The sequence below is a fragment of the Microcebus murinus genome, chromosome 9 (assembly GCF_040939455.1).
Source record: "Microcebus murinus isolate Inina chromosome 9, M.murinus_Inina_mat1.0, whole genome shotgun sequence".
Classification (NCBI taxonomy): domain Eukaryota; kingdom Metazoa; phylum Chordata; class Mammalia; order Primates; family Cheirogaleidae; genus Microcebus; species Microcebus murinus.
In genome coordinates, this window is record NC_134112.1 from 91,704,238 (window position 1) to 91,765,185 (window position 60,948).

General features: G+C 38.5%; 4 protein-coding genes across 6 annotated transcripts; 2 read left to right on the plus strand and 2 right to left on the minus strand.

Moving 5' to 3' along the window:
- The first annotated feature begins 2,727 nt into the window (after positions 1 to 2,727).
- Positions 2,728 to 3,786, plus strand: LOC105873263 (olfactory receptor 9A1-like). The gene has a single exon (XM_012768047.2). It carries the CDS (start codon positions 2,842 to 2,844, stop codon positions 3,784 to 3,786), a length of 945 nt encoding a protein of 314 aa, XP_012623501.2. The 5' UTR covers positions 2,728 to 2,841.
- A 21,305-nt stretch (positions 3,787 to 25,091) lies between these two features.
- Positions 25,092 to 26,211, plus strand: LOC105873261 (olfactory receptor 9A4). The gene has a single exon (XM_012768045.3). The coding sequence runs from the start codon at positions 25,214 to 25,216 to the stop codon at positions 26,156 to 26,158; it is 945 nt and encodes a 314-aa protein (XP_012623499.2). The 5' UTR covers positions 25,092 to 25,213; the 3' UTR covers positions 26,159 to 26,211.
- A 2,584-nt stretch (positions 26,212 to 28,795) lies between these two features.
- On the minus strand, positions 28,796 to 39,611 carry CLEC5A (C-type lectin domain containing 5A). Of its 3 annotated transcripts, none has more exons than XM_076006669.1 (7): positions 39,521 to 39,611; positions 38,927 to 39,025; positions 38,077 to 38,136; positions 36,150 to 36,218; positions 35,703 to 35,839; positions 32,333 to 32,435; positions 28,796 to 31,083 (listed from the first exon to the last, which is right to left on the minus strand). In XM_076006669.1, the coding sequence occupies exons 2-7, from the start codon at positions 39,003 to 39,005 to the stop codon at positions 31,049 to 31,051; spliced, it is 483 nt and encodes a 160-aa protein (XP_075862784.1). In that variant the 5' UTR covers positions 39,006 to 39,025; positions 39,521 to 39,611; the 3' UTR covers positions 28,796 to 31,048. The 3 variants fall into 3 exon arrangements, with proteins under 3 accessions (XP_075862784.1, XP_012623505.2, XP_012623506.1); XM_012768051.2 differs by having other exon boundaries at positions 32,329 to 32,435; XM_012768052.2 differs by lacking the exon at positions 38,077 to 38,136 and having other exon boundaries at positions 32,329 to 32,435.
- Positions 39,612 to 58,797: 19,186 nt separating this feature from the next.
- TAS2R38 (taste 2 receptor member 38) lies at positions 58,798 to 59,799 on the minus strand. The gene has a single exon (XM_020289696.2). The coding sequence runs from the start codon at positions 59,797 to 59,799 to the stop codon at positions 58,798 to 58,800; it is 1,002 nt and encodes a 333-aa protein (XP_020145285.2).
- Positions 59,800 to 60,948: the final 1,149 nt, after the last annotated feature.

The window sequence follows — 60,948 nt, forward strand, 5'->3', positions numbered from 1 at the left end:
CAGCTGATCTCCAACAAAGTACACAACAATGTACACTGGGGAAAAGTCCTATTCAATAAATGATGATGAGAAAATTGGATATACATACAGAAGAATGACATGGGATCCCTACATCTCATTGCTTAGAAGTATTAATCAAAGTCAATAAGAGATGAGATCTAAGACATGAAGCCATAGATTTCTAGCAGAAAATGTAGGAATTTTGTTCTTTTGAATGGGCAACACTTCCCTGTTTCTTCGTATTCCTTGTGTTTTTTTTTATTGTATACTAGACATTTGGATATTATAGTGTCATAGTTAGGGAAGTCATCTTCTTCATCCTCCTTAAAGCTTATTATTATTATTTTTTATTGTTGAAGGCTATAGTCATCCACTTGTTTAATAACTTTTCTACACTCTTACACGTCTATTACAAAGATGGTATTCCTTGTCATGTGTGGTCGCTAAAGTCTTTGTTCCTTTAGCTTGTTTTCAATTAGAATTAGGGCAGAGATTTCATGTAATGTCAGGAACAAAACACAAAACAGAAATCAAAACAAAACAATAAAACTCAAAAAGTAGCAAGTAAGCAAACAAACAAAAAACTAAACCAAAATGAACAAGAAAATAAGTCAAAAAAACCAGACAGTTCTCCATATCCTTTCACATTGACTGTGCTGGGGTACTTCTGCAGTGCTTAGCTGGGCTTTCATAGCCTAGGTATCAGCCAGATATATAGGGATAGGAGTTTTTCAGGTATTTTCTGATCATGGCTTCTTTCCGTGAGCATTCGTGTGAGTCTAAATTCCACAGAATACACAGGTACATTTTAATCCCATAAAGTCCCTTAGAAACTTTCTCCAACTTTTCCTCTGAAACTTTAGATGGTCTATTTTATGTCTTAATAGTAATCATTTTCCCTGGATAACTACAGGATTTTAGATAGTCTCACAATGTTCTTGAGCAATGCCTGACACTTTTCACCTTTAGTGAGTCCTGTGTTAGGTAAACAAGGAGGACAAGTACCTGGTATCAGGCCTTCAGGTAGCCCAGATCAATGAGAACAGACATACAGAATACTTTGTGAATAAAGTCTGCCTGTTGCAAATGGACCTAGAGAATAGTGTACCACAGAGGGGACATAGGCTGCCATTCTCAAGAGTGCAGCCAATCTGCAGAGAGGGTGAACAAAGGTAAGATAAAACACCACAAGGCTTTGCTAAAATTTATACTTGTATTTTCCTTGAATCGGTGTTTGCTTTGTTGCTGCAAAACTTTGATTTCTAGAGCTCCAATAACATTAGCTCTAATAGTTTCTATAGATATCTTCTGTTTCTAAGGAGGAATAGGATCTTGGACCTTCTTAGTGCAATATTTTGTTCTTTTCACCAATCCCTAACTTCTGGGGTTTTGATGTGTATTTTGGGAACTTTTGTGGAGCCTTCTGCTTGGGTATAGCTACAGCTTTGCAGGACTTGGGGAGATGCACATAGGAGAGTAGGGGGCTGACTTGACTATTTGGTGATAACCTGGACTTGGAGTTAAGAGGAAGGTAACCTGGGTATTACCTATGAAAGTCTTTGCAAGAACGATTTACTTTGTCAATTACACAAAACTTTTAAGAGTTCTCAAAGTTGATTAGTCTTAGGAGAGAAGGTTTGAAACTTTCTTTGGTACTCCCTTCATTGCATCCCTAGGGTTTCTCTGAACTTACTTTCCTAAGGGAATAACATGCCTTAGGGGTTCATTGTGGAGGCAAAGAAGGAGGGGAGAGAAAGAATAAATATTTGTGTACCCCACAGCTCTATGATTTCTGGAGTTTTCCTAGATGGTAGTGTACAGAGAGATTTTTTTTTCACTCATGGTGAAGACTGCAATATCTTTCTCTGGCCAACAGAGCATCCTGAGCACTAATCAGGCAGGAGGTAGCCTGTGCTGAGTCCTTACAACTTTTCAGTTAGCCTCTTTCGTTAGAGTTGAGTGTCATCTATTAGTTTCCCTCTTTGAGGAGAGAGTAGCAGAGGGTCAGAATGGGAAGTTCTGTGCCTGCCTTCCTTCTGGAACAAGGACAGCCAGATCCTGAAGTGTAGGCTAGTGGAGTAGCAGAGGTGACCGACTCAACTCCAAGAAGCTGACTTTTCTAGGACAACAGAACCCTTGATTCCCTCCCCACCTCCCACAACATGTTTACCTTCCAAAAAAATCATAAATTCTATTTGATTAAAATAGCCATAGATATCCTTGCTAAAAGCCCAGGTAGCCTCCTGCCTTCTTCTGTTTCCCTCTACCATTGCCCCCTCTGAGCACTCCTTCCACAACACCACCCCCAAGCACTTCTCACCATCTCAGCTGCGACCACTCCACTCCAGCTCTCCCTGCCACTCTTGTGCCCCTCTGTCATTTTTCTACACAGCTTCCAGAGCAACATTTTTACAAGTGGCTTCTAACAGATGTATCACCCTGCTCTCTTTCCTACACAGCAGTCATCACCATCTCAACTTCCTTTTTATATTGTAACTTAAATTATCTTTGTTATTTACTAGCTGCCCCTAGACTGAGAAATACTGAGTGGGAGTAGATGAGATGCTGTGTTGTATACTGGGCAGGGTGTTGAGCTTTCATGCCTATGATATGACTGGACTCATCTTCTTGGCCACCTCAGTGTTCTTCATATATTTCACATATTTAGATAAATTAGTATTCATATATATAGATGGTAATATAACATTGTGTGAAGCCTATGAGCTGCAGAAAAAAGATTTTTTCTACCTGGAGTAGTTTCTATTTCTGTTGAGATCAGGAGAACTGTTATCTCCCTTTTGTTTTCTAGATTTCACAGGGAACAAGTGTGCGTAGAACTAAATGTTGGGGAATTCCTCTAGTGCCACTGAATTTTTTATCCTAGGTTTCCCTTGCTCTCAACAAGTACGCCATATCCTTTTTGCTACCTTTTTCTTCTTGTATTCAGTGACAATGATGGGAAACACAGTCATTATCCTTGCCGTCTGTGTTGATAAACGCCTGCATTCCCCCATGTACTTCTTCCTTGGCCACCTGTCTGTCCTGGAGATCCTGATCATATCTGTTGCTGTCCCGTTTATGCTCTGGGGGTTGCTACTTTCAGGGACTCAGACAATATCTTTGAGTGCATGTGCTGCACAAGTATACTTGTACCTTTCTTTGGGTACCTCAGAATTAGCATTAATGGGAGCGATGGCTGTGGACCGTTATGTGGCTGTCTGCAACCCTTTGAGGTACAACATCATTATGAACAGCCACACCTGCATCTGGGTGGTAGTTGTGTCATGGGTGTTTGGGTTCTTTTCTGAAATCTGGCCAGTCTATGCCACATTTCAGCTTACATTCTGCAAATCAAATGTGTTAGATCATTTTTACTGTGACCGAGGACAATTGCTCAAGCTATCCTGTGATGACACTGTTTTCACAGAGTTTATTCTATTTTTAATGGCTGTTGTCATTGTCATTGGTTCTTTGATCCCTGCAATTGTCTCCTACACCTACATCATCTCCACCATCCTCAAGATCCCCTCAGCCTCTGGCTGGAAGAAAGCCTTTTCCACTTGTGCCTCCCACTTCACCTATGTCGTGATCCTCTATGGCAGCTGCTTGTTCCTGTATGTGAAACCCAAGCAAACACAGGCAGCTGAGTACAACAGGGTGGCATCACTACTGCTTTTAGTGGTGACTCTTTTTCTGAACCCTTTTATCTTCACCCTCCGCAATGACAAATTCATACAGGCCTTTGGAGATGGCATGAAACGCTGCTATCAACTCCTCAAGGATTAGGTCTGTCCTGTGGACAATCCTCATCGCCAATTTGAGTAATCTGAAGGTACTAATTCAAATCTGAAATAATCATTGTTATCATCATATATCTGCGGTTCACCAGGGAATTTTTAGGTACTGACCATGCTTTAATTTGTAATTGAATGCTTCGTGTATGGGATATCACTTTATTATATTTTAATTAATATTATATTTATGTGGCCTCTGTAGTTATAATATATGTCACAAAAGATATGTGACTAATGTAAATATCCAAAACTGTGTGATTTTTAGGCCTCTATGACTTATGAATGTGAAAAGTGAAGTGTGATTTATTATCTTATGGCTGATGTAAATGTCTGATTCTCCATGTCAGGATCATCGTCCTCTAGATTGCCATGTGTTTTCATGGTGTCTTGTGTGAAGCTCGTTTTGCTTCTCTGAGTGATCCCAGGTCCCATCTTAGGGCTCCACTTTTCTTTTTGGGTCCTGCCTTCAGTGTTTAACTGGCACTATCTCCCTGTGATCTTTTTGACTAGCATTTGTGAGAGTGCACTCACTGCATCAACCTGACTCCTTGGCAATCTTAGGCTGGATGTGTGTTACTACAGGTGTGCCTGTAATTGGTGAACTTTCCAGGCATGGAAGAATTATCTTGGAAAGAGGCATTTTCCTATCTCACTTTACTCATCTTATCAGGCCAGCCCCCAGTGTGGGACAGGAATGGAGCTGTGTTCTGGGAGCTAATGTGACAATGGAGAGCGGGCCTTGCTGTGTTTTTGGACTGAGGAGTAGTTAGTGAAGAGAGAATAGAGGGAAAGGCAGCCTATGGCCCCTCTCCCTGCACCTTTCACATTCTTTAATCTTGACATGATGCATTCCCCCTTACTGCTCCCTTAGCTGCTGCCTGCCCCTGCCCAGTTTGTTTCTTGATTCCTTTTTGTGTCTTTCTGTGATTACAAGATGCATTTCTGTGTTTTCTTCCCCCTCCATTCCCTCACTAAGACAAATTTTACTAAGCTGCCTTCCAGCTCTGCACTAAGCTCCCTCAGTCCACATGTCTCAGTTCTTGTAGTGCTCCATCCTCACCCCTGTTCCTCTCATACCCACTATTCTCAATTAATATTTCTATGTTGGCTGACAGAGGTTCACAGATTTTTTTCTGCTTCATCGTACAAGTAATTACAGAAGTTTAGTGACAACCTAAACTTTGATGAACATCAAAAGGTGAATGCTTATATAATTTGTTAGTCTTTCTTTCAGTTGACTGTTACACAACTGGATGAAGGATGAGGCAGTTTTCTGTGTCATTAAAAGAACAGTCTCCAAAATATACTGTTGAGTAAGAAAAGCAGAGATTCAAAAATTTTGTTTGTTATCTTTTTGTACAAAAAGTGAAACTTATTTCATATCTATATTTGTATACATCTGCAAAAAGAAAATCTTGGATGGAGCACATGAAATTGGTTATTTGGGTGATGTGGTAGTGTTAATGAGACTCCTGGGTATACTGATGGGGAGACTCTGTATTGTATAGGTCTTTATATTGCTTTTAATTCAAATTCATAAAAATGTCTTACCTTCTCAAAACTAAAGAAATCATCCTCCTTCTAATTAGAAGAAAATGTTTGAAAATCTCATCTGATAAAGAACTTGTATTCAGTATATATATATATATATATATATATATATATATGAAAATTCAACAATAAAAAACAAGCAGCTCAATAAAAAATATGTGGTAAAGATCTGAACAGTTGCATCATACAGAAGATATAAGGTTGTCAAGTTAGCATATGGAAAGAATGATTAATATCATTCATCATTAGGAAATACAAATAAAAGCAACAATAACATACCATTATAATTTAATTAGAATAGCTAAAATAATAAAACTGACAATTCCAAATTCTGGGGAGGATGAAAATGACCAGGAACTCTCATTTTTAGCTGCTTGAGATGCAAAATTTTAAAGCCACTTTGTAAGGCAATTTGGGTATTTCTTATCAAGTTAATCATGGACTTTGCATACAACCCAGCAATTGTGCTCACTAGGAATTTACCCAAGTGAAGTGGAAATTTACATCCACACAAAATCTGCATATGAACATTTGAATATTTCTAGAACCTTTCTTCATAATTGCCAACAACTGGGAGCAATCAAAATGCCCTGAAATCCAGTAGACATACGGATAAACAAATTGTGATCCATCCATAGAGTGAATACTATTTAGTGATAAAAAGGAATGAGCTAATAATTCACATAACAAAATGGATGGATCTCAAATACATTTTTCTAAGTGAAGAAAGCCATAGCAAAAGGCTACATAGTATATGCTTCAATTCTTATGACATTCTGTAACAAAGGAGAAACTAATAGAGACAGAAGAAATAAGTAACCACTTTATCTCATTGTATTAAGTATGGGGGCAGTAGTTGACCAGGGAAGTATAAGGGATTTTTGGGTGATGGAACTAATCTGTATGACGATGGTAGATACATTATGTATTTGTCAAACTCATAGAAACTTATAGCACAAAAATGAACTTTAATGTATGCAAATTTTAATATCAAAGAAGAGGTTCAGAGATCTTCAAATAATCTGCATTCTGTGACAAAAGAACCTATGTAATTTCCTTGACTCGGATGAGAGAAAAATCAACTTAAGTAACTTGAGTAACTTAACAAAGTGTTTTGACTGAAAACTATAAGGTTAAAAGAAAAAGAACTATTCATAATCACTGTACCTTCACTGTTAAAGATGTTTCTTATGGAGAAAAATGTTAAAAATTTTGAAATTGCTGTACGTGTATATTGGGGTTGGCCAAGTCAAGAAAGGATGGTGGATAGGGAGATCCTGGTTTCTCACTAAGAAGGTAGAAGCAACAGAGATGGAGGACGAGAAGGGTAGAATGCAATATGTGCTGCTGGATTAGACATCAGCCTGTGCTCATGTTTAGCTTAATATAAATACAGATGGATAGATATAGAAATAATTACAGATATATGTGTATTTGAGTTAATATTTATACACATATTTTCTATCTCTGTCTGCTGAGAGGGCCTAGAAGCAGTAACTACTTCTATACCTTGTATTGGATTCTTGTTTTGTAATTACATTGTTCAGTAACATCAATCTGGGCTCATTGGAGCTGACCAACTTCTGAGTAAGAAATATCAAGATAAGGCTAGAATATTTTGTAATGCCAAAAAGTATGGAAATACTCTAAAAAACAAAAGGATGTGACATGTCAAAGTGTGGTAGGACCCAGTCTGAAATAGCCTCTGTCTTAGTTCCTTTGGGCTGGTATAACAGAATACCATGAACTAGATGGCTTATAAACAACAGAAAACTTAACTTCTTGTAGTTCTGGAGGTTGGGAATTCCAAGATCAAGGCACTGACAGACTTGATGTCTGGTGATGATCTGCTTCCTGGATCAGAGATGGTTGTCCTGTTGCTGTGACCTTATATGGCAGAAGGGGTAGGGATGTATCTGGAATCTATTTTATAAGAGGGCTACTTTCTTTCATGAAGCATCAACCCCTATAACCTAATCACCTCCCAAGGGTCACACCTTCAAATGCTACCATGTTGGGGACTATCTCAACATATGAATTTTGGGGGACACAAATATTCAGCCTATAGCAGCTCCCAATAGCCAAAAATGAAATTATTTGAGTGAGAAATTAAATAATGTAGTTTGGATTGTAAACCATAATATAAAATACTGATATTTTATAAATATAAATAAATGATTGAACAAATAAATAACATAAAGAAATTATCCTTTTCAGAACAGCCTTGACTATTCTATTACCATTTATATAATTATATTTGTACATAAATATTAGAATCCATTTGTAGATATCTACAAAAACTTTATTGAGATTTTCCATTGGGAATATATTGAAGCTTTAGATCAAATTGACTTGAAGCCTCAAAGAATAGGACTCTTTCAATTCATGTATCATTTTGAATGTTTTCCTGACTACATGCTTGAGTGGCAGTTCTTTTGTGGTAAGAGGTCAATCTCTCATCCTACCTGTCTCTCATACGTGTTCTCAATGTCTCATGTCAAATGTAGGCATATTTGTCTCTCCTCTGTGGTGTTAAGTTTGCTGCTGAGTCTTCCATCAGTGTGCACCAGTGACTTTACTTTCTCATACCGTATGTCTTTCTATTGTCATGACATCATTTCTCAAATTGTCTAATAGCCTTTCTAAGTCCTCAGAAGCCATATATCTTTATCAAATTACTATTTAAGAATACTTATCCATTTTTAGTCCTCATAATTCTAATCCAAAGAGCCAGCATTATTTTAGAACACTATGCCTGATATTATCTGTTCCACTTAGATGTACCACCAGTGGTTGGCAACTGCAAGCAGCTTATTATATACTCTTAATCAGAGTATTCAGTCCAATCCTGGGGTCTCTCCACTCATAGGCATTCCCTGAACAGTAACTTTTATACTCAAATACACAACTTTTCATTAATAACCCCTGCAACCCAAATAAAACAACTTCAGCTGAAACTAAAGAGACTGAAAATGTATTTATATAGCTCATATATGGTAATATGCCTTCTACATGGCCCTTCATTAAAAAACTATCTTTAGACATTTCCTTGTTCATTTTCCATTTAGGTCATCATCACTTCTGCACCATGTCAAATGATCTTATGTTAGGTAACATGTTGGCAGAGGTTCCCAACATCTAAGATCCACAATGTGAACCTACAAGGGCAGAAGTAGTCCATGTAGGCTTAACATATAATATATTTTGATTGCATATGTTTATCTTTCAAGCATCTTTTAATGCTGTTGCAGTGTATAAAAAAACAAATTAATGTCAAAATGACAATGAATTTATATAGTTTTTGCTGAAATTTCTCCAATTATAATTCTATCATAAACTGAGATATTTGTGCTATATTTCTATTTTAAATTTAAATATTTTTAAACTCAAGATTATATATAGTTTTAAAAAATCAAGTAATTATAAGTGATTTAAATAGAAAAATGGCAGAATTTTGCCCTTTGCCTACTTACCCATACTGCAACTCTTCAAATTCAGTCACATTCAACTGTTTCTTCTGATACATATTTAGTAACCATATGATTATACAGTTTTTTTAACTTATCAAGTTTGTTTTTCCTATAGTTAATAGGTGCCTTATTTAAACATTTTGTGTACATATGCAAAATTTTCCTCCTCAAATCATTTTGTATAAATCTCACAACTAACAGTATTTTCCCCTAATGCTCTGGTTCTTCCCAATGGAAAATCTCTGGTCTTCTCTATGCCTGGGACAGAGACCTTGTCCAGGGACCTCCCTTTATAGTTCTGTGTTAGATCCCTTCTTAACAAATCCTCTATCTTCTTCCTTGGATAACTTCCAAATTTTGATGACACAGATCTTCCAGCATCTTTTCAAGTGAGAACTTACAGGAGTTATGTGTTTTGGGTACTTGAATGATTTTATTCCAGCATCATACTTAATTGTCCCTTGGCCAGGCTGTAAAAGCTAGATTGAACTCCTTTCCCCCATGTTTTTAAAGGCAGGCTGTTTGTTTCTTCCCCTCCCTGATCCTGGAACTTAACTGTTGCATCCCGGGGAAGGGCTAGCTTTCTGTTTTTCAGGAATCTTGATTCTCCCTGTTGTTTGAGCCCGTATCTCTGTCCCCAGACTTATTAGGACATTTGGAAGTTAACTAGGATACGCAGAGTGAATGTGATCTAATTTGGATCTGAGGGAGAGAATAAGCTAGACTTGTATTTTGGTGGGGAGAGATGGGTAAGGGATGAGAAAAGGGAAAATTTAAGTCTCTCTGGTGCTTAGAGAGTCATGGGGAGAGGATGCGTGTATGAATAACTCAAGTTACAGGGCCTTGGAAAATTCACTGTTTTCTTGTACTAGATTTAGTTTGGCAAACAGGTCAAGATTAAAGAAGTAGAAAGAGAGTAGATAGAAATAGGCCCAAATGGGCTGGACACAGTGGCTCATGCCTGTAATCCTAGCACTCTGGGAGGCTGAGGCGGGAGGATTGCTCAAGGTCAGGAGTTCGAAACCAGCCTGAGCAAGAGTGAGACCCCATCTCTACTAAAAATAGGAAAAATTAGCCAGGCATTGTGGCATGCATGTAGTCCCAGCTGAAGCAGGAGGATGGCTTGAGCCCAGAAGTTTGAGGTTTCAGTGAGCTATTATGACGCCACTGCACTCTCCCTGGGGTGACTAAGATTCTGTATCAAAAAAAAAAAAAAAAAAAAAAAAAGAAAGAGAGAAAAATAAAAAAAGAAATAGGCCCAAATAGCACAAGAAACAAGGTTAAGTCACATCAAAATCCAGTGCCATTGATATTATAATCAGAGAAGCATCCCGCACAATTTGCAACATGGGTGTCCCCAGTGCAGGGATGCCCACTAATCCAAAGCTGCTTGGGTTGGGCTGGGAGGTGCAGAGGTGGGCACACATGGCTGTGTGTGAGTGTGTGTGTGTGTGTATGTGCACATTTGCATGCATGCACACACTTGAGTGTATTACAAGAGTACAAGCTATGGCTATTAATCTCTACTTAACCTATAACAGCTAAATCTTTGATTAAGGATCTTCTCCAAATGTCAACAGAGAGAGAGAGTAAATGGAGATCTCTCCATCTTTGAGCATCTACTGTAAATGCTGGGAGGCATCTCTAAATCAGGAAATCATTTGTCTTGACCTGAAAAGTTTCTCTGCACTGACTCACTCACAAGGGACTAATTATTTTTTCACCTTGAAAACTTTGTAAAGAATTAAAGCAATTATCTCCTTCTTAGAGGACACATACTTTCACTTTCACTAATATATCAAGGCACAAAATCACTCAGATTTTTCTCCTGAGAGACTCTCTCCTGCAACTCTTCCAACCTTTAATCATATCCCTTGCCCCATCACAAGTCAAGTACACAATCATATCTTTTCTTGTTAGCTCCCCCATTCTAAAGTGATGAAGTTCTTGACTTTTGGGTTTTGGGAACTTGGTTTGGAATAAACAATTGCTCAGTCTTCACTGGGATCATACAGGAATAATTCTGTCTCATATTTAGATGAATATAAAGTAAAATACATTAGGAAGCTAATAGGCAGGTGTTTTCCTAATCTTAGGGCCTAAAGGACCCTGCTTAAGGAGTATTTTATGAAGTATTTGCCATTTATTTTCTAAAGATCTTTTCCTTGGTCACTGTTCTTCCAGATCCTATTTCTAGAGATAAAATCTGAGAATTGGACCCCCAGGAATCCTAACTTAAGCTTCATATTAACTTCCTAGTAAGGCATACCAAATGGTCCAGCTTCTAAAGCTTTATTAGAATTACAGAGTAAGGTATATTGGAGGTTGTGAGAAAATCTTTCCTGGTGAGCTTGATTCTTAGATTCTTTAGTCTCCTTACATTTCCTTTTGATTACTCAGGGACCATGAGTATATGTAATGTTGCATGGCAAACTCTCTGGGATGGTATTTGCAAAACAGGCAAAATGTGAAATACAGCTTGCAGGATGAAATCCTTGGATTCTGAGATATGTGGCAGAGCAGCTTCCAGGAATGACTCCCCCAATGTGACAGTGATAGGTCCGAGTCAAAGATCCACAGATTGGAAGGCACTGAGAAGGTCATCCGAGCCCACCTCTCTCCTGGTGCAGCAATATTTCTGATACGTTATTCACTGTGGGACATTGAAACACAGCTTGACCATCTCTAGGGATGGTGAATACACAGTGTTAGGAGTTCAGCTGTTCAACTTTATATCAAACTAAATGCAACTTCCTCCCATTGTCCAATTTCTGCCTTTTTGAGTTACATGGACTGGCTTTTAAATGTCTTCACACTTAGATCTTAAAATTTCTAAACAGAATATTTTGATCCAAATAATCATGCCATAGAATCCTGACCTTTAAACACCAAGACTGCCCATTTCTAAATGCCCATTAGTTTTATAGTATGTGTCTTAAAATCCAAAGTTCAGAGTTGACTTCAATTCCTTAAAGACTGATCAATGGTGAGCATAGCGGGGAGACCACTTATGTGATCTGTTCACTACTCCTCTGCCAAAGTAGTCTAAGATGGCTTTCAGAGATTTATTTTGTTGTATCACTGTCCAGAAATATGTTTCTTAATATATTAAGCCTATTCTTAATTCATATGTATCCTGATTAGTTAAGGAAGTAGCAGGTATTAAGTGTCTACTATGTTTTTGGTTCTGAGACACTTTATGAGACACTTTATGTAGAATAAGGACATTCTCCTATATAACAATACTATTATCATCACACATGAAAAAATTAACATTACTTCAATAATAAAAGTGTATTATATATATCCAAATTTTCTAAATTTTTTCTAAACATTATACATTTATAGTTTTTTTTTCTTAAATCAAGGATCCTATCAAAGTTCATGCATTGCATTTGGTTATTTTGGCTTTTTAATTTATTTTAATCTATCATGTTCCCTCTGATCATTTATATCTTTTAATTTAATTTTTATGTTTTGACTAATATTTATTCCTCTGCTCAATGTCAATTATTATGTATTCACTCAAATAGAATCCTTTTTGGAAAACTTATAATTTAGTGTTCATTTCTGAGATAAGTTTGACAGCTTTTTCAATTTCTTTCCTAAGCTTATTTAACTTTTTTTCACACCTTACTTTTTTGTGTGCACTTCCATTTAGAGTTTTTTAAAAAAATCTGATTTATACTGTTGTTTCATATTTGCAAATGATTTTTATTTGTGGTTAATTCATGTTGAAGATTTATTTTATAGTTTTCCTCAATTTTGTGAAGTTATTTAGAGAATATTTTTGTCAGCTGAAAATTTTTATTTTACTTTTATTTTGTTGTTTTAGAGGCTTTAAAACCACCCTTTATAAAATTAATAAAAGGATATAGGGTGGGAGCTGTGGTAGAAGCCTGAACTCTCTGAAGGCATCAGCATAGTTAAAAAACATGTGTATATATAAAAAACCAGCCATTGTTCCCTAGCTTGCTTTCCTATAATTGCCTACTATTCAGAAGTCACACAGCTGATGGTCATAAAGATTTTTAGCTTTCTTCATTGCTCCCATTTATAACATCACCCTTGTGAAACCTAAGGCTAGTTTGTGAGATGTCTTCCAGGGCCTATACTCCAGTGGAATGGCTGACCCACCCAGACCAGTGCCCTATACCAAGGAACCAGCTCACCTGGTCTTGTGACCTGGGAACTGACTCGGTGCAAGAAGACAATTTCTGCTTCCCGACCCTATGAGTTCATTCTCAGCCAATTCCCAGCCCTTTGCCTGCCAACTATCTTTAAAAACCTTGGCCCCACTTGGCCCCCAAACAGAAAGAAACCCTACATGGACCTCCGGTGTGGAAGACAGCCAGTTTTCTAACATTTGCTCTCTGCCTCAGAGGAAAGATGTGGGGAGGAAAAAAAATCATCTTGTACAATATTAATATTTTTTAAGTAGCTCGATTTAAAGACTTGATATAAAAATAGATGTCCCTGGTTTTCGAGATGTAAGCACAAATTTCTGTGGGTTGTCCCGTTAAGAAGATCAAAAGAAAGGAGCCCAAGAGGCCATTCTGTCTCTGCCCCTTCTCTTCTCATAGATCTATTGAATTCTTTTTCCTAAACAAAAAGTTTTTAGACCGAGCAGATGCTCTGTCATGATTGCAGTTGTGCAATTCTGATATCCTCTACACTTGTGAGAGTTCATAAAACAGGAAAGAGTAAACCATCAGTCGGAAGCACGGCCCATTCCTCCCATATTTCACAGTAGTACTGTGTGGATGTTATTTTAAACAGTATGTCTGTGTGTTCCCCAAATCCGGCTGTGTGTTCTGCACCGGCCCAGGTTCCATGTTTGAACATCAGTTGATTGAGAGAAGGGAAGTTAGACAAGCTGTTTGAGGTTTGAATAACTCAGTTTCATTATTCAGATTCCTGAACAGGAGTTAGGAATAATGTCATTTCTTCTTTCCTATCCTCCTCCCCCAAACCCCCTGTGAAAAACAGCAGCCAACCCCAAGTCATACACTGGACCCAGTGCCTGCTGGGACAGGACTGTGGGTTTCTTGTTCACACCTGTGTTGGTGCTCGATGCAGTGTAGACATGTTTTCAAATAAAACATGATTGTGTACAAAACAAAACAAAACAAAACAAAACCTTGGCCCCCAAATTCTTAGGGAGATGGATTTGAGAAATTCCTCCCATCCCCTTGCATGGCGCCTATGACATTAAACCCTTTCTCCGCTGTAACCCCTGCTGTCTCAGTGTATTGGCTTCCTCTTGAGCAGTGGGCAGTGAACCTGGTTTCACAGTAATTAGCAAATACTGAATCCTTGCTCCTGCGGAAATACAGGGATAGGTTCCTGCAAGCTTCTGATCACAATATTTTTGTCAAGTGATCAATATATAATCTTATTTTATGTGTGTTTCCTTTTAAAGACACTTTATTTAATATATATTGTTGATTCATTAACATAGAACTCATGGCCAACAGCAGTATCACTTAAACCTGAATGAAGCACATGTAACACATGTCAGATATTTGTTGCAGCATGTGTCCAAAAGGCACATTGCAGCCTTCTTGCACTTAGGAACGCTGGACGGCACTTTGGCACCAATGCTTTGGGCCATTTTAAACAACAAAATCACCAACAGAAAGCACACAAATACAAAACAGTGGCACCGAAGACCGTCAAGAAGACACTAGTTTACATAATAAGAACAGAAACAAGAAGCCATAGCATTGCCTTATATAGCCTTAGCTGGGAACATGTGGACAGGGTTACTCAAATTTTTCACAGCTCTGTGCACTCTTGCACATGCCATGAATGCCCTTGAAAAAAATTGCAAGTTTAATGATTTTGAAGTTATAAAAAAATTTTAGTGAGTAGGTGAATTTGCAAATATGGAATTTATGAATAATGAGGTTCAACTCTATCATTCTTTTGTTGATGGATGTTTGTGCTGTGTCATGGTTAGCTACAATAAATTAAACTTGTATGAATATTCTAATGGAAGTCTTTGTGAGGACATGTTTTCATTTTTCTTTGGTAAATACGTGTAAGTAGAATTGCTGGTTAATAGGGCAGGTATATATTTAAAGAAACTGACAAAACTCTTTCCAAAGGAATTTTACTATTTTACACTCCTCACTACTTCTGAATTATCTACTAGGTCAATGTGACCTTAAACAACACTTGGAGCATGTCTAAAGAAACTGAGCCGTGCCCTGAATTAGGGAGGCTGGATCTGTGCTAAGGATTCTCAGTGAAAGGCTCCATCCTCCCTGAGTTTCCTCATTGGCCATCAGCCTTCCTTCACATTTCTCTTAATAGTCATCACATGACTAACACAGTTGCTCCAAGGCTGAGACTTCCTGGGTAGCTGTCCTCACGGTTGCCGTGGGGATGGGACTCCTTATTTCACAATGCAATTATTGACTCCTCATATGTTAGTGTCATTTCTGGAACCTGCACAGGGTTAACATTGAAATGAAAGCTTCCTGCCAACTTCTTACAAGAGGCTATGTGGATAGGCTCAATATAAACTCATTTCAAGATATTATACATTGATACAACTTTTTGGAGGCTGATTTGATAATAGCAAACAAAATTCAGTGCAATAATTTGGCAAGATATAACTGCACAGGTGTATAGGCTTACAAAAACATGAAAAACAAAATATTCACCAGCAACATACTCATTAAGTAAATGTTTTTTTTCGTAAGGTGAATATTTGTTTAGCAATTACTTAAAATATGAAGACATAAAAGTGTGTAAAGGTTTAAAAAACAAAGACATATAACAAAAAGAAAGTAGTAGGATAATAATTTGACTAAAATATCAAGTATTTAAATGACCATATAGAGATATTAATGTATATGCACTGAAAATTTCTGTATGAATACCCTAGCATCTAATATTAGTGTTCAGCTCTGGCAGATGGATCAGGAAGATCAGGCATTGGCAAGAGAAACATCTTCATTTTTTCTTACATCCTTCTATAAAATTTTGTTTTTTAATGTGAACTGTGCTGTTTTATGATAAATGGAAGTTGTTTTTTAAAATGTGTCAGCTCAGTGTGAGCTCTTCACTCTTTACCCTTCACTCCAAGAAGCTCAGGGAGGTGCCCTGGCAGCATGTGAAGGACAGGAATGGATGGCTGGACAGCCATAGCTGGAAGGTGTGCCTGTTGGAGGGACCAGAGATGTGACAGAGAAAAAAGGAAAAATAGCCCTTTATCAAGATATTTCCTTCTAATGTAAGATTCAGATGCCAAGTGAATAAACAAGTAAAAGTACAATATAACTTCAGGTACAGATGAGAACAAAAAGGACAAAAGATTCAGCCTACTGAGAGGTTATAGAGGGAAGGGATGTGTGTGTTGTTTGAGGGAAGCTGATAAAAGGGTCTTCTGACAAGGAGATTTTCAGCGAACACTTGAATGAGGTGAGGGAAGGAGCCCACACATTGTGAGGGACTTTGTGTGACCCACTTTGGTGTCTTCTTACAGTTTTCCTCAGCCCAGGACTCTGGAGAAAATAGGCAGTCACAGTGGAGCTCATCTGCTATGTGGAATTCTCTAAGGGTCGGAGACCATGGCAGGTTGGATACAGGCACAGATTTCCCACTGGGAGGTCTTGTCCCCCTGCTGGAACCAGGGTGTTAAGAACTAGGGAATGCAGAGGCTATGTTGCCTCCACACCACAGCTGTTTTCTTGTATCTTGGCCCCAGGGTGGAGATTGTGTTGGGAGTTGAGAATTAAAGTTCCAGCCTCTTCACTTCTTCTGGGCTCCCCTCCCCTTTGTCATCCAGTGACAGAAGAATCAAACTGTCAGTGATGGAGGTCACTAATTTAGAGCTGACTAGACTCTGCCTGCTTGGAAGACATACATTTACTGAGATGAAAGTCGGGGATGGCTTTTATCTTATAATTATAGAGGAAAAAGTAGATAATCTACTCCCAGGAGCCAGCATCCTAGAAATCAGGGAAAGATTTAATGCTTTGTCTCAAAATAACATGTATCTTATGACAATGCGTATGTTAGACCCCACCTCAAGTCAGCCAGTCCTACCAACACACAGAAATGATGATAAAGACAACTGAAGTGAAAACTGTAAAATATGCACAATGCAAATGACGCCTACATTCAGAGGAAACAAAGGAAAGAAGTAACTTTGGGTGGGATTTGCTAGAAATATTTTCTTATAACTGTTGAGATGCAGAAGGTTTTTGCAGGACAGGCACACAATAGGTAGAGAAAGCAGTTTAGTTCCATTTAAGATGAAAGGGTTGTGGTATAAATGAGCAGGTTGTCATTAGAAAAGTATAAAGGATGGCCGGTCAGAATGTCCAGTGAATTGAGAGATGAGGGTGCACACAGAAGGTAGATGAGTCTTCACCCTTATGGTACAGAATTGGTGACCAGTGCTCATATTCTTGGACATATACATTCATCTATCTATCTATCAGTCTATATATTGTCTATCTATCTACCCTTGATAAAAAATTTGACATCAACCTTTTATAGAGTCATGTTGTGGAGTTGAGGAGCAGGAAGGGAATAGTTCCTTAACCTGGAAATGTCTTTAGTTATTTTGAGATCAGAAGCAACACAAGTTTTCTTTTTCCTTTCCATTTCACAAGGAGCAAGCACCCAGGACTCAGTGTCTGAGAATCACACCAGTGTTACTGAATTTTGTCTCTTGGGCTTTCCAACTCTCAAGAACTATGCCATATTTCATTTGCCACCTTCTTCTTTGTCTGTCAGTGATTGTAAATTAACTCACCATGTGTGCTGATATTAGTAAATGCCTGTAGTTCTCTGTGTACTTCTTCCTTGGCCACCTCTCTATCCTGGAGATCTTCATCGCATATACTTTTGTTCCCTTGATGCTCAGGGGACTGTTACTTCCCATGGTTCAAACAATATCTTTGATAACACATGTTGGCCAACTCTATGTGAAGCTTTGTTTGGGAACCACAGAATTTGCATTACTGGGAGTAATAGCTGTGAACTGTCATGTGGCTCTCTGTAAACCTTTGAGGCACAACATCATTATGAACACCCACACCTCTAGGTGGTAATTGTGTTATTGGTGTTTGAAGTCTGGCCAGTCTATGCCACACTTTAGCTCCCTTCTGAAAATCAACTCAAAATGGATTAAAGGCTAAAGTTTAATACCTAGAGCTGTATAAAACTAATAGAAGAAAATGTGGTAGAATAACTTTTTAAAGATGGTATTAGCAATAATTTGTCAGATATGAAACCAAAAGCACAGGCAACAAAAGTAAAAATAGACAAGTGGGATTATATCAAACTAAAAGCTTCTGCCCAGCAAAGGAAATAATCAGCAAAATAGAAAGGCAACTTATAGAATAGGAGAAAATATTTGCAAACCATATATTTGACAAAGAGTTCATATCCAAAATATATAAGAAACTCCCACAACTCAACAGCAAAAAACCCCAAATTAAAATGAACAAACAACCCAAGTTAAAATGGACAAAGGAACTGAGTAAACATTTTTCCAAAGAAGACATATAAATGTACAACAGGTGTGTGAAAATGTGCTCAACATCACTATCAGAAAATCAAAAACACAATGAAATATCACTTCATACTTGTTAGGATAGCTATTAAAAAAAAAAAAAAAACCACCAGCAAATTGATATTAACTGAACAGCACCTAAGTGGTCACATAGGTACTACAGTAATAGGGTATTGGGCAGGTGGGAGGGGGGAGGGGGGCGGGTATATACATACATAATGAGTGAGATGTGCACCATCTGGGGATGGTCATGATGGAGACTCAGACTTGTGGGGGGAGGGGGGAAATGGGCATTTATTGAAACCTTAAAATCTGTACTCCATAATATGCCGAAATAAAAAAAAATAATAAAAAAAAATAAAAGTAGAAAAAACAAAAAAACAAAACAAAAAAAACAAACCCAGAAAATATAACAAGTGTTGGTGAGGATGTGAAGGAAAAGGAACCCTAATGCTCTGTTGATGGAATGTAAAATGGTATAGCAGCTATGGAAAATGGTATGGAGGTTCTTCAGAAAATTAAAAATGGAGCTACCATATGACCCCACAATCCTACTTCTGGGCATATATACAAAGGAATTGCAATCTGGTATCAGGGAGACATCTTCACTCTCATATTCATTGTAGCATGTTTCATAATAGCTAAGACATAGAAGCCACGTAAATGTTTATTAAAGATTAAATAGATAGAGAAAATGTGGCATATACACACGATGGAATGTTTTTAAACCTTAGAAATGTGGGAAATCCTGCCATATTTGACAACATGGATGAACTTAGAAGACATGGTAAGTGAAATAAAACAGACACAGAAGAACAAATACTGAAAGATCTCACATATATGAGGTACCTAAAATCGTCAAATTTGTCAACTCATAGAAGCAGAGGAATGGTGGTTGCCAGGGGCTGGAGGAAGGGGGAAATGAGAAGTTTCTGTTTAATAGGTATAAATTTTCAGTCATCCAAGATGAGAAAGTTCCAGAAGTCTGGTATATAACATTGTGCTTATAGTTAATGATACATATTGTGCACTTAAAAATGTGTTCAGAGGGTAGATCTCAAAGTAAGTGTTCTTACCACAATAAAAACAACAACTGCAACAACAATAAAGGGGCAGGAGGAACTTTTTGGAAGTGATGGATATGTTTATTACCTTGATTGTGGTGGCTTCATAGGTGTACACTTATTTCCAAACTTGTCAAACTGTAAACTTTAAATGTGTGCAGTTTTCTCTGTATCAATTATACCTCAATAACACTTAAAAAAATAAAAAGCAAAGAGCAGTAAAAAAGCTATATTAATCAAAACAGTGTTTTATGGGCAAAAGAATAGAGAAATAGATCAATGGAGCATATTATGCTGGGCTGTCTATTAGAGAGCCCAGAAATACACCTACACAAGAAGAGTCAACTGATCTTTGACAAAAGAACAAAAAGCAATCCAATGGAGAAAAGACAGAACATAGTCCTTTGAACAAATGGTGCTAGAACAGCCAGGAATTAAAAAAAAAAGAATGCAGACACAGACCTTATACCCTTACACCTTTCATAAAAATTAACTCAGATTGTTTCATAGACCTAAATGTGAAATGTAAAACTATAAAACTTCATTAAAAAATTAGGTGACCTTGGCTTTGATGATGACTTTTTAGATACAACACCAACAGCACAATACATGAGAGAAAAAATTTGATAAATTAGTCTTCATTGAAATCGAAATCTTCTGCCCATCAAAGAGTGTTAAAAAAATGAAAGAAGAATCACAGTTTGGGAGAAAATACTTGCAAAACACATATGTAATACAGAACATGTATCAAAAATATACAAGGAGCTCAAAACTCAACAAGAAATCTACTCAATTACAAAATGGGCAAAAGCCCTGAACAGGTACTTTACTAAAGAACATATATACTGATGACAAATAAGCATATGAAATGTTCCACATCATATGTCATCCAGGAATTAAAACAACAATGAGATGCCACTGCACACCTGCTAAAATGGCTAAAATCTAAACACTAAATGCTGGTGAGTATATAGATCAACAGGAGCTCTCATTTATTGCTGGTGGGAATGCAAAATGCCACTTAGGAGTTTGGCAGTTTCTTGCAAAACTAAATATATGCTTACTGTGTAATCCAGCAACTGTGCTCCTTGATACTTATCCAAATGAGTTAAAAATTTATGTCCATACAAAAACCTGCACACGAATGTTTATAATAGCTACCTTTATAATTGCCAAAATTGGTGGCAACCAAGATGTCTCATGTGTGTTGAATTTTGTTCTTCTAAATTCATATTTTAAAGACTTAACCCTTAGTACCTCAGAATGTGAAGTTATTTGGAAATAAGGCTGTTGCAGATGTAATTAGTTAAGATGAGGTCATACTGGAGTAGAGTGGGCCCCTAATTCTATATGACTGATATCCTCATAAAATGAATGTCATGTGAAGACACACATAGGAAAAAAGCCTCATGAACATGAAATATAAACCTGATAAGCAATAGACAAAAATGAACAAAACCAAATGTAATGTCCTTGAAAAGATGAATAAAATTGATAAATCCCTAGCAAGAATGATCAAGAATCAAAAGCATACCAAGTACCAATATCAGATATAGAAACAAGGGCTATCACAGTAGATTACAATGAAACTTGGAAGTATAAAAGTGAATATTATGAGCATATGTATGCCAATAAATTTTAAAATGTAGATGAATTACATTTTTTAAAAATGGACACAAACTGGAATAAAGATTTGGAATAGTTCTATAGCTATTAAAGACATTGAACCTGTAATTCAAAACTTTCTCATAAAGAAAACTCCTGGTCTATATGTCCTCACGGATGAATTTTTCCAAACAATTCAGGATGAAATAATACAAATATTTTGCTATAAAATAGGAAAAGGGGGCATATTTTCCAATACATTTTATGATGATTAAAATTACTTTGATGCCAAAACCTGATAAGGACCCTATAAGAAAGCACAACTATAAGCCAATATTGCTGATTAACATAGAGGCCAAAATCCTAAGTAAAAATTTAGCCAGATGTAATTCAGCAACTTAAAAAGGGACAGTATACCCCAGAATTCTCTCATAATCTTTCCCAACTTTCTCCCAACACAGAGGCAATCATTGTTGGAGTTTCTTTAACTATAGATTATTTGTATCTGTTCTAGGGCATATTATGATAGCATTATAGAGTATACATTTTTGGTGTCAGATCTTTTCATTCAGTATAATGTATTTAAGATTTGTCCATATTGTGTGAATCAGTAGCTTGTTACTTTTTATTGCTAAGTATTATTTCCTCATACGACTATAAGTTAATTCTCATTATTTGTGATAATTAAGTCTTGTAAATTTACCAGGAATTCTGAAATAGCAAATATTGAATCATTGCTGAATAGTATTTTCTCATATGAATATAGAATTCTCTCACTGATGGATATTTTCTATCATTAGTAACTATAATAAATATAGGTACTATGGACGTTATAATAGAAGTATTTGTGAGGACATGTTTTCATTTGTTTTAGGCAATTACCTAGAAGTAGAATTTCTGGATCATAGAGTAGGTGTATATTTATTGCAGCATCATTTACTAAAAAATTGAAAGAAAGATGAAGTGTTCATCAGCAGCATTTCATTCAGTAAATGATTGGTATATTCATAGGGTGAATAGTTATTAAGCAATCACTTAAAATGTGATTGATTTATAATTGCTAATATGGAAAGGTTTAATACACATAGATATATACACATGCTCTCACGTACATGTATGTATAGATTTATATATATTATATGTATATATTTATATTAAGAAAAGGGTAGCAGGGCAATATGTTTATTAAAATATCATTTCCCTTAAAATAACATATAGAGATATTCTTGTATGAAGGTATGTGCACAGAAAAGTTCTATATGAATACACTAAAGACTTAACAATAATATTTAGGTCAGGAGCATTTAACAGGTGGGGAGAGGGACATTGAAATTTTGCCTGATATCCTTCATTTTTGTGGTCTGTGCTGATTTTATGATAAATGACAGTTGTTTTTAAAAATGTGAAATAAATCTTTTAAATGTACTTTTGTCATTTTACTCAGCATCCTAGCCATCCCTTTATATAGTATTTTTTTAATCACTCCTGAATACTGGTTCTTCATCTGTTATGCCTCAATTCAAGTAGTTCAGAGAGGTATAGCATTTTAAGACATACAAATATTAATATCATTTGAAGACTTTCAAGGCTGAACAGCCACAGTTGGAATGCATGCGTGTTGGAGGGATTGGAATGGGCTGTGGCATCAACAGTCTGGTCCGTGAGGTTGGAGTAAGTGGCAGATCCTCTCTTTCTCACTTACTAGGGTTTGTTCCCATACCTACAGCAGAAGGTATCTGATAAGAATGCAAAGGTCATCTAGAAAGTTGAGCTTCATAAAAGCTTGGAGATGAAGAGAAAATTTTTGACAGAAGTCCATTTAGTGGCCTCTAGATTTTCGATATGTGTCTTGGAGTCCCTAGAGGAGTCATCAGCTTTGGATGAGCTTAGGATCTGTAAGGCTAAATGGAGTAAACACAGAGCAGCTCAAGAGGCTGTTCACAGTGTGCATAGCTTGGTGCTAACTTAGAGCCTGCAGGAAGGCAACCTAGGTGTTGAGAATTTCCTGATGAGGGAGATTTCAGGTTTGCCCATTAAGCAACTTTTCACTGTTCTAAAACTTGATTAGCCTCAGGAGGGAAGGGTGAAAGTTTTCTTCAGCTTTTCCTTGGCACCATCCCTAGTGTGTTTCTGAACTTGTACAAATTGTTCCTCAGTGAATAGCTATGCTTGGAGACAGAAAAGGGAGAGAAAGAAGGAAGCAGAGAGAATGAGAGAGGAGGACAGCTCTGGTATTTCTGGACTTTTTCGTAAGCTTCTGTGTGTGGACAGTGTCCTTCACTACGCATGGAGATGACAGCAGCTGTCTATCTCCTGAGTGTAGCTCTGGACTAGCCAGGTAGGAGCTAACGTGGTCTGGCCCCTGGAGCAGCAGTAGAACTTTCCAGTCTAGTACCCTTCTCTGGAGGTGAGTGTCTTCCAAGGGTTCCTCTCTGTGAGGAGGAGAGCATTTTCATGGAGGGCCTGGGCTTGGCTGCCTTCTAGAACAAAAATGCGTAGGGCCTGAAGAGTGGACTAGGGGAACTATAGAATAGCTGAGTTCTGTGTCAAATCCTCCCTCCAGTAGCAGAGAGAAGATTCATCTCTTCTCTGCCCACTGCTGGCGATAGGCACAAAGCGCTGCCATGACTCATGAACCTGCCCTCTTGGTTTCCCACATTTCTTCCTTATATCATATTGCTTGCCATTTATTAGGGGAGCTCCAGGGAGAGAGGTGCAGGTTTGCTGGGCATTCATTGCTTTAGAGAAGAGTGAATGGAGAGAAAGCAAATAGGTTTGGATAATCTTTGTTGATACACTGATTTTTTTCATTTAATTTATTTATTGATATGCTTTTTAAAAATATTTATAGAGTGTATACTTTGTCAGACTCTGTTCTTGGCACTCATGATATAAGAAACATAAAGTGTACAAGAAAGAGAAAGGACCTACCTTTGAGGTACTTGATTAAATGTGGGATTTTGATGATAAATTAATAAACAAGTAAAAGTATAGTATCATTTGAGAAATTGCTGAGAACCAATAGTAAGAAAAATACAGCCTAATAGAAGTTAGAGAGTGGAGGTACATACATATGTTTTGTTTTAGGGAAGTTGAGTGGATTCTTCCATGAAGAGGAACTATTTGAGCAAAGACCTAAATGTAGTGAGGGAAGGAGCCCAGATATTCTAAAGAGTTCAGTGTGAACAATTTTGGTGTCTCCAACACTTTTCCTTGCCCCAGGACTGCAGAGAAAACAGGTGGTCACAGAGGAGCTGATCTGCTCTGTGGAGTTTTCTGAGGACTGGAGACCATGGCAGGTTGCACACAGGCACAGACTGCCCACTGGGAGGTCTTGTCCCCAGGCTAGAACCAGGGTGCTGGGAACTGGGGAATGCAGAGACTGTGTTGCCTCCACAATGCAACTGTTTTCTTGTTCCTGGTCCCAGAGTGGAGACTGTGTTGGGAGTTGAGAATTAAATTTCCAACCTTTTCCCTCCTTCTGGACTCCCCTCCCCTGCATCATCCAGTGACAAGAGGAATCAAAATTTTAGAACTAGAAGTTGCTAACTGGGTGCTGGCCAGATAAGATTCTGCCTGTGTGGAGGAGACACATTCACTTAGATGAGAGATGGGGATGAGAGATGTTCATTATATAAATGAACATATTGCAAATGGAGCCTATGTTTAAAGGATATAAAGGGAAAAAGTAACCATGTCTGTTTGAGATTGGCTAGGAATACTTTCTTATAATTGTTGAGATGCAGCAGGACTTTGCAAGATGGGGACATCATAGAGAAGACCATTTAGTTCCATTCATGATGGGAGGGGTGGTGGTATAAATGGATGGGTGTGTTCAGAGAATCAGACAGGGAGGCTGGGCAGAGCAGAGTTGGAGGCAGGAAGTCCAGTGTATTGAGAAAGTGTGTATACAGTGGCCGAGTGGTGTTCATGTTTATTGTATGGTATTCATTCATGAACACAATAGTGTTCATCTTCTTGGACTTATACATTTATCTTCATATATGATGTATATTCTTCATAAAAGATTTAACATCAACCTTGAATAAACAAATAGAGTCATGTTGTGGAACTGAGGAGCAGGAAGAGAGTCTTTCATCAACCTGGAAATGTCTTTAATCTTTTTGAGATGAGAAGCAGTGTTACCTTTTTCTTTGCTCTCTAGATTTTACAGGAATAAGAGCTCAGAGCTAAATGTTGCGGAATCACTCTAGTGCCACTGAATTTTACCTCCTTGGCTTCCCTGGCTCTGAAGAACTACACCATATCCTTTTTGCTATATTCTTCTTCTTCTACTTAGTGACATTAATGGGAAACACAGTCATCATCATGATTGTCTGTGTTGATAAACATCTGCAGTCCCCCATGTATTTCTTCCTTGGCCACCTCTCTGTCCTGGAGATCCTGGTCACCACCATAATTGTCCCTGTGATGCTTTGGGGATTGCTGCTCCCCGGGATGCAGACAATGTCTTTGACTGCATGCGCTGCCCAGCTCTTCCTGTACCTTGCTGTGGGGACCACAGAGTTTGCATTACTTGGAGCGATGGCTGTGGACCATTATGTGGCTGTTTGTAACCCTTTGAGGTACAACATCATTATGAACAGCCGCACCTGCAACTTTGTGGTAATTGTGTCATGGGTGTTTGGGTTTCTTTTTCAAATCTGGCCGGTCTATGCCACGTTTCAGCTTACATTCTGCAAATCAAATGTGGTGAACAATTTCTTCTGTGACCGAGGGCAATTGCTCAAACTCTCCTGCAATAATACCCTTTTCACAGAGTTTATCCTCTTCTTAATGGCTGTTTTTGTTCTTTTTGGTTCTTTGATTCCTACAATTGTCTCCTACACCTACATCATCTCCACCATCCTCAAGATCCCCTCAGCCTCTGGCCGAAGGAAAGCCTTCTCCACCTGTGCCTCCCACTTCACCTGTGTTGTGATCGGCTATGGCAGCTGCTTGTTCCTCTATGTGAAACCCAAGCAAACACAGGCAGCTGATTACAACAGGGTAGTTTCCTTGATGGTTTCAGTAGTGACTCCCTTCCTTAACCCCTTCATCTTCACCCTCCGGAATGACAAAGTCTTAGAGGCCCTTCGGGATGGGGTGAAACGCTGCAGTCAACTTTTCAGGAACTAGCCTTGCCCTACGGCATTTTACATGGCAAAGCACTTATTATGAATTCTAGAATAACCGGGAAAGGACTTACACATTTTTGAGCTGCATTATAATCATTATCATTATCAAATAATCTGTGTACAATATAAGACTTTTAAATTATGGCTACAGGTTTTAATGTGGTTAGTTGTTAGTTGAAATTTACTATTTCTAAGACATAACATCCCTATACATATATATATATATATATGTATATATATATATATATATATATATATATATTAGGTTATTATGGAATGTCCGATTTCCTTAAGTACTAAGTTTGACAGTTGATATCTCTGACATTTCACTTTGATACTTCTTCTTTTCTTTATTGTGAAGGTACATCCTTATTCTTTCAAATACACATTTTGGCTTGTGATTATCTTTCAGTTTTTTCAGAGCCATTTTTGTGAAACCATGGATAAGTCAGAAATTCATGTTATTTTTGAATGTGAGTTCCGTCAAGGAACCAATGCAGTGCAGACAACTTAAAATATCAACAAAGTGTTTGGGAAGGATGTGGCTAATGAATGCATAGTATGTCGATGGTTTGAGAAGGTCCGTTCTGGTGATTTTAATCTTGAAAATGAGCCATGTGGGTGACCTGAGTCCAAGCTGGATTATGATGAGCTGAAAGCTGTAGTGGAAGCAAATCCATCTCAACCTATGTGTGAATTAGCAGCAAGGTTTGACGTTACTATTCCAACAATATTGGACCATTTGAAACAAATTGGCAAGGTATAGAAGCTGGATAGATGGTTACTGCATGAATTAAACAAGAGTCAGAAGATAAATCATCTGGAAGCTTGCCTTTTTTGCCATCACGACATTAAGTTGAACCATTTCTACACCGTATTGTTAAATGTGATGAAAAACGGATTCTTTTTCACAATCACAATGTGTTTGGCACAATGGTTGGTTAAAGATGAAGTGCCAAAACACAGTCCAAAACTGAATATTCATCAAAAGAAGTTAATGGTGTCTGTTTGGTTGTCTGGTGCTATTATTATTCATTAAACCTTCATGATACCTGGTCAATCAATTAGAGCAGATGTCTACTGCAACCAGTTGGACAAAATGATGAGTATGCTTGTGATTATGCAGCCAAGATTGGTCAATAGAGACAGACCAATCTTCTTGCAAGACAATGTTCTACCACATGTTGCACAAACAATGCTGCTCAAGCTATAGAAACTGGATTTGGAAACTCTCTGTCATCTGCCATGTCACCAGACCTTGCACCAACTAACTACCACTTATTCCAGTCTTTTTTTTTTTTTTTTTTTTTTTTTTTTTTTTTTTTTTATTTTGTTTTGCCATTAAGATGAGATGAAATATTCCAGTCTTTGGACTACTTCTTGCAAGAAAAAATATTCAATTTTCAACAAGCTGTGGAAAGCACCTTTCACGATTTCATTGCCACTCGCTCTCCAGGCTTCTTCGCTACTGGCATAAGCAAGCTACCATTAAGATTTCAAAGGTGTGTCAATAGTTTAGGCACAGGCTTTGATTGGTTGTACTGCTTCTTATTTGAGATATAATAAACTAAACTTTTGATTCAAAGTCGGACATTTCATATTTAATGACCTATATACGCCTTTCTCAAGTTATGATAATTTCACAACAAAACTTTTAAAACTTTTAAAACATAAATGTTAGATAGTATTGATAGACTATTTATAAAGATAGTTTATAGAGTAGAGTAGTGGTTGCTTAGGGCTGAGTGGCATATAAGGATAGGACAATGATAGCTAAGGGGTGCAAGCTTTCTTTTTGAGGTGATGGTTGCAGATATCTGTGAATATACCAAAAACTATTGAATTGCACATTTTGAATGATTTAGTTTTATGGTTTATGAATTATATTTATATAAAGCTGTTAAAATAGTATGTTAGATGGTGGAGAAGTGCTATAAATAAAAGCAAAATAGTAATGAAAGGGAATATCTATTGAGTGAGTGTTGACATTTTAAATAAAGTTTTCAGGGAAAGCTTGAGAGAGATGGAGTAGTGAGACATTTGGGAATCTGTTAAAAAACATTCCAAGTATAGTGACCAATAAGTGGGAGATCCTAGGGGAGGCATAGCAGAGATGCTGGGGTGGAGAACACAAAGGAAAAAGTAGGAGCAAATGGGATCAGAGAGAGGTAACTGGGATGTAGACCATGTAGAACATTGTCAGGGCTGGATGGGAGTTGACTGACCTAGGCTTATCCCACATTTGGAGCCATGGAAAATGTGGCTTTGACCTCCATGTGGCGTGGCCACAAAATTTTGGAGGCACCTTTCTCTGACTTTGGCAGATTCTTATTTGTGTATTATAAATGAGTAAACAAGTTCTGAGAAATTAAGTGACTTGCCTACATTCAGATTCTAATAATAGCAAATTAGAAAGCTACTTCTTGGATGAAGATTGCAACATCAAATCCCCCACAAAGTGCCTTTCCTAATTTTACTGCCATTGAGCTAAATAGGGGCAGTCTTATTTAATATGTACAAGTATTTTGTGAGATGGATTATTACTATCCTATTTTATAGGTAAGCCGCAGGAAGGGTAAGAAATCTGTACAGATTCACACAATATATATACTCAAAGCAAAGTCAAAACTCAAACCCAATAGTTTGCTACATTTCCATTGCTTTTTAAAAATCTCATACCACTGATATCTAATGAATGACACATTTATCTACCCTTCTAAGGATCCAGCACCCTCTCCTCAGTAATGGACTTAAACCAAAGTCCACATAGTTCCTAATACTCCCCACCCTTACACCAGTCCACTGGGCTGCTTTTAGAACGTGCACAGAATTACCTTCTCGTCTTGGGGGAAATTTGAGCTGTCTACTAGGGAAATTAATAGATTTCTAAATTTCCTGACCTTAAAAGCTGGCAACTATTCTGTCATAAAATAAGAATTGAGGCAACTACAGTTTCTTCTTCTCAAAACAGAAGATTATGATTTTTTTTCTACTGTCTGAGTTCTGGGTTTTAACTTTGGTTAGAGTTCTGTTGATTCTTTTCTCCACCATGGACTCAGCTTTTCTTCCCTGCTCAACTGTGGCACTTGTTCTTTGCTAACACCATCAGAGAACTTGTATCTCCACAAGGTACTAATATAATTCCAGTTGCCACCCCACCCCAAACAGAAATTATTTCTGGTAACCTCCTTCAAGTAAGTTCTAACATCTAATGTATTATCTCATTTTTAAAGATTGTAAGTGGCCATGCAAAAGAACCAAAAATTATGAAACCTAGGAATTTAGAAACAGAAGTTAGTGTTGTAATAAAAATAAAATTTATAACAATTTAGTTTGATAGACATATGTTATATACAATCATTACTGTGGTATGTTTCTATTAGACAAAAAGGGTAAGCACTTAGGTGAATATAATTTCCATTAGTTTTACATGGTCTTCTCTTATGGTTTAATTATTGTTACTCAAAACATATAAGGCATCTCTTTTCCCTTTCTTATGTACTGAGGAGGGCATGTGGCTGATGTCTTGTATGTGGAGAGAGCAGCCAGCATGCTCCAAGACTTTCCTGCCTCTTTCTTACCTTTCTCCACTGTGGCTAAATGAACTCCCTGTCTCCTCTCTCCTGTGATTTCCATTTGTCCCTGGTGTTCCTTTTCTACTGTGTGCCTACTCCTAGCCTCCAATCAGTGCTTTCTTGAGCATCCTCCCCTTGTTCTACTCCTTGGTCAACTGGACTAGTCCTGGGTCAATGTGGTACCAACAAGAGCAAGGCTTCTTGGGGTCTGCAGGCTGCACCTGGTAGCAGGGTCTCTCTAGAACTGAAGGGAAATTTTTAAAATGTACTCAACAAATACGGTCATGTACTCAAAACATGCAGAGCAAAGAGAGTCTGGTTATTCAACTTTTGTTGCAAATTTTGGTTGCAAAGCTGTTTTATATGCAATCATGGAGTATCAGAATAGGACAAAAAAATTTTTAGCTTGGTGTCTCTTCAGGGCTTTGCTGAAGAACAGATACCTAGTTTGTTTGGTCCCCTTGGCTGTCTGGTTTTCTTCAAAAGGGTCTCGGAGCAAATTCCTGTCCTGCCCAGACCCTCTCCCTTTCCATAAATGATGTTCTCTCTGCTCCACACTTGGCACCAGGAATCCTTCCCAAGTCCTAGCCTCAACTCAGACTGAGGAAGACCTCTGCTTTCCCAAATGTGAGGTAAGAGATGGATGGGGATTCTCTAAGGAACAGAGATGAGGTCATAGAAGCTGAGTTTATCCCTCTTCTGTCATGCTACTTTCTAAATAATGTTCACACCTGCTCAATCTGCAGTTTCTCCATGGTAGTGTGGTCATGTGCTCTGAGGATAAAGGGATAAAAATGAAACAGACTTTGTCCACAGGATAAACCCTGTTGATCAGTCAGAAATGCTCAGTTCTGTAGAATCAGACCTCATCTCTGTTTCAATTGACTTGTCTCCATAAAACTGACCCTGTATGCTGCAGATAGCTAACATCCAGTCCCCCAGAGCAGAATACTGAAGCGCATTTTCCAAAACAGGCAAGGGCCTCTACTAGGGAACAGATAGATAAATGAATCATTGACCAGATGACCAAAAAGAGTTGCAGGTGCGACTCACACAGGAAACGTGGTCTCGGGGAATTGCTGGCTCAGAATGGAGAGTTTGCCTCCATCTGCCAGTAATCTGTGGCTGACTGACAACATAATTTGACGTTCTGTATTTCTCAGACCATTTGCAATTGTAAATATTCTCTTTTGCTGTTTCCATAATTGTATTTGTTCTTGTCACAGAGGACAGGGATCATTTGGCATTCTTCTCGCAGATACTGCGGTAGCTGGTATCGCATAATGCAGCGTCAAATGTCTTTGTTAGGCCAATGGTCACACAGTTGAAATTCTGGTTCCAATTGGTAACACTAAATGAGAAAAGAAAGCGTGGTTAAAGCCCATCATTTCAGCCCCACTTCTTCCTGATTCTAGAATGAAAGTCTGCCAGGCATGCTTGGAGGGACAGCAGGCTGACTGGACCCGCACATGCCTCCTCTGGAGCAGCCTCCTTTCCAACTCAGAACCCCTCTCCTAAATCCAGTCCCCAAATCCAGTTCTAAATCTACCCTTTCCTGTCAACTCTCCTGTGAGCTTGTAGGATTCACAGTCTTGGACTAATTCACTCTTGCATTTGGTCAGATGCATATCATGAACTGTCCCTTCTCCCAGAAGTAATGTTTAGTGCTGTATGCATGTTCACTGCAGGAGGACCAAAAGAAGGGGGAAGGAGATTGCTCATTCTTTCTTGGAGCCCAGCCCACTTCGGGAACACCTGGCGGAGGTATCTGTTGGCTCTCCCACCTCTTGTTCTGATGTAGGATCAAACAGTAGCTCTACCACTTCCTAGCCTTATGATAGTCAACACATTTCTAAACTTTTCTTGTCCACAGGTCAACTGTGTGCTAAATGGGGAGTAATAAAAGCTTTTCCTATAGAATCACAGTGAATACTACAGGAATCACTGTTTTCCTATAGAAACACAGTGTACAAAGTGCTTAGCTTAGTGCCTGGCATTTACTAGACACTGAATAAATATAAATTTCCTTCCCTCTGTGAGGAAGCCCAGTTACAGGCTGAGGAACTGACTTGCTCTCTGAGTCAACATTTTTATATGAACACTAGAAATAGTATGTTCTCCACCAACACTTATCTCTGTGGAATGATTCATAGGAGATAGTTCTTGGGAGTTTAAAGTTCATAGCTTTAAGGCATAGACAAGTTTTTTGTTAAATAATGATAACCTTTCTTTAGATAAAGAAACCATATCTGGGAAACTTGTAGGCATCTCATAATAAAATGTGACCTGTGGGTTAAAAGAGGCTTATGAGATACATCAAACAGTGTACAAACTATGTATGTGGATTTGTTAGGATTTTGATTAGAACAAAATAATTTGTTACATGAATACTCTTCTCTCTCTTTATGGATGTTTGATGTTTTCCATAATAAAAAGTATATAAGAATGTGTCTCAGGGAATAGGTAGGCTGGAAGTAAGGTGAAGAGCAGAACAGAGTCAAGTCTTAGCCTTTGAGCTATTCCAGGAGGAACCCACGAATCCCATGTTTGGTGTCTTGAGGCAAACTAAGATCCCCAGAAAGAGATATCCACATACTTGCCATTGAACGCAGAGTTGTTGATCCAACGCCACTTCTTCTCTGCATCCTGATATATTAAGCCAATAAAATACTTTTCAGCACTTGTTATGCTTTGGAGAAATTTCTAGAAATTTAAAAAAAACAAACCAGTTCAATAGCGAGATCTTTGCTGATGCCTCCCTTGAACCAATGGACCCATGATTATATCTGGTTCTGGGAACAAAAATGGCTGGTAGGGAACTCTGGGACTGGCTATGGCTGGCACATACCATCAGCCCTGGGGAGTGGTTGCCAAGCTTTGCAGGGCATCTGCATCACCCGAGTCTTGTTAAAACACAGACTGTGGCTCTGGTTCTGCAGGTCTGCTGTAGGGAATCAGGCATTTGCCTTCTGAACAAATGCCCAGGTGATGCTGAGGCTCTCTCTAGGGACCACTCTGTGAGAATGATGGGGAAGGGGTAGTGTACAACCCTAAACATATACCATGTCTCTTGGCATAGGGTTGTTTTCATTGCTTGAGGTTTTATATTCCAAGTAAGGTTGAATCAAGTGATAACAAAATGCATTTATATTCCTTGAATACTCAGCAAAGGAAAACAGGGAGATTTAAAAGTGTGTTGCTAAAGCAGGTAATTCAAGGAGAAATAATCAAGTGTTTAATGAATATTTACTAAGTTGACACTAGTCCAAGACATCTTTGCTTCTGTATTCAATGGATGAATCACAAATCACCCAAGCCAGAAGTCTTTCTTGTACTCATCACATACCTCCCATAATCAGTGGGTATCCAAGTATTATTCTCTCTACCCCCAAAGCTATTTCCTTACTTCCTCCTTTCTTAATGTTTTACTTTTCTGAAATATCTCATTTCATTACATTTTTTAAATTAATTAATGAATTTACTCATTTGCTCAACATTTTGGGGGTGTCTATTATGTGCCAGGCATCATACTAGGCTGGGGATATGGAAACAAATATATTTCTCCTCAAATAAATTATGTTTTAAAGCAGGGGTTGGCAAACTCCATCCAGTGAGCCAGATCCATAATGCAGCCTGTTTTTGTAAATAAAATTTTATTGGAATGCTCCCAGACCCATTTGTTTACATATTGTCTATGGCTGCTTTCAAGTTATAACAGTAGAGTTGAGTAGCTGTGACAGAGACCTGTGACCTGAAAAACTTGAAACATGCGTATATTATCTGGCCCTTGGAGAAAATATTTACTGACCCATGGTCTAAAGCAAGGGTCTTTAGTCCTTAACTCTCATGCTGGAAGCCATGGATGGTTTCCAAGGGGATCCATGAAACCATTGGAATTTTATTCTAAATATCATGCTTATGTAATGTTTCTGGAAAGAGTTGCATAGATTTCATCACTGTTTTTAAAATTCATTGATCCACCATGTTGGAGAACCACAGGTTTAATAAGAGAAGACAGATGAGTTAACCAGCTCAGTGAGGTATCACGGGTGTAGTGCTAGGAAATACCTACTAGATCTGGCACAGGGAGAAAGGAAGAAGTGATCATTCTACGTGAATTTGAAGTTTTTCTAGAAAGACTACAGATGAGGTGATACTTGAGACGAATTTGGGGAGACAGCTAACAGTTTGTCAGACCAATGGTAGGGGAGGATGTGGACTTCCTGGAAGGGAGAGCATCGGATTGCAGGCAGAGTGGGAAGCAGCCTGTAGCACCTGAGGAACCACACGATGCTCGGCATGGCTGGTGCAGAGGTGGGAAGGGGATGGGTTGAGAGACGAAGCTGGAGGGAAGGAAAGAACCGGGCTCTATGAGTCCTGATACGTAATGCTAGGAAAACTGAACTTTAACCCGTTTTAATTTAGAAAATGGCACAATTTAGAGCCCTAGAGACATTATGATGTCAGTTCTGAGGATAGGTAAGAAGAGAGCAACACTGGAGGCAAGGAGATAAATTAAAAGAATTCTGAAGAAATCCAGGTGAGAACTGAACAATAGATTGTGGAGATAGAGAGGAAATGACTTGGTTAGCAACTAATTTGGGAGGAAGAGAGAAGGTAAAGTCCCGGAAAACTCCCAGCATTCGATCTTGGGTGATATGACTACTCACTAGTATTTGGGACATAAGAGGAGGGGCAGTTGGGGTCCAGTATAATTGGCTCAGCTTTGAACATGGCAAGTTTGTGGGACTTTTGAATCATCAAAGTAAAATTTGGTATACTTTCTGGTGTGGAGAAGGCTGAGCTGGAGTATGGACTTGAGAGTTGTGAGCAAACCATTGGTGTGGTGAGGTTTTTCTGGGATTGGCATGGAGTATAAGTGGTGGAGAATGCCATGGATGGAACTTGGGATGCACCAAAACTTAAGGGCTGAGTAGAGGAAAAAGGTCGTCAACTTCTAACCCTGCCCTGCATCTTCCCTTCTTCTTCCCTCCTTTCCTCCTTTCTCCCACTATCTTGTTCCCAGTTTTCTACTTTAAGGCATTTTCCCTTCCCACCTGGGAACTTGGCCCTAATCTGCAGCATTCTGATCCTTGCCCTTTGTTGGTCATCTGTTGCCCAGATTCAGAGAAAAAGACCCTCTTACAAATTCTTCTCAATCATAGGAGGACTTTTTGGAGGCGTGGTGAAGGAATTGAGGGGAGAGAAACAAGAATAGTGTGTGTAGCACAGTGCCTGGCACTCAGCAAATGCTTAGGATTTAAACGAGAGGCATCTGTAGATTAAAATACATTAAGGTTTCAAATTGATTAGTGTATGGGCTTTGAAGTCAGAGAGACCTGAATTCAATTCCACTTACTGTCATTTAGGTGTATGACTTTGATCAAATTACTTTTCTGTGCCCTTGTTTCCTCATTTATAAATGATAGATAATAACTCATCCTTGAGTTGTTATGAGGGTAATGAGATAATACAATAAAGTTCTTTGCATAGTGTTATCTGTTTTTATCATCATGATCATAAACTGAAAACTCAGCTCTATGACCTTTGTTTTTCATATTACTTATTTTGTTAATTCGCATCGTCTCTATTTACTATTCAGACTGGTATGATACATTGACATCTCATCCCTATGAAGTACGCTGTAGTTTTTAAATAACTTTTATACACATGAGCTCATTTGGTCATTCCTTGCACTTTAAATGTCTTGGCCCATCCCCAGGGTACCAGCTTGCTGTTGTGCCTTATGGTAAAGGCCACAGAGTATGGATTTCTGTAGCTCAGATGAATCTGAAGAACACGCTCCACTGCTCCTGAGAAGACTTTCCCAGCAGGGAGGTTAACCTCTCAGCCAGCCACCTCTCCCTTCCTTACCCACCCCAACCCATGCTCCACCAAATTGGCCCAGCATCCCCGTCACTGAGGCTGGGTGGGGTGGGCTGCTCGACTGCACCATTCCAGTGCTCTTACCAGTTTCTCTAGCGTGTCGACAATTGCCAAGGTGGCACCTTCTCTTTCACAAAAGTCCTTGCTTTTGTTCCAAGACAATTCAGAAGTGGATAAGAAAAAACATCTTCCTTGATAAAAGTCCCACTCTTTTGGGCAGACTGAAGAGATCCAAGAAAAGAGAGTATGAGATTAGTGGTTTGGGATGTGAACCCTGGACATGAGTCACAAAATAGTGGAACATGGGTTTCTTTATAACGATTATATTGTCACAAATCATCCTCAATCTGGGAAGAAATTCCACCCAGTCTAGTGTGTTTCCCTGTAGATAATATGAAGGGAATAAACTGGAAGGTCTTTATGGCCCCTCTGAGCAAAAATATTCATAAGAAAGGAGGCAATAGGAAGGAAAAGTCTCTAGAAATTCAGCACCTAAGAACCCAGGGGATGGAGAGGAGGTTATTACCATACCTGTTCCATAGCTGCTTGTGGGAATGGAGCTGTCAGGACTTGGGGAAAGGCTCCCAAAAATCTGTGAGACTGAAATGAAAAGGAAACCCAAAGGTTACCGTACAAAGAGTATAACAAAAAAACATCAGAGTTTGGGCTGTGACTAGTTGTGTTTGAATTGTGGAGATGACAGGGGACTCTTGTTCACTCTGAGCTAGAAATTTTTGGATATTTTCTTTCTTTGAACCATCCACCAAACTACTACTATTATTTGTCATGCTCAATACCTAAAGGCCTATTTCATGTCTTCGTTTTTTTGGTGTAGCAATAGGTGTGAAATGCTGAGAAAAAAGAACAAGAGAAAGGAAAGTAGTGGAGGAATTTAGTATCAGAGGGGAAGTCTCTCACTCCTTTCTTACATACACCTTTGACAGTATTATCCCAGAAGAGCTGTTGGGAGCATTTCCACCCCAGGCTCCACACATCATCTTTGCTTTTCCCCTTATATTTGCCCCAAAGCCTATATGAAAACCCATAATCCTGAGAAGCTCTTTGACTCTTCTCTCATCAGCACTGTATCAGCTCTGAGGGTTTAGGTTAATTGGAACAAGTTTTGAGACCAAGGGGGCATTGGCAGATGAGGGAGCAGGTGAATGTTCCAAAGATTTCCTATAAGCAGAGATGGATTCATTAATTTCTTTAATTACAAATAGGGAATTCATTTTTCTAGGAACACTGGCTGTCTAAGCAGACAGCTGTGGTGGCTTCAGAGGCTGGTCAAACCTCTTTTCTGCGGTCCCACTTATCTGTCCCTTATGGTTGAAGACCACTTTATTTTACCCTGACACCAAATCAGTTACTTCCAATTCTATTAATAAAATGGACAAGTTAGCTTTCACTTTTTATTTCAGTTGCCAGTTCATAGACTATTAATGGAAAATATTGAATTCTCTGACATAGTCAGTGGAGATGAGTATATGTTTTCTTGTGAATATGGTCACTTATTCATATCCATATTTCTTCTGTGCTTTCTTAAGTGATAGGAATTGTACTTTCAGATTGGGGCATTATTATTATTATTTTTTTTTACAGAATCTATGAACTGGGAACTGAAATAAAAAGTGAATGCTAATTCACTGGTTTTCATAAGAAGAAAATAGATAAGTTAGCACTGACTTCTTATTTCAGCTTACAGTTCACAGACTTCTTGAGTGATATTATATATATACATTTTGAGTAATATTTATATATATATAATAGCCTTGTTTTCATCAGACACTATTAATAATTTTGGATTATAACTGAAAGATCTTGACAAATATTTTGAGTATATTCTCTGTACAGCTCACAGTGCCAGGTGCCTCAGTTGACACAAAGATAAATGAGAAATGGTCTTTCTCCTAAAGATTTCAACAGTACTGTGTTAAGAGGAAGTGAGAGGGAGGTCTCCAGAAAGGCTTCTAGAGGAAGAGCCGTGCCTTACTCATCTCTTCATCCTCCCCAGCTTCTGGCATGGACCTTGTGCTTATAGATGATGGTTTATCAATAGCTCCTGTTTTTGTTCTTCTTCTATCGTTGGTTCAGCATAGTACTTGTCACACGAAATGGTGCTCAATATGATATTTTTTTTGGTGGTATATTATAGGTTTACTATAATAATTCCTTATATGTATATACCACTTCAGAGTCTATAAAGCACGTTCACATTACATTACAGTGATTACAAGTAAGTTACTTTCACACCCAGGAGGTAAACTGAGAATCATAAATTTCCCTCAGTCTGTTATTGGTTTCCCCATCTATAAAAAGAAGGGAATTAATTAGAAGATTTTTGGGGCCCCTTTGAGAAAAAAAATTTTGGGGGGAAGGAGGCCACGGAGAAGGTCTCTAAGAGCTCTGCACAGGAAAAGCTGGGCAGTGGCCAGGAGCTTACCACCATGCACATTACCTGTTTCGTAGCTCCCTGTGGGGATGAAGCCATCATTACTTTTGCCAAAAATATGTGGGACTACAAAGAAAATCAGCTGTTGGGTCAGCCCCAAATGTGGCTGTACGATGACTATAACAGATAAGCATCACTCCAAGGGCTGCGAGGGCACTGTGACTATTAATGGGAAACACTGAACTCTCTGACCCAATTGGTGGATGTGTATGTGGGGTTTTTTGTGTGTGACTATGTTCACTTACTCATATTCATATTTACTTCTTGCTCTCTCAAGTGATAGAAATTGTGCCTTCAGATTGGGCCATGAGGAAGACACCTCTTACCCAACTGCCTCCTACTCACATTTCCTTCCGCATTTATTTTCCCCACTGGCTTCTGGGGCTGGAGAAGAGTCTACTTGATGAATTGCAGTAAAATCCTTTGATATGAGGCTTCTTTTACTAAGCATTTGGATAAATTGATTTATATGTACATAAAGAGAAATTTCTCCCTCCATTAAATCTTGTTACCTTATGAACTGGAGCTGTATTTTCAAATTTTAGCAATAATAATAATCACTGCCAAGTGCTTTAGCTCAGATTACCCAACAAATAGTTTAGTAACAAAAGCTTTGTGTGGGGTCTAACCATCAGACACTGGTAAGTTCTGTGTCTTAGAGGTGGACAAAGGAACCTGGCCCATTGCATGTGTTGGGGAGTGAGAAGGGCAATGTCAGTTGCCCTTGGGCTGGGTTTGTTGCCCTCAGGTGGACAGATTTGGGCACTTAACCTTTACACTCAACCTTGCATTTTGAGAGAAGAGTCAAAGAACAAGATGACATGGAGGTTGGGTGAGAGGTTGCCCAAATACTCACAATACAGCAGAAATAAGGTCATTCCGACAACTTTAAGCACCACTACGATAAACCCAGAGATTATCATGTGCCAGTTCATGATGAAGGAAATTCAGGGGCCTGTGGGGATTAGAGCACAACAGCCTCAGAATCTGGGACAAGGATGCTTTCCACCAGGACACATCCCAGACTCTACCTCAGAGCATCCATGGGATGCTTAGAAGACAGGCATGCCATTGACAGGAACAAGGAGGAGATAGCATGGGCTCAGAATGTGGATAGGACCCTGTGCTGACTGGAGCCTCTGAACTTGGCATGCGTCCTCTCCTGCACCTGTCCCTTACTCTAGACCTTAGCTCTAGCCCCATTTGTGGCATCCTAAACTCTGTCTAATAAGTAAATCCTTTCCCATATTTTGAGAACCCTTAGCCTTGAAATGACTCTTGATCCCAAGGACCTTAGTCTTTAGTCTGGGCCAAACTGACTTCAGTTGTCAGAAGCCTCGGTCCTCAAAATGTCAAGGGTTGGGGACAGGCTGGACAGGTGTCCCTGAAGGTCTTGGCATTGGGGAAGAGCCAACAACAATCTACACAGAGAGGACAGACACAGACTTACCTGCTCTCTCCCTAGAAGGCTGGGCTGGTGCAGGTAAGGGTCTTTCCAGGGGCCTGAGATTGGTGTGGTGGGCAGGGGCCCTGTCTCCCGAGAATGCACACCTTCTGTTCAGGCAATGTTCTTCCTTCCTCACAGTCTCTGTCTTGGCAGCATCCCCGAGCAAGCAACTTCTTCCTGTTCTTGGCAAAGGAGCAGGCGGGGCAAAGAGGGGAAGGGAGTCTGTAATTTCTACAGCAAGAGGAAAGTGCCTGCCAGGGGAGTTTTTAGGAGAATTTAGAAAACAAAATACTTTGGTAAAGATTCATTCTACCTCTGTGTCTGAATCCCCTTGAAGTACAGTGGAAAGAAAATGTAGTAAAGTATTAACAAGTAACGAATCTTGGTAAAGAGTATCTGGAAGTTATTTGTACTTTCCCTATGACATTTCTACAAGTCTGAAATTAAGTCAAAACAAAAATGTTCAACATAGTGCTTGAAGTTATAGCAATAGCAATCAGGCAAAAGAGGGATATTAAGGGCATTCAAGTGGGGGCAGATGAAATCAAACTCTTGCTCTTCGCTGATGACATGATATTATACCTAGAAAACCCTGTGCACTCATCCAAGAGACTCCTAGATTTGATAAATGAATTTGGTAAAGTTTCAGGGTATAAAATCAATATACACAAATCAGAAGCATTCATATATGCCAATAACCATCAAGCAGAAACTCAAATCAAAAACGCAATACCCTTTACTATAGCCCCCCCAAAATTAAATATCTAGGAGTATACTTAATGAAAGATACAAAAGATTTATACAAGGAGAACTACGAAATGTTAAAAAAAGAAATTGCAGATGATTTAAACAGATGGAAAAATCTACCTTGTTCATGGATTAGTAGAATCAATATTGTTAAAATGTCAATATTATCTAAAGTGATCTACAGAATCAATGCAATCCCCATCAAAATACCACCAACATTTCTTAAAGATCTAGAAAAAATAATTCTTCACTTTGTATGTAACCAGAAAAAACCTCCTATAGCCAAAGCAATCTTAAGTAAAAAGAACAAACTGGGAGGCATCAGTCTTCCTGACTTCAAGCTGTACTATAAAGCAATAATAGTTAAATCAGCCTGGCACTGGCACAAGAACAGAAGCATAGATATCTGGACTAGATCTGAGATACCTGAGATGAAACCATCAGTATATGGTAACCTAATCTTTGATAAAGCAGACAAAAATATACAATGAGGAAAAGAATCTCTTTCAATAAATGGTGCTGGGAAAACTGGCTAGCTACATGCAGGAGAGCAAATCAGGATCCCTACTTCTCACCTCTCACAAAAATTCACTCAAGATGGATAACAGACTTAAACCTAACGCATGAAACCTTAAGAATCCTAGAAGAAGATGTTGGGAAAACCCTATCAGACATTGGCCTAGGCAAAGAATTTTTGAGGAAGACACCCAAGGCAATCACCACAGCATCGAAAATAAACAAATGGGATCTGATCAAATTAAAAAGTTTCTGCACAGCCAAGGAAACTATCAGTAGAGCAAATAGACAACCCACAGAGTGGGAGAAAATATTTGTTCTCTACACCTCTGATAAAGGTCTAATAATAAGACTCTATCTAGAACTTAAAAGAATTAACAAAAAAAAAATCAAACAACCCCATCAAGAAATGGGCAATGGAAATGAACAGAAATTTCTCCAAAGAAGACAGAATAATGGCCTGCAAACATATAAAAAAAATGCTCAACATCTCTAATCATTAGAGAAATGCAAATCAAAACCACAATGAGATACACCTAACCCCAGTGAGAATGGCCTATATTAAGAAATCCCATTTGAAATATAGTCCAACATCTGTTTTCAATATCTAGAAAAATATTACAATAAACATATGTTCTTCAGCTAGCACAAAAAGGAAAAGTGCTAAGCCAGCAGTCCTCAACCTTTTTGACACCAGGGATAGGTTTAATGGAAAACAATTTTTCCAGAGACTGGAGGCAGGGGAGATGGTTTCAGAAAGATTCAAGTACATTACATTTATTGTGCAAACCTCTCTGCTAATGATAATCTATATTTGTGGCCACTCCCTAGTGCTATCATCACTACCTCAGCTCCACCTCAGATCATCAGACATTAGATTCTCATAAAGAACGTGCAACCTAGGTCTCTCCCTCGCATGTGCAGTTTACAGTAGGGTTCATGCTCCCATGAGAATCTAATGCCACCGCTGGTCTGGCAGGAGGTGGAGATCAGGTAGCAAAGCGAGCAGTGGGGAGCAGTTGTAAATGCAGATGAAGCTTCACTGGTTTGCCTGCCTACACAGCAGGAGGTGAGTGGTAGGCAAGCCAGTGAAGCCTCATCTGTATGCTGGAGGTTGAGGACCACAGTACTAAACAACTAGATTCAAACGTCCTGTGGTACACTTTGCACAGAAGAAAAAAGTCTCAAAATTATCACTGATAAATTGTGATAGAATCTTCTCTCAATCACCCTGTTTAAATATACAGAGCAGGTTTTAAGACATACAACATTCAGCTCCCTCTGAAGAGAATGTGTGGTATTATCTCATTTCCCTGACAATGCTTAAATAAGTGTTCAGAGGAAAAAGTCAAATGCTGTTTTCCTCTGCTGTTATTCCAACACAGTAACAATCAACATGGAAGACTTCTGTAACCCCAAAATATGGGGGGAGGTTCTCCCCACCAGCAAGCAAGCAATCAGTTCTGTAGCAGCCACTAGCTGAGTGTTTTCCAATTCAGTTCTGACACTATCTACCCAGAGACAGCATCAGATCCTACAGGATGTAGACTCAGTCACATAAGATTGCCCCTCTTTAACACCAGTCAAAACCCAGGCCGTGGGAACTTTTGACCAACTGGTTTAAAGTTGGGGTTCCCACAACCCCCCCTCTTTGAAAAGTTTGATTAATTTGCTAGAGCAGCTCACAGAACTCAGGGAAGCATTTTCTTACATTCACTGATTTGTTTGCAAAGGGTATACAAAAGATATAGGAAAAAAGATGTACAGGGCAAGGTATGAGGAAGGGGCACAGAGTTTTCTTGCCCTCCCTGGGTATGCCATCCTCCAGGAACCTCCACATGACATGTACAACTATCTAGAAGCTCTCTCCAACCCCAAATCCAAACACTGCGCTTTTTTTTTTTTTTAAGAGATGGGGTCTCCTCGTGTTTCCCAGGTTGGTCTATAGGAGCCTTTTTTAATCGAAGCTTCATTATGCCAGGATTCCTTTTTCCAGGGTATGGAGTGGGACTCTGTCTAGAATGAGGGTCTTATGACCCACAATTAGAAAGTCTAGAAAAGATTAGAGTCCTACGTTGGGGTAGGTGAAAGGAAGGCAGGACAAAGTCAGAGAGATTCTGCTTCCTGTGGCCTGTTCTTGAGGCCTAAAGCACCAAACATTATAATAAAAGACTGTAAAGTGTGCTATGGGAGTTATAAGCTAGGAAATATTGATGAAAACCATGAAAAACATATATAATGTATATTGTGTATGCATAATGTATATTGTGTATATATTTATAATGTATATTGTGTATGTATATTGTGTATGTATGTATATCATTACAATAAGAAAATATTAGGAAGAAAAGCTAGGAAATTTAGATACAGATGTAGTCTTTTTTCACCAAGTGATACGTTGGTTGCTTGGGTTTCCTTTAGCATAAATGTAAAACAAATGCAGGTAAATTTTTTCTATTCCTAGATCACAATTTCTCATGCAGTGAATATTATCAGTTGAAGAAATGTTTAATACTATTATTATTAAAGTAAGTTAAGTGTTACCTAGTGTCACCTCAACTTGTTAGGCTCCTTGAGAAATCATTGATATTACCCTGATTTAATGTGACAGAATGAAAGTCATGAAATTTGTCCATGGCATCTGCAAGAATTGCCGCATATACAAGTTACCATGGAAAGGTTTGGTAGACCCTCATGTTGAGACCAGAAATGTAATTACCTTTTTTCCCATGAGAAAGATCTCGCCCCTCCTCTGGAATTATCCATGTATTTGTATAAAAAGAGTCTAAATTCTATATAATAAACCTTATGTCCCATTCCAAAAAAAAAAAAAAATAGAAATCCCAAAACAACAAATGCTGGTGAGGATGTGGAGAGACAGGAACACTCTTACACTGCTGGTGGGACTGCAAGTAGTACAACCTTTGTGGAAAAGAATTTGGAGATACCTCAAACAGCTAGAAATAGAAAAACCATTCGACCCAGCAATAGCATTGTTGGGCATCTACCCAAAAGAGCATAAGTCATTCTATCATAAAGACATCTGCACCCAAATGCAGCACAATTCACTATTGCACAGTATGGAAACAACCCAAGTGCCTGTCAATTCATGAGTGGATAATTAAAATTTGGTATACGCTCACAATGGAATACTATTCAATACTAAGAAACATGAGTGCGCTAGCACCGTTTATGCTATCCTGGATTAAGCTTAAGCCCATTATCCAAAGTGAGGCAACACAAGATATGGAAAATGGGCTCCACATCTACTCGCCATCAAATTGGTACTGACTGATTAAAACTATGGTGCTCAAATGGTGGTAATGTTCACCAACGATTTGGGGGGCAGGGGGGAGACACACATCTTAGGGATGTGGTGAGCATTGTGGAGGGGAAGGGCATACATCTAACCCTTATTAGGGAGAGGCAAAGATATACAATGTAACCAAAATGTCAAAAAAAAACCCCTTTTATTGGGTGGAGGGCAGGTGGGAGGGAGGAGGAGGAGAAGGGTATATACTTACATAACGGGTGCGGTGCACACCACCTGGGGGTTGGACATGCTTGAAACTGGCACATGGGGGGGGGTAGTGGCAAGGGCAATATATGTAAGCCTAACAATATTTGTACCCCCATAATATGATGAAATAAAAGGAAAAAGAAACCAAAAATGTTAAGAAAAGAAATCCAACCAAAGTCACTGATATTAGTGAGCAGGTCCTTGATGTTCCATTTGCTCCATTCATTGTCAGCTCTGCTTGGTCCCCTTTACCATGGGTTCCTCTCTGGCCCCACCTGCTCACCCTCCAGACCAATATTTCTAGAGCATGGCACTCTGCTAGAGACGGCAGGTGGGGTGGGGTGGGGTGAATAATACTCAAGTCTTATTGTCAAGAAATTTTTACTGCATATTAAATTTGAAGTTTTCCTTTTATTATATTTTCTCTGCTTTAAAGGCTATGTGTGCTTATTACAAAGCATGGCTACAAAATATTGAAATGGAAAATTGAGAAAATATGAAAATCCATAAGTTTGCCCATTTAGCAATAGTCATTATTAACACCTCAGGTGTACACTTTCAAGATAAGTAGGTAGGTAAAAATGATAGATAGATAGATAGATAGATAGATAGATAGATAGATAGATAGATAGATACTGGTTCATTTAGAAAAATGGGACCATATAGTACATGTTGTTTTTTAATTTATACACTATAGATTAAACTAACACTATGTTATAGATATCTTTTCATGTCAAAATACAGATTTTGATAATGTATTATGTAATATATGCATAGTATTCAAGCAAAGGTATATGATTTAGTTATTCAGATGTATAAGTATGTGATTTATTTAACAATTAGAGAACTGTGAATCTTCTATCAATCTTCTAGTGAATAAGAATAAAATTTTTAAAGTTAATCCCCGATTTAATTCCTGGGTGTGGTATTCACTAGCTGAATGTCCTTGATTAAGTTACTGAGTCTCTATAAGCTTCCATTTCTTCATCTATAAATAGGAGTATTTATAGTAAATGCCACATGGGATTGTTTTGAGAAATGAACAAAATAAGGCCTATAATTTTAATAGCATATTCCTGCCATCTTGAACACTCACACTCTCAATATTCTAGCTATTTTCCAATATACTCAATGTACAGCAAACAATAAATACCTTTGTACATATTCCTAATAATTTTTTTTTTTGAGACAGAGTCTTGCTTTTTTGCCCAGGCTAGGGTGAGTGCCATGGTGTCAGCCTAGCTCACAGCAACCTCAAACTCCTGGGCTCAAGCAATCCTGCTGCCTCAACCTCCCGAGTAGCTGGGACTACAGGCATGCGCCACCATGCCCGGCTAATTTTTTCTATATATATGTTAGTTGGCCAATTAATTTCTTTCTATTTATAGTAGAGACGGGGGTCTCGCTCTTGCTTAGGCTGGTTTCGAACTCCTGACCTGGAGCAATCCGCCCGCCTCGGCCTCCCAGAGTGCTAGGCATATTCCTAATAATTTTATTAGGCTAAGTTTTCGGAAATGTAAGTGTTGTATAAAAGAACATGCACATTTGAGGGCTTTAAAACATTAAAGTTGTGTTTTATTTTACTTGGACAGTCCTCTGAGTTTTTAAAAATCTGATTGAACTTGATTTCTCTGGTCATGGGGTAATTACTTGTAAACCCTGGGTTACTATCCAGAAGCATCTACACATTTATTGGTTGTCAATTATGCTCACTATGTTCAGCAGTATGAGGTTCAGAGACTTGGTTATTATTTTTTAGGAAGTTTTTGAATAATAGGAGAGAGACTTTCTGATTAACTTAATCAATGTAATTGATATACTTGGATGGTAGATGAATTTTCTACAACAAAAAATATAACACATCTTTCAAATACCTTCAAAACGGGAGAAAATGTAGTATTCTGGGGTTTGGAAGAAGCATTCTGTCTGATGTACTATAAGGCATCTCTTCCTCTTCTAAGAAAATCTAAAGAAAGATTCAATTTCTTATCAAAAGCCTTGTAGTCCAATGATTTCTTTATACGTGACAGTAACAGAAACGTTGCTATAAATGTTAGCAGTCTGCAATGGCAATGGAGTCTGCTCTAAACTATAATTACCAAAGAGTTAAGGGAGTTAGAAGACCATGCCAACACTTGTAGTGTTACGGCAAGGTGTACAACTAGTGTTACAGCTTTTGACCTGGGAAAGAACCAAGCAGCACATGAAGAGTCGGTGAACAGCCGACTGCTGACTTCTGACTCTCAGCAGGCTCCTGAGGATCTGACCCCCCTTCCTTGTTCTCCTTCAGTTTTTATACCCTTGGTAGGCCTCAAAAAGTGTCCAATCAGCAACAAGCTTTAACATCCAATCAGCAACAGTGGGATTCAAAAAGTATCCAATCAAAATTGCACAGCCAGGTCTGCGGAAGGACAGGAGCAGGCCACGGAGCACCTAGTGCAGGCCTGGACAGTGGGCGTCCACAAGCAGCATGCACCCAACCGTGGCCTACAGCTGGCCCTGCACAGCGCCAGGCCAGGGGGATGCGGAGCAGCCGGGAGGCGGGGAGCAGCTGTGTCCCGGTGCCTGACGGTTTTCCCTGTCAGTAGGTAATTTTAATGGAATGCAGTATATGGCTAAACAAAGCTTCTGGGTGTACTGTGTGTGTGAATTGACATGGATAGTCATTAGGAGCTCTTCTGTTCCAACAAAGATGAAAAATAGAATCTATGGAGTTTCCCTTATCTCTCTGGTCCCAGGATCAACTGTTGAGGCTGACAGGGTATGGCACCAGGCAGCTGGACTGCCTGTTTTCAGAAATCACACCCTATGGTAACAATACCAACTTGGTGGTCTGACCAGACTTTGTGAAAGTAATGCTGTGACTGACCTATTTGGATTGGGTGTCCTTGGGGGTGTCTGAGAAAGGAAACCTAGAAGAAGAAAGGACAGCCTATGATTCATTGGTTGGAGTTTCAAAGTGGTATCACTATGAACATTTACAAAAATGACTTCGTACCTCAAGAGGATGAAGACTAATACTGCCTCTTGCACCTTATTAATAGGCCGATATACAATTAAGCATATATATATATTTCCTTAAATATATATTACAGGAATTATTTCGGCTAGTTTAATGAGAACACCTGGAAAATGAAGGTGACCTGACATTTCCCATTATCTTCACAGTCAGAATTCTTGAAAGGATTGCCAATTTTCACCACCTCCTCGTCATCACCTCCCATGTAGTCCTCAACTCATACCAATCTGAGTTCCACCATGAACACATCAGCAAGCAATGATCCTACTCAATTATTAAATGGATACCTTTCAGTCTTTATATCACTTGGTCTTGCAACAGGGGCCCACATCCCCCTATGTTATATACTTTTTTTCTTGGCCTCCAGGGTGCTACATCCTCCTGGTTTTCCTCCTTTCTCTCTGGCTTCTCCTTTTATTGTTTTCTCTGCCTATTTCTGAAATTCTCTGCTTATTCTTCTTTTCTTCTTCATCTCATGGTTTTAATCACCACACCCATGAAGATGATTCTGAAATCTTTATCTGAGTACAAATCTCTACTGAGCTGCAGATCTATATATCTTCTGACTAGCTACACTCTTCACTGAGGTGCTTCACAGACACCCAGAGTCAACAAGCCCCAAAGTATATTAATTTCTATACTCTGGCCCCAAAATGTTTACCCTCTTAAGTTCCCTATCTCTGAATGTGAAGACCATCTGTTCAGTTGCACAAATCATAAAATGTTGGTATTATCATTGGCTTCTCTCTTTCCTTCTCATTCAATAAAACTGTAAGTCATGGTGACTCTGTATCCTACAAATCTATCAAACCTATCCTCTTTCCTACTTTTTCTCTGCTGCTCCTTATTGGGTCACCATTGGCTGTCTCCTTGATCCCTTTAACAACCTCCAAAGAAACCTCTCTGCCATATTCTTGCCTTGAATAGTTTTTTGCTCTTCAGTCAGAATGATCTGAAATGGAAACTTGATTATATAATTCCCATGATGAAACATTTTAGCAACTTTCCATTGCTCTTAGGATAAGGTTTGGTTTCCTTATCATGGACTTTAAGGCTTTGCATGTTCATTCTTTCAACAAGTGTTGCTGAGTGATACCATGTGCCAGAAACTCTTGGGTGCTTGGGAGACGTGCTGGTTCTTCAGTACCCCTCACAACACCACATCTATCCTAGCATTATCTGCTAGTGACATTAAACTTCTAGTTCTCTTCCTGAATCCAAGTCTTCTCATATTTACCTGACACATATTTGTTAAGCACATAATATGTGCAAAGCATTAATACTGCCACTTGCTTTCTCCTAAATATACGCACATACTGTCATCTAGTCTCTTTGACTAGATAATTCTGACTCATTTTTCAGGTCTTAGCTCATCCTTTAGGTTTCATCCTTTCAGGTAAACTTTCTTGCTAATTATCCTTCCCTGGCCCAGTTGGGTTTAGGTGTCCCTTTATCTATGATGTCCCATAATATCATGTATTTTTTTTCTTGGGAGCACTTATTGCATGATAATGCACTTGTTTGCTTCCCCTACTAGACTCTATAAAGTCAAGAAGGCAGGGACTGAATCTGTCTTCTTCACTGCTGCAACCCAGCACATATGCAACGCTTGGAACACTGCCCCGTGGTATTAGGCTTCTAGGCTTGTAATCCAAACCTTTATTCATGAAAGCATGGTAGGACCTACACATTATTTCTAATCAGTACAACCTCTGTGAAAAATAATATAGAGATACCTCAAAGAGCTACAAGTAGAACTACCATTTGATCCAGCAATCCCATTACTGGGCATCTACCCAAAAGAACAAAAGACATTCTATAAAAAAGACACCTGCACTAGAATGTTTATAGAAGCACAATTTAAAATTGAAAAGATGTGGAAACAACCCAAGTGCCCATTAATACCTGAGTGGATTAATAAAATGTGGTGTATGTATACCACGGAGTTCTACTTAGCCACAAAAAACAATGGCGATCTAGCACCTCTTATATTATCCTGGATAGAGCTGGAGCTCATTCTACTAAGTGAAGTATCCCAAGAATGAAGAAACAAGCACTACATGTACTCATCATCAAATTGGTATTAACTAATCAACACTTAAGTGCACATATAGTAACATTCATCGGGTATTGGACAGGTGGGAGGAGGAAGGAGGGGATGGGTTTTTTCACAGCTAATGGGTGCAGTGTGCATCGTCTAGGGGATGGACACTCTTGAAGCTCTGGCTCGGGTGGGACAAAGGCAATATATGTAATCTAAACATTTGTATCCCTGTAATATGCTGACAAAAAATTTGTGTGATATTATTTCTACTAAATAACAGTTTTTCTGTCATAGTTTTTCAAGAATGAGAATTTATGTGCTAGACCATCTCCAAAAATATTGATTCCTGACTAAAACTTTGTATCTTAAATAACCACCTTGAAGTGTAGATTTTGATCATAGTACTTCAAATGATAACTAACCACCCCCTAGTTTGTAACTAGAGTTAACTTATGTCCACCCATACCATATTATTAATACTACGTAATTTTAAAGTAAATTTCCATTTAGATGATATAATACCCTAGAATTCATAGAATGCATGGAAAAAGCCTGCTTCGGGAGCATCTAGAAGGGTCCTCTGGAAGAACTGTTATATGCACCCTAACCTGTTGTGTCAGGGCTTGGAGGTGAGGGGGGCTGTGGGGCCTGGGGACAGGATGATTTAGAGCCTACAGGAAGGCTGTCAGGTTCTGGAGCCTACTAGGAACAGAGATCCCAAGGAAACACAGTTGGCTGCCACTTTGTACAGTTGCTCATTGAATGAATTGGAAGTCCTTTTGGAGAGGACGGTCATTCCACTTGGATGGTGAGGACATTACCCCATTAATATAAGGCTTCCACAGCACCAAGCAATGCTCAGCAGTTAGACTTCCTGCTGAGGTTGTCTCTAGCCTGGCAACATAGAACTCAAGTAATGAGAAACTTCTTCTAGTCCTATAAAATTTGACCCTTTCAATATCTATCAGGACCTATCACAATGTTGAATATAGATAAAACGCTCTTATCTGCCACTTTAAAGTTGAACAAATAAGAAAAAAAGTTGGTGGGTATGCAAAAATGTAGTAGTAACTCAAAACAAGTGGAGCATTATGAAGAAAGAGATCTAATGTCCATCTGTGAAACAAAATTATTACAAGACATAGGAAATGTTAGAAAACACTTCACTTACGTTCTTATTAAGATTTTAGAGAACACTTATTCTATAATATAAAAGGAATATGACTTAATATATTAATATCATGAAGTGGACAAATACTTTGAGATTTAGTTGCTGATTTAAAAAATAAGTGGCATGAAAGGCTCAGAATAGCTGATTGGATACAATGGAAAAAGGAGAAAATTAGAAGATATTACTCAAATATTAATTCAGAATTCAGAAAAAAAGGAAAAGAAAGAAATACAATTAGCGAAGAAATAAAAAGAGATATTGATGTTAGAGCCAACAGATCCTCACATACATTGTGGCTTGCAAAAGAGAAAGCATGACAATATAATAGATATAAGCACAGCAATAATCAAAGAAATAGTGGAAGAAAATGGTAAGTGGAAAAGCTGAAAATTAGGCAAAATCAACGAAAAGAACTCTAAGCTAGATAAATTCTGATGATTTATTTTTTAAAAAAAGAATATTTAATTCTAGAGGCCTCTAGGTAGAAAAATCTATGAAGGCAATATTAGGGTTTTTTTTGCAGAGTTTTGTTAAAAAATTCTAAATACTAGATGATAATATATCAATATCTAGAGTTTTGATAGAGGAAAATGGTGACTCAGGAACTAATAATAAAAGTATAATACAGAATTTAACTTAAAATTGCTCAGGGATAATGGCTGTTAGAACTCTGAGTTTACAGCCCAAGTCCTACTGTCTCCAAACCCAGAATGCTCCCAGCTTGTCTGTGGTCCCTGGACTCCAGGCCTAACTGACAAGAAGCCTAGTAAGAAGAAAGGATATGTCCTCTCTAGTCTGGATATGTCTCTCTAGCTTCCTGTAGGAGAATTAAGCACAGGGCTATGTGCTTAGCCTGTGGCCCCTCAATAGAAAGCTGACACCAGAATATAATAGTCTGTCATTATATCATGGGTTAATCAACCTCAATAGCACCCTTTTAAAGTTTATTTCACAGTTCTCTGTCTCAGCTTATCTCTTGTGAGCTCAAACAGGAGTAAGTACTCAAACAGAAAAACACACTGCCTCCCTCACACCCCATCAGAGAGGGGTTGCAAATTGGTAGCAGAGGTTGCAAACTGGGGGCCCCCAGATTGCATTCAGTATACAGCTATATTTAGTTTCATTTGTTCAATATTTCAAAAGAATTTGGATCAACATATTAAAATGTGGGAGATCTTAACAGATGTCCAGGTACCTAGAAGATCTGACACATTCCCACACCTGGGCAGTCAGCTGGAACAGGAGTCAGGGCTTGCCAAGTCTGTCTGTAGTCTCACTGCCTCCTGGGAAGGAGTCCAGTTGCCAGCTATTGTCATGTATACAACGCTGTTTTTTCTTAGATTAGAGCAGGAGTTGTTTAAAGTCATGCCTCTACTGAAAAGGAGAAAACAAAAGATAGAATGAAGAGTTCCATACTTCCAGGACAATGGACTAGGACATATTGCTTTGTGAAAAGTAGACAATATTTTATGTTTTGAAAATGCAAAATGTGTCTTTGTCAAAAAATACAACTAACATGTCATTATGCAACAAATTAAAGAACAACTGCTATATAAAAAATGCATGATGAAAACTTGATTAACTAAAAGAAAGAACTGGAATTTCCACAGGATACAAATAAAATAAGTGATGCTATTACAAAAAAAATAGTCATATATGTTTTACAGACAAGTTTCCCTAAGACTGTTTATGGCATGAAGAAGAAACTAAATGATTTTAACAGAATCAAACATTTGCAAATATATTCTAGCCAGAGATACTGTTGCTGAGAATACTGACCATGATTGAGAATTTATTGGAGAAAAATGAAATATTCTGTGGTGCTTTTATTGTGATTCAGGAAAGAAAAGATAGAAATAATAATTCTAAGCACCTAGTTATATTTACTTGTGGTTATCGATGAAAGATTTTTTGCAACCAATGAATTTATTAAAATGGTACCTAGCCATGATGCATAAAACATCAAGAAATGACTTATTTTGTGTGCCAAGAAGAACCTTGATATTTTACTGTAGAAAGATCAAATTAGTAAGCATGACTAAAGAGAAATTCTGTGATAGCACATCTTAAAGACAGACTTAGCTTAAAACCACTGTGGCAACATTTCACAATGGCAGGGAATTGAAGTCTGTTATTGCATCATTCATCAGGAAACACATTGTGCTAATGCATTTAGGGATGTGCTGACTAACACTGTGTACCAGAAGTGCTTTAATGTCTGGAACCACAAAAAATCCAGGGCTTTGCATGACTAATTGGATTCACAACACGATAGTCTGTTGTACTGCATGCATGTACTAAACAGCATTAGCAATGAACAAAAGGAACATAGGTATATAGAGATTTAAAATAACCTTACATTACGTTGACTCTGAGGCGTACATTATTTTTAAGTTTCTGAATTTAGGATATATCCAGTCAATGATAAGAAAGCATTATATAATATTTTAATAGGCAGATTTGAATGTTTCTTCCTTAGTGATATGTAAAATAATGCTGCACTTTACAATTTATGTTATTTTAGATTGTCGGAAATATGATTGTAAGAGAACACCACAAAATTAAGTCATTACTATTTTAAACTTACACAAAACAGATAATATATATATAAATATAACTTACCAAAATTGACTCAAGAAACAGAAGAACTGAAGTGCCCTAGCTAAAATGTTGCCCTAAGATTTTGGAAAAATTGTAGAGTGTAAGCTGCAATAAAATTTTATTTGAAAGTGGCAATTTATGTGTTCAGATCAAATTTGAAATCACTTTGAGGAACAAACTACAAACCTAATAGTTTTTCTTTTGCAAATTATAATTTCAAGTTGATATTGTACATCATAATTTGAAGTACAGAATTTAGCCTTTAATCCTTTAAGTAGGAGCAATATTTAATTGCATTCTACTTCATAATTGAAAATGGTTGCTTCAAATATAGGTTCTTCTAAATATAGATAGGATATTTGTCTAATAATTTTGAAGTTAGAGGATATGTGCTTGAAACTAATCTTTCATTTTATAACCTTACAATTTATTTCATGTCATCTGTTTTATTTCTGAAGACTGATTTTGGCATAGGAAATAGACTAGATTATTTATAGTTGAACATGCTTTCCCAAATCATACTTTTTCTAGGAATGAGAGAATATAATTATACAATTGTGTATCTACATCTAAATGCCCTTACAGAGAAATATTTAAGGTACTTAGAGTGTAATGTCAACAAAAACAGGGCCAAATCTATAGGGAAATCTTTTAAAAATATAATATGCAATATTTCAGGTATATAAAAAGAATAAAAGATTATATAATAATAATAAATACCTATATCCTAACATAAGAACTGAAGCATTACAAATAACTGACTCTCCTTTTATACTACTCTTTTGCCAGCAGTAACCACAATCTTGAATTTGGTGTTTATAAGTCTTGCACATTTCTTCCCACTTTCTCACACACTTTTGTAATACTATATAATACGTGGTGGTTTTGGTAGATATTTAAGGACTACAACAATGCTATCATACTATATGAATTGTCCTAACACTTACTTTGTTCATTCAACAATGCTTGTGAGGTCATCCATGGGCAATATTACTGCTGTGAAGCACACCATTGCATGAATCTATATCACAATTATTTATCCATTCATCTATTAATATATATTTTGGTGCTTCTAATTTGGTCAGTGTTGGAGCTGAGATTTGCAATTATCAGGCGTTGTGCCTTCAAAACTTCCAGGCTTAACCACTGACTACACTATTCTGAATTGGATTGTCTCTGAAAGTTCATATCCTAGAAAAGTACTGGGGAAAAAACATCTATGTGTATGTGATATTCAAAGTCATTGCTCAAAGATACAAAGGAAAAAGAAAAGATATAAAATAGTGCAGTGGGAATTCCCAGGTTTATACTAAACTAAACTCTGTTTATAAAGAATTGCTCAATTCCATAAAGTGTTTGGACAGTCTTCAGAGTCACTCAAATATCACCTTCCCCAGGAGCTTAGTAATCATTTCAATAATCAATCTAAGGTTGAAATATCTGACACTGACTCTGAAAAATCCTTAAAATCCTAGTTTATAGATGAGTGAATAGGGTTTCTTATATTTTCCTTGGCATATGTGCTTGTGTACCCATGCTTTTACTTATGAAATCTTCCACTACCTCTCTGTTCAAGCTGGGAGATGCCTGAGGACCTGAACTGTCTCTACAACGTGGAAGACGCCAGCCCTTAGCGAAGCAGTGAAGGTGATACACTTTGTCCTCACTATTTCTTTTCCAGTCCCCCCACCTCCACTCTTGTCATGAACACTCCTCAGATACATACATCATATTTGCTGAATGATTAGGAGAAGAGATGATCTGGCATGATAGGGATTTGGGGCATTCTCCAATAAAATTACAAAACTATCTGTGCATATTTAGGTCCTCCATTGCACAGAAAAGCTCAGGGTTGACTCCTATGTATGTCATTACCTCATCTCCCAACCTTCTCTAAAAGCACAACACATCAGGCAGTATTTAAGTGACTAGCCCCATTAATTAAATAAACATTTACTTGAATTTAATTATAAACATTAAATTAAATATGCCTTGCAAATGAAATGTAGTCATTAGAACAAAGCATACTATGAATGAAACTCTAACAATAACCCATTCTTTGGGTCTTCTGTGATTGTTCATCTTTTTTTGGGTTACTAAAATTAATCTCCATTATTTAGATTTCCCCACTGAGTCGGAGCCAGGCTATTCTAAGAATAATGTGTTTTTTTTCCCTAGTCCACAACTAATTTACGTGTTTATTCCGTCTCTATGTGTCTGTTCATGGACTTCATTGTTCCATTTATGTGATCTCATACCACTTATTGTGTGATAGGTATTTTGGCTGTAAGTGTCAGAACTTTAATTCAAACAGACTTAGGTGAAAGTGGTATGTGTTGGCTGAAGGAATATGATAAAGAGTTATATAATGAAACCAAAGCAGGGCAAGGATATAGGGGATGTCTGGAGTATCAGGAAGTGAATAAACCAGTTGCTGCCACATCTACCTCTTGTCTGTACTAGTATTTGCTTGTGAGAGGAAATATGGCAGAGAATATAGCCATGAAAAGCTTTTGTATTTCATGTTTTACAAAATTTCATTGGATTAAGTTAGAAAAATACCAAGGGTGGACTTTGACAGTATTAGAATGGATCCACCAACTACAATAAAAGACAGGGTCATGAAAAACTTCTTGGAGCATGAGCAGGAGCAGTTACTTCTAGTTGGAGGTGGTTGTTCTCAGAAGAAAGGAAGTGCTGGGGAGGAAAAATTTTTTAAAAAATCAGCTATTGCAGCTGTCCTCACTACATCTTGCTGCCCACTTGCTCCTCCTGGAACTTTGTGGCCTTCAACCTTGTCAACATTTTTCCTCTACTTTTATAACCCAACTCAAAACTTGAACTTTTTCAGGTTAGCCTTTCTTTTAGTGACCACATGTTTAATTCTGACTTCTAATATGAATTTTAGTTCTTCATTTCCAAAAATCTGCTTGTGTTTTCCAACCATCTGACATGATGTCTAGCCAGTTGTAAAAAGTTCCGAATTATATTACTATTTCTCCCAAACTCAAACCAACTTCCTCCCTGAACTTCTTCATTTTTATTAGTGATTACATCATATTACAACCCAACATTGAAATCCAGCATAATTCTTCCTTCTCTCTAAACCACCATATCAAAACACTAGTTGATGATGTTTTTCCAAAGATCTCTCATATCTGTTCCGCCTTCTCTATTCCTACTACCCCCATCCTGGACCAAATCTCCTTTTATTGCAGTTAGAGAGCAAATGGCTCAAATTCTTTACCTCCTCCCCTTCAAATCAACCCTAACCAAACGTTTGTACCCCCTAATATTCTAAAATTTTAAAAAATAAATAAAATAAATAAGGTTCTATTATAACCTCTAACATAAAAAGTCACCTCTTGAGGTTGGCTCCATAATCTGACCTTGACCTACCTTTACGGAATATGCTCTACTCATTCTCTCCTCTAAACTTTTGCCTATGACATGTCACTTGAGTTGTGATCTAAACCATGGTCACACATTTTGTTTATGCCAAAATTTTGACACTTAATTAGATGCAGCATCTTATTACTATTTAAGTGTTTCCTATGTTTGTGTGTGCCCCTCAATTAAATCGAAGATTCTAGGCTAAATAGACCATGTTTTATTTTCTCTGCATCACCCTTAGAGCCTAACTTGAATTTCCTGAGTCTATTCTACTGCAGTCCCCCTGCTGCTTGGCGTCATCCTGCCTTCCCTAAGGTATTTCTTGCAAAATGCATGGGGATATAAAGCTCAAGGGAGAAACTCATTGAGGAATTTTGTATTAAGAAAATTTAAAAGAGGCTCACCTGGACTAAGAAACAAGTTTTGAAGGGCACTTCACTCCAGAGCATTCCCAGTGTGGACGAAGTGCAGACACAAGGCAGCCTATACAGAGGTCAAGAAGTCTAGCGTTCCTGAGATACTGAGTCTGTGTTAATGCAGAGGACTTAACCAATGGAGACATTTTCACAAGATGGGCTCCCTAAAGAATTTAGTGTTAATTGGTTTATTAAACTAGGGGTCAGGATGAGACTAGAGGTCTAAGAGTTTATTCTCAGGAGCACAGTCTAGACTTCAGATGATGATGGGTAAATTATTAGAGTAAGTAATCTCTGAGGTTTCTTTAGCTCAGGCCTTCAATCAGGAATCCAAAGTATGGTCTTATGAAGAATAGAATCATTGTGAAAATTAAGAATTTAGTATTAAATTAGCTAGCACACGTAATAAAAGTAGGCTTCCCCTCCAGATCTGGGTTGGAGATCATAGGCAGATTCTCTTCCATGAAATATGTGACAGGAGGAAAAAATCAAAATACATAAAGAAAATAATATTTTTTCAAAATGTTAAAAATAAGTAAAATAAGACTTCAATGATCTCACTTAGCCTCCCCACAGCCACACTTTTGGACCAGCTGATGTCACTGAGGCTTTTGTGGTGTAACATGTAAAATGTAGTAATGAGTTGGGAAGTGGGTGAGAGGGAGGTGGTAGTATCTCTTAGGACCTTGCAACCAGTGATTTTCTGGCAGAGTGAGAGAATGGAGCAATGTCCTCCTGTATGTACTTTTCCCCAGAGGAAGAGAATAGCCACATTTCTGAACACAGTCCTCAGTGTGGTCTAGAATCAGGGTGTATCTGAGGCTATTTGAGAGAGGATCCTGAAACTCTACTTATTTCCTTCTGTTACCCTCTTACCCTTATACGATCAAATCTTTTTCTACCATCATGTAGTACATCTTGAACCACTATACTAGCACTTATATAATTTTGACTTATATTATAGTAAATAATAACTATAATATCTACATCTAGTTATATATGTTATCTTAAATTCTTATTTTTCATAAATTCCTATGCAGGGAGACAGAGCATTCTGAATCTTTACAAACATATCTCTCAGCTGGGCTACTTTGGTGGGTTCCCCACCTAGATGGATCAGTGCTTGGTACCAGGCAAAGCACCGTCTTCAAAGGCAAACTGAGCAGAGCTAGAAGGTCACAAAAAGCTGGTGTCCAGGGAATGTACTGAGAAAGTATTAACTTCTCTTCACTCATCATAGAGCAGGTCAAAGTGCATTTTTGAATCAGTGTATTTTCAGACAGAATGACCCTTGTCCTCTGGTAGGAGTCTTAATGTGATGCCTCTTGAAGCTGAAGTTATGACACAATTGATTTTCCAAGTTTGTCTTTCCATATCTTATGTTTCCATGAAAACTGTGGCATTTGAGGAGGAATATATAATTGCCATAGTAGCAAATATTTCCAAATCTTATTTTAACACCAGTTTTGAGAGAGAGATTTAGCAGTCACATTAAAAGCCAAACATATTATCTTGGGATTTAGACATTATTTCAGAAGAGGTGGTTTCTCATCATGTGGCTCATACCAAGCAATAATAAGCTATAGCATACAAAGTATTTACTGAATACCTCACCTCCCTATTTTGTTCATTTTATCAAAACAAACCTAGGGAACCAACGCCATTATATCTGTCCAGGTCATGTATAGAGAGCTTTAATCATTTTGTTCTTCAATGGAAGAGAACACTGATGGAAAGCAGAGAGATTTTCAGTTGTGTTTTATGGAATAGATTGGGAGGCTTCATGAAGAATCAGAGTTGTTTTCCTGAGGATTCAGAGGCGTCTTCATGGAGAGCCCATTTCATGTCTGTTCTCAGCAAAGTATCCTGGGATCTGCCCTGCGGTCGGCCCTTACCTTGAGGATGCTCTGAGCCCAGAGTAGAATGGTCTCCACAGCTCTCCTCAGTTTGGCATTGCCTGAGATCAGGATGACTGCATGTCCAGAGGAACATGCCGCCAATATCCCAACGCAAACCATTACCCCTATCTTGTTATGCCACAGCATCAGTAGGGGCACTGAGAGGATGGAAGCACAGAATGACACGACAAAGAAGCAGAGAAAGGATAAAAGAGATTTGAGGGCTTTAATGTGTGCATCTAGGCTGGAGTCATGAGAGTTTCTGGGATGGGCCTTCATTGTCCTCATGTGCCTTCCCAGGGAGACAATCAGAACCCCAGAAGAAACTAGAAAAATCAGAAAAGCGGGTATAGACCCCAGATAGCAGAAGAGAAAGGTATAAAAGAAACTGATGTTTGTATTTTGCCAGTTGAGTTCTGTATTGTTATTCATGAATAGCATAGCTGTGACTGTGAAGTGAGATTTTCTAAAGAAGTCCCAAACGCAGAGGACTGTGCAGAAGCAGACGGAGAGAATAACAATCAGGAACATCTGGTAGGTCTTCCTGGAGACCCAGCTTGCCAAGCACAGCAGAAAGGTTTGAGAGAAACGAACAATCTTAGAGCAGTAGAGGAGACTGAGGCAGGTGGCAAGCCAGAGGCTGGCTTGGTTTGCGATCATCCAGAGCATGATGAGAGTTTGGTAGCTGTGGTTCAGTGGCTCTTTCAAATTCTGGAAGTAGGCAAGCTGGATGGCACACAGAAATAGCAGCCCATGCAGGAAAAGCCGAGTGAGACTGAGGCACAGCAGCACACGATCACAGTTGCTCAGGGGCTGCCTCCTCACCACATCCCAAAAAATCACCAAGAAAATGAAGACGTTGGCCAGCAGCCCCACTGCAAACTCCAAGACTGAAATGAACAGAAATACATGCTTGCCTTCATAGGACACAGTTAAGGCAGGAGTCAGAGTCAACATTATGTCTCTTCTCTAGTTGGCTAAGCTACTTAAGATTCAGAGACCACTCCGTGGAGAAGGATAAGTGCACATTCTAAGCCGGGATCTTTCCTTCAAACAAGCATCCAGCTCTTGCCCTAAATCTATCCCAAAGTGGGTACATAAAAAATTATGGCAGGAAACTTAGAGGGATGTTGCTGCTTTAGAATATCTCCTGGACACAACAGCTTATCATAAAAGTGGAGTGGAAGACTGGTGGTTTTACCTCTTGGATAGTGTAGAGCTTTAAATAAATCCAGGTGTCCCTGTAGAGAAGCCTCCCCAGAGAGCCGTAGCATAGCATGAGGGATGCAAACAAGACAGGGTCTCAATTTCCCAAGTCCAGTTTTGCATGTCCATCTGGACCTGTGTGGGTGGAGGAGAGAATAGTATTTGCTTATGGGTTTTAAAGAAACTGGCAGTAGGCAAAATAGATATTCATGGTGATCTAAGGTTTGAAATGGTGTTTCTTTCCATTTGCATTTCTTCTCTCACCTGTAAGGCATGACTCTTATCATAGACTATACTTTTAATATGGACAAGTGCCTGGTTTTTCCCCTTGCACCAGCATATGGCTGCAATTTTAGTTGCCATTGCCAAAGGATTCCTTCAACCACCATTGTTATGCCAGACATTGTGCTTGACAAGAGGAGCATTAACGTGGATGAGACCAGCACCTTGCCATGAAGGGAGAGGAAAGGGGCATATCTGGCCTGGATTATTATGGAAGCTTCCTACTCCCTTACTCCATTTTCCATAAAGCAACAGTAGTAATCCTGATAGAATATAACTTAGAGCATATCCTTGCTCTGTTCAAACCTTCCAGGGCCTCTAATCTCTCTCACTATAAAAGCTAAGTCTCTGCAGTGGTCTGCAGGTACCATGTAATCAGAGCCTCTGTTTCTTTTCAGATGTCATCTTCCTCCCTCCCTCCATGTCAGCCACATGGACTCCTTCTCCTGTTCTGTGGACTCGCCAAGCACCTGCCTACTGCTGGACCACTGAACTTGAGCTTCCCACTCCCTGAATTGCTTTTCCTCTACATACTCCAATGTCTCACTTTCTTCTCAAAAGCTCTCTTCTCTTTATCAGAGAGTCACCTTATCAGAGAACCCTTCCCTGATCATCCAA

What these genes read in the sequence shown, in the direction of transcription:
- CLEC5A (XM_012768051.2), bottom strand. Translation starts at nt 39,005, where the DNA reads ATGAACTGGCACATGATAATCTCTGGGTTTATCGTAGTGGTGCTTAAA. An exon ending in CACAAGCAGCTATGGAACAG is followed by an intron (nt 35,840 to 36,149) that starts GTATGGTAATAA and finishes GGATCTCTTCAG; the next exon opens with TCTGCCCAAAAGAGTGGGAC. An exon ending in AACTCTGCGTTCAATGGCAA is followed by an intron (nt 31,084 to 32,328) that starts GTATGTGGATAT and finishes TTTCTCATTTAG; the next exon opens with TGTTACCAATTGGAACCAGA.
- TAS2R38 (XM_020289696.2), bottom strand. Translation starts at nt 59,799, where the DNA reads ATGTTGACTCTGACTCCTGCCTTAACTGTGTCCTATGAAGGCAAGCAT.
- LOC105873263 (XM_012768047.2), top strand. Translation starts at nt 2,842, where the DNA reads ATGTTGGGGAATTCCTCTAGTGCCACTGAATTTTTTATCCTAGGTTTC.
- LOC105873261 (XM_012768045.3), top strand. Translation starts at nt 25,214, where the DNA reads ATGTTGCGGAATCACTCTAGTGCCACTGAATTTTACCTCCTTGGCTTC.